Here is a 60,948-nt window from a genome sequence, read left to right on the forward strand (position 1 = left end):
CTCTCACTGGAATGAGCTAGCCTGACCTCCCCAGTGACCCTTCCCCACAGCACTGGAGTTAATGGAGCTCCTGTGATATTGTTCCCTGCCTGGCTTTTCATCTGGGTTCTCGGAGTTTGAACTCAACTCCTCAAGCCTTCGAGGCCAGTGCTCTTGCCCTCTGGGTCAACTCTTCAATCCAAACATAGTTAAATTGAGAAGCAGGGTCTGAGCTCCAGTATGTAATCGTGAAGACAAAGTCACTGGCTCACAGGGTGAGGGCTCTGTGGGGATGCTCATGCTTTGCAAGTCTTAGAACCTGACTCCTCAGCCCACTCATAGAAACTGGCAATACATCTGTAGAGGTAGCCGTGCAGAAAGACATATATGGAGAATATCCTGAGGTATATATACGATGGCTATATGTAGGATGAATATATACACACACACATATATATATACATATATACATCATATACATATACACACACCCTAAGCCCTGATATGTGTATGTATATCTATCTATATCTATATATATATAGAGAGGGGGGATGATATATTCAGAAAAAATATATACATATACATACACACACTACACATACACATACACAAACACACACATATATATGCATATGCATCATATACATGTATATGTACGTATACATATACTCTGAACCCTGATATATGTATATATGTATGTATACACACAGAGAAACATACACACACATACATATACATATACACACATATACATATATGTGTATATATACAGGTTGAATATATACAGAAAAATATATACATATACATACACATACACATGCATACACCCTGAGCCCTGCTATATATGTATATATATCATACATATATACATATACACACAGAGGATGGATATATACAGAAAAAATATATACATATACATAATACATGTACATAATGTGTGTGTGTGTGTGTGTGTGTGCGTGTGTGTGTGTAGCCATCCTCAGGCCCCTGGAATCTGAGTCTAAAAGGTCTCTCAAAAGCCCATGTATTAAGGGCTTGTATTTAGCCCGTGGTTTACTGGGAGGGAGTGAATGCTTTAAGAGGTGGGGCAGTGGAGGGAAGCTGTCTCATCAGGAGAGTGATGCTTCATCAACCTGACTGCACTCGGAACCACCTAGGAGACACACCCCTGGGTGTGTCTGTGAGGGTGTGTGTCCTAAGAGGTTTAACTGAAGATGGTTTAGCTCTGAAAACCAGAGGCACGAAGGTCCCTGGGGCTTGCTGGCCAGCTAGTCTAACTGGTGAGCTCCTGGGTTCGGTGAGAGACACTGTCTCCAAAAATAAGGTGTGGAGCAGCGGAGAAACTCAAGGAGGCATCATAACTATGTATAAAGTGGGATCCTAGAACAAGATACACAGGGGAAACTTGAGGCGTCGGTGGAGAAATTGGGTAAGGGGTTTCAAAAATTCATACGAGCTGTTGGCAATCCTAAAAAAAAAAAAAAGATTACATAATAAAAAAAATAGAAGTCACAACGGATTTCTGGTGGGCAGATGGATGATGTAATAAATAACTGGAACATAAACTGGAAAAAAAGATCAACTGGGCTGAGGGCGCCGTGGACATCTGCAGTCTGCAGTCCCAGCTCTTGGGAAGCTGAGGCGGGAGAGCCGGGAATTAAAGGTCAGCTTAAGTCACATAGCAAATTCAAGGCCAGCCTGGGCTACTTGAGATCCTGTCTTAAAAACAAAACATGTAAACAAACAAAGCCAACTGTAGAACTCAAGTAAGGGAGCGCTCGCTGTGAGGACCGACCGGGTCCCGCACACTCAAGAGTTTGCCGGCTCTGGAGAGAGTCTGTCAAGAAACCAAGCTTAACCTTGAACCCCGTGGTGGCGCGCGGCTTCTTACCTGCGCTCAGGAAGCCTGTGCGATCAGAAGGTAGATAAGGAGTACAATAAAACTGTTTGCTGACCCAGGTGACACCGCAAGGAGAAGCGGGTCTTCCACTGTGAAGGAGAACCCTGAATATCAGTAACAAAGTAACTGAGTGAACATCAGAGAAGACTGCGCACCCACCGGGGGAGAGGATCTGTCCGCATTTTAGTCTGGGAACACTCAGTAGATAGAGACAGCGGCCCTAACGAAAGCTCGACGCCACATTGCGGCCCAGGCTGTGCCCGTGGAGTGTGGCTCCCTCTTATCAGATACTGATTGTAAGAGGGACGGGGAAGTGGAGTCAGCTAAGTTGGGGCTGGTGTGAGTTGGTACAGTCGCCTGATTTAATATTGCTTAATTACTGAATAAACTGATCTCATGAATCAGCGCCCCCCCCCAGTAAAATGATGTAACGAGCAATAAATCTGCAGGGGTGACCTTTGGTGTTCTGGATGAATGTACACACTGTGACCCACATATTTATCATTGAGGGAGGGAAACTGTGCGGTGGTAATGGAATACACACATGTCCCTCCTTGGAGACTGGGGGCTGGGGGAGGGGGGCGGTGTGAAGGGAAAAACATGCTCTAAAGATTCACAGATGAGAAATGTCCTATGAGATAATTCAGAAAACTTATGGTTCCCCATGTGGGACAGGAAACGCCTAAGGTCCAACTCAACCCTCAGAAGATATACATTCAGGGAAAGTTCCAAACCTAGTCCTCCGGGGAGCACAGGGAGAAACCAGCCTAGAAGGCTGAGGCCGCATCCGCTGCCAGACTTCTCTGGTTCTCCAAGGGGGTTGTGAGGGATCAAAAACTTCGGATGCACACATCCGTTTCAAAGATGGAGGAGGTAAAAATACCCACACAAGGATTGAACCTCTCCATGAGACTTGTAGAGCGTCAGATTTGGCAATCTCCGACAGACCCCATGAGTCGAGATCGAATTCTGGTCCGAAATCATGAAGCTAGGGAACACGGGGTAAGAATTTATCCTAGCTAGACCTTTTAGCAACAGGGCAGAATTTTGAGTACTTCAGAGGGGACAGTTTCTTAGTGTTTCTAATGGACCCTAAGAGGGTAATCATTCTAAGAATCAACCTCCCACCAGTCCTGTGTCTGTGCATATGTGTACACAAGCACATGTGTGTGCATGCATGTGTGTACTGTGTGCATGTGTGTGCATGTGTGCATGTGCATGCCTATGTGCATGCATGCATGCGTGTGTGTACATGCATGTGTGTACTGCATGCATATGTGTGTGTGCATGTGTGTCTGTGTGCGCACATGAGCATGAGTGTGGAGAACACAGGCCGACATCAGGTACCTTCCTTGTTAATCTTCACCTTAGTTTTTGATACAGTATCTATGAATAAAGCTAGAGCTCACTAATTCAGTGGGACTGGCTAGCAAGCTCTAGGAATCCTCTAAGTCTTTGCCTCCCCAGGGCTGGGAGTAAAGGGTTGCACCACCATGCCTGGATCTCTTATGTGCATTCTAGCAGCTCAAACTCTGGTCTCTAAGCTTATACAACAAGCATTTTACCAACAGACACCTCCCCAATCTATAACAGTTCTTGAAAGTTATGCTAGCCATTGTACAACCTTTGTGCGCCAAGTCTGTGCTCTTCAAGTGGGTGGAGTAACTCATGTGATTCTAGCCTCTTCTTCTGAGACCGTGTACTACTTCCAACAGGATATAGCTCAGAACAGCTGCTAACTGGCCATCCTAAGAGATTCGGAGAACACTACGTGGTACAATCTGTGAGCCTCCCCCACCGATTTTTCCTCCATATACACTGAAGGCTTGCCAAGGGTCGAATTGAAAATTATTCCAGCTGTGTGTATCTCAAGCTCGCCGAGCAGAGCCCCTGCTTCAGCCAGTGAGACACTCCCTCCCGATCTGCAGTTCCATAAGCAACGCACCACGCCCCTGCCTGTAAAGTTCAAAGACCGTATGCACAAGTGCAACTGTGGCAAAATTGTATTTAGGCAGCTTGAGAAAGAATAGGAGACGCAGCAAACTCATAGGTCCAACCAAAGGTTCGGCAGCGAGACTCCAATGGGTCAAACAACAAATGGTCTGAGAGTAAGCAGATACTTGTAATTATGTTTCAATGCGGGAGGAGGAAATAGGTTTTAGTTGCTATGAGTTGTTTTTTTTTTTTAATTTGTTTATTCTGGGTGAGATCAGTAAAGAAGCATACTTGGTTTGGGTAGAGCTAATAGATTTCTTATGAGTGTGAAAAACCTAGCTGCATTTTTAGAGGTGGTTGGTATCCCGATGGCTGGGCTTCTGCCATCCTGTGTGAAATGGGAATTACCTGGGTATCTGAGGTGCAGATTTATATGAGGGCATTTTAAGGACATTCTGAGGCTCCGTGTCTCTGAGCAAAAAATAAAATTCTCTGTCCCACTCACAGTCACTGTTGTTCCCTAGAGCAAAACAAACGGCTTCATGAGTTGTGGAAAAGAGCTACTCATGAATGTTCACCATGTCTTCCTTGACACTTGGAATTTAAACTCCCTGATTCCATTTCTCTTTTAAAAAACTGTATTTATAATCTATTTATTTTACTATGTGTATGAGCATTCTGCCCTCATGCCACTGGAGGCCAGAAGAGGGTGTGGGATCCCCTGGAACTGGAGTTAAGTATGGTTATGAGCCACTATGTGGGTGCTGGGAACTGAACTCAGGTCCTCTACAAGGGGATGAGCAGTGGCCCCAGCTGCACCAATCCCCACACCCCTCAGTTCCTGACTGTGGACTTGAGATGGGGACTTTGCAGGATGTTGTGAGGAGGGACATTTGCTTGCATATACGCAAATCATTGCTGTGTGATTTATACTCAAATGAGCTCGACGCTCCACAGTAACTCTGTCCCTCTGTGGGCCAGCTCCAAGCTTTCCCTTCTACTTCTGCAAGCCTGTTCCTTCAAGGGCTGCACTCCAGAATAACAAAGAGAACCTTCACTTACTCTTTTCCTTCTGGTCAACAACAAACTGGAAAGAGGAAAAGACCACATGGACTTCGCTTCATACCTGATCAGCGTGGGAGTCCTACACAGAGCAAGAGACTAAGAGAGTGGTCCGATGCTCTCTCTGAGTGCTGGGTCAGAGGCCTGCAGATGTAGCAGGCTGTGGGGAAGTGTGCAGCCACCCACAGACTCTCCCGAATGAGAGACTCCTGGACCATGCCTGCCTGTGCAGAAGCCAAGCTCTGTCACTTTTTACTTAGAACAGAACTTTCCTAGGCAGGGGCAGCTGATGGAGAAGGCTCCTACTGTTCATGTTAGGACTGTTCCAAGGACAGCTTTGCAGCCATTCCTCTCTGCAGAGGTCTGCCGTTTCTCTCGACAGCTCAGACTCATGGAGTGGAGCATCAGCCCTTCTTTATGGGCTGCAGCTTCAAACCTCGACTCCCCTCTTTTCCATGTGTATGTTCCCCCCAGGTTCTCTCTCCTCACCTCATCCCTCTTTGAAGATGAGTGGGGTTTGTTGTTTGTTTGCTTGTTTTTAATTAATGTGTTATTGCAGCGCTGGGGAATGGAACCCAGTACCCAGTAAGAGAAGGCAAGCCCTCAACTGCTAAGTCCCACCAGCCCCAGGCACTTCTGCTTCTAGCCCATAGACTGACCCCCTGCCATCCTTATTTTTTATCTCACCTGGGCCCAGAACCCATCTGAACCTCTTCTTCTTTGCCAGGACCCCAGCCCAAGCCATGATTTTTTTTTTTCTCTTCTGGGCTCTTTCAAAACCACCAAAGCAGGCTGAGTAGCAATATCTACCAATCAGCATAGCCTGGCTGTCTGCAGGTACCCCCAACAGTCCCCCCCCCAACCTTCGTGGTTTAAAGACCCAGCCCAGGGGACCTGTAGGTCCCTTTTGCTCTGTCCCAGGACAATCTGCTCTCCGCTGTACCCCCTAGGCACAACAACTCCTGCTTGTCCTTAGGGTCTGAGCTCAGAGAATCCTTCTTGATCGCTCTTACTGGGGCCTGTTAGCTCCGGACTCCATGCTCCCTCTCTCCCACGTGTGATCAGCATGTATAACAGGCTTGCTCTGCTTCCTACCTCAACAATGCCTCTCTGCTCCCAAGATGCACCTCCCCCCATCCATGATAGTGAAGCTCACCTAACTTTTCCTCACCCGTACATCTGTGTACCTGTGTACCTGTGAGTGGACAATGTCAGTCTTGTTAGGGATTCTGGAAACATCCTCCCTTGTCAAACTCCACCTCTCACAAGGAGGAGGTGGGGCTGGCATCTCCAGTCTCTGAACTCCGATGTTTTCTCACCACTTACCATGTCAATGCTCTACTAAGGCCGCCGACTTCCGAGGAAGAGAGGTGCCCCCCTTGCCTTGACTTCTCCGTAGTCCCTTCGGCTTACTCTACAGTCATCCCCGGACTCCTGACCTGATGTCACCCTTTCCCCCTTTTCTCTGTTTCCTCACCTACAAGAATCTAACTGGAGTTACAGAAAGAGTCCGTCCAACCCAGCATGCCCAACAGAGACACACAGAAAGGTGACTTCTGATCCCTATGGATAACTGAGCTCTTGGTGCCAACCCTTAAGGCACAGTAACCCCAAGAAGCTACACTGCCACCCCCTTTAAATGCCACCTTGTCTGCTTAGACCTGCCTCTCCCTCCGCCTTCACTCTGACTCCAGTCTGACCTCAAATGTTAATGTAGCCCTCTTCCTCCACCCTTGCTTTTCTCTTCTCCAGTTGATCTCCCAGACTGAGACTCCCTTTGGCTACCTCAGTGCTCACACTTGCTGCACTCCGTGAAATCATCTGAGCTCCTTCCTAAAAAGGAAGGACTTTGTTTCCCCAGCCCAACTTTCAAATTGTTTTTCAGACTACAATCAACATCTTTCCTGAGAACAAAGCAAATCCCAGGACAAGAACGATAAAACTTCCTTACACATGACTGTGGACCTGTATTATGTATTAGCAATATCTCTCCTCCAGGCCTGCCCTTCAGCGTCATCGAGAATGTACAAGATGTGCTGAGGGACCAGAGGGTGGCTGTGTCCTCGGTGTGAACCGAGAGGGGCCCTAGAGCCAAGCCTAGCTCCTTGGCAAATCCTTCCTTGGGCCCTCGGTTGTTTTTCTAAACAATAGCCTGTGTGCCGCTGGCTGGCCTCCGAGGTGACCCCTGCATTTTATCAAACTCACACTCTGCTCTGCCCCAGCTCTCCTGACTCCGATGTGACTTCTCCGATCCTTCCGCAGGCCACGGAACTAATGACTCAGAGCTGGGCAGTGTGGCACCGGCCCGTGGCCCCCTCTGCGTCTGAAATCGGGAGCCCTAGTCCTGCCTCTTGACAAGGCTTCCTGGGTTGGTGGTGCCGACACAGGCTCACAGCCTTGTAGCGTGAGCACCATACCCTGAATGAACCAGACTGGACAGGAGATGGGTGTTCTCGAGGGTGACCCCGTGGCCACTTTGAAGTATTTTTAGCCCAGTAATACTAAGACTAAGTAAAACTCTAGATGCATCCTATTCTGGGTAATGTCCGTTTTCTCCAAGTTGTCTTTACAGTTGTGTTTGTTCCTGCTCCTCTGTGGGTCTAAGTCTCCTGTGGTAATCCTAAACTACAGGCATGTGGGGGCGGGGGGCGTCCTGGAGACAGGCATGCCATCCCTGTCAATAGAGTAACCTGGACCCAGGTCCTCTGTGGGCAGGGGGGACATGGCGTAGGCAGAGCAGGAAAGCAAGAGCCTGTGGTAGGTAGGATGAGTTTCTGCACAGACCTCTTCTCTCACCCTTAGCACGAAAAAGCAAAGGGAAACCAGGCTTCAAATTAAGCTCACGGAAGAGGCTGGGAACCACATCTCAAGGTATACAGTGGGCACTCAGTGAGTCACATTCCCAGGGTATACAGTCGGCGCTCAGTACTTCGGGTTCCATGGCCATGGTTCTAAACAACCTGAGACAGAAAATATCTGGGGGCAGGAGTTGTGTCTGCATTGAGCAAGTGCAGCCTGCCTTGGACACTGCTCCCTAAGCAGTCACTACCACACTGCACACAAACGCCACACTGTCTGAAGGCATCTGAGCAGGTGGCTGCTGGTATCCTGTCCCCAGGACACCCAGGGATGACGGTATGTGATAAAGATTTAAATGGATAAATTCATCTGTGTCGGGATGTTAGAGTAAATTGAACCGTGCCAGGCTGTTAGAATCTTGAGGCTTGAAGTTGAGATTAACTGTGTGCTGTGTCTCCTGGGTTTTGTTGCTGTTGTCACTGATGTTGTTGTTGTTTTGTCTGTCTCTTTTGTCTTGAGTAGCAATTGAGAAGTCTGGTTTAATAAAACCCAGCGGGAGTATCTGGTCTGAGGCTTTTTTCTCTGCTACCCCATTCTGGTTACAAACCCTGGGTATTAGCCAAACTGTCAGGGAGAAGAGAAGAGAGGCCCCAGCCTCAGGGTAACAGTTGTTAGAGGAGGCTGATGAGTCCCAGGAAGGAGTGGCCACTCTTGACCAGCATTGTAGGTACAGAGACCTGTGTCTGCTTTTGGGCAGTGGGAGAAGAACTAACAAAGACTGCACCGGAATAGCTGGACGAGGCTCTCCTCTGCAGAGCCACAAGCAGGAGACTCCTGACCAATCAGTCTTGTCCTCCAGACACCCAGCCTAGGAAGGAGCTGAGCTCGCTGACCTCCTCTCCAGCCTCACTGCCCTCTCTCCTTCCCCCCACCTCCACCCCCACACACATACTAAGCTCTCAGCTTTGACCTTATAAGGCTGGACACAACATACAACGGGCTAAGGGGCAAACATCATCGGAATGCGTTTCTTTTGTTCTTAGAATCCTGTCAGCTCAGGAAACGTTCAGAAGACGTTCGAGGCACCGTCTTCCCTGGTTATACCAACAAACCAACAACCGTCTCCTCATGCCTCCCCGTCAGCTCCTGTGTCAGGCAGGGGTCGAAGTAAATACCAAGTGCTACCCAACCGGGAAAGAAATCTAGAAGCCTAAGGGCCCAAAACTAAACCCCTCTGTGGCTCTGAAGGAGCTGAGAAGAGCTTCACCTGACACCACACAGTTCTCCAGGAAAAAACCCTTGGACAGAGCGAAGACACAAACTGTCACAGCCTAGATCAGCCTTCAGGGCACCTGCTCTGCTATGTGTGAGGCCCTAGTTCAACTCTCAGCTGGGGGGAGGGGAGCAAAGAAAGAGGAAGGAAGGAAGGAAGGAAGGAAGGAAGGAAGGAAGGAAGGAAGGAAGGAAGGAAGAAAGAGAGGGACAAATGGAGCAAGAGATAGAGGGAGGAAATAAGGAAATGTTTTGACCAGAGCATATGGATTTTTTTTTTTTTTTTTTTTTGGTTTAGTTGGTTCTTTTGTTTGTTTGTTTGGGATTTTTTTTAGTTCTTGTTTTGGTTTTTGGGTTTTTTGGGGTTTTTTTGTTTTGTTTGTTTTTGATTTTTTGAGACAGAGTTTCTCTGTGTCACAGCCTTGGCTGTCCTAGAAATCACTCTGTAGACCAGGCTGGCCTCAAACTCATAGAGATCCACCTGCCTCTGCCTTTGCCTCCCAAGTGCTGGGGTTAAGGTACACGTCCCCAGGCCTGTCTCAAGCACATGATTTTATGTAATTTTTCTTTAACTTCTTTTTTTGTTTACTGGCTTTTGGGGCACAGAGGACTGCTCAGGGTCAGATCTAGGACTGAGTATGCTAAGCACGTTGTTACAGTAGAAAGAAGGCGGTGACAGTTTAGAGATAAAATAGGGTGCAAGCAGGGTTAGGGCATAGCACAGAGTGGGGGGGTGCTTGCCTTGAAAGCATGAGGAGCTGAGTTCAATCCCAGCATCCAAGAATAAAGCAAGGTGTGGTAGCCAATTGCATGGCTCCTGAGAGAGGAGACACTCAAGGCTGACCCCCGGCCTCCGTGCACACACATGCACATAAGCACACACACAGACATGTACACGCAGATGATGTTTTGTTTTATGTTTTCTTAAGAAGCCAGTTGCTAGAATAAAAACAGCCTAACGTTTAAAGAGGGAAAATGAGACCTTAATGATAACTCCATGTACACAAGAGCTGGCTGGCTGTCCACCTCACTAAAGTCAAAACGGACATGACAAAGCTCAGGTATTAAAAACTGAGTGACCCCCTAGGAAAAACTTCTAACAAAAACAAAACAGGGGGACTCCAATGGCATGGTGGTATAAAGAAAGCCTCTCGAGTTTCTGACAGACTGGCTAGAGAGGCCAAGAACACTTCTTTTTTTTTTTTTTTTTTTTTTTTTTTCTTTTTTTTCGGAGCTGGGGACTGAACCCAGGGCCTTGTGCTTGCTAGGCAAGCGCTCTACCACTGAGCTAAATCCCCAACCCCAAGAACACTTCTTAAGTCCCCTGTCTGCCTTCACCGAGGAGTGGCAGTTTGCAAGAGACGGGAAAGGTTGTCCCAGACCTTAGTGAGCAGATACACAGCAAAGCAAAGTAACCTTTGACCTTTCTATCCCTGAAAAAGCTAAGGAAAAAAATTATCTCTGTTAAATGACAAGCCATCGCTGCCCAGGGACTGCTTTAGTGGTTTCATGTGAATTCTTTTCTTCGGTTTGTTTGCTTTGGGTGCTGGACATGGAACCTCTGCATGGCACATACTAAGCACATGCCAAGTACACACATGCTCTTCTACTGAGCTCCCCAGCCCACAGCATTGACTGCATTCTGAGCTGTCCTTCTCTGATAGGAATGGAATTCTGGCCTGCTTCAGCGAAGATGCCCAAATGTAGACGTCTGTACGAGAGCCTAACTCTAATCAGTACTCATTCTGCTGGGGCCAACGTCTGGGATTCAGAGCATTGGTAAAGAAAACTGTCTTTCTATAACACACTACATGTCTTACTTACTTACTCAGCTGCCAGTCTTTCCTTGTTAGAACTGGAAGTGGGAAGGCATTTATTTATTTATTTATTTATTTATTTATTTATTTATTTATTTATTTATTTGCTGTGTTGGTCAATGCAGTGTCTCCTCCAGCCTGTACGGCAGTCCTCAGCACACAGTGGAGTGGGACCCATACATAGGTGACGAGAATGTTTGACCTGGGGCTAGGTGGTGACACCTCTTTCCAGCCAACACGCTACTGGCCTCTCTCAGAGAAGACCACTGTCCTGGAGTGCCCAGCAGTTCACAGTCCAGCTGATATTCACCGGACATTGAGGGATGGCAGGTGTCAGGAAAGATGTATGTCCAAGGATCATATCCCAAGGACACTTGTCTGGTCCAGGGGTCAGAGAAGGCCACTGTGAAGACACACACAGCATTTGGGACCAGTAGAGTTGACCAGGGCAAGATACGGATTTGGAGAGCCAAACTGCAGCTCCCCACATGACAGAAGCTCAGGAGGGCAGCACCACGGCTGCTCGTGTCATGGCGAGGGAAACTCCGAGGAGGAAAGAGCATCAAGCTAAGGTCACAGAAGAGCGTGACTCCAGAGAAGTCACTGGAGGCCCACAAGCAGAACAGCGCGATGAGATGTCTATGTATGCTTGCTGGGGCTGACTGGAACCCACGCTAACCCGTGCTGTACCTCTGAGCTGTACTGCACTGCACAGCCCTCAGACCAGCATTCTTTAGCATTTGTTCTCCATGGAGAACTGAAGGCAGGCACAGAAGGTCAGAGGCCTTTGTACACACACACACACACACACACACACACACACACATTCAGGCTTGGGCATCATCTGTGCCTCAGGGAATTCTTTTCCTCAAACTTTGGTGATTAAGTCATCCAAGCACCTAAACAATGATGAGAGAGCCCCTACCGCCTTCTTCCGGAAGCCGAAAATTCCTCATTTAATTCACAGTCCCTGTCGAACAGTCTCCTCTTTGCCTCCTTCCCAGTTCTTTCTCTTATCTACCCTGTTCCTCTTCTCCTAGTGAGTAGGGAGATGAAAATGTGCCTCTCCACAGGATGCCCCTCCCACAAACAGACTTCCTCATCTTGCTTCCTGCCCTTTTTCCTGAGAAGCTGCAGGGGCAGGGTGGACTGAAAGCCATTCTCTTGTAAAAATGTTACACCTGCCTCCAAGAGTTAAATAAGCACAGGCAGAATCCGTTCCATCTGCTGCCCCACACCTAGGGAAAAACCTGTTCCTGGGAAGTAGGGCTCTGACATTCACCCAGACAGACAGGATCCAGATGGTTGTCACTGGGGGAACCTCACTGCGCCCCAAGTGAACTGCCATGCCTGCTCCCTTTTCCCCCCAGAAGCCACACCCTTGTCCCTTTGCTTAGTTCTAGAAAACCTGAGCTGCTTTGAGCTTTATACTTGTGTATGTATGTGCAGGTATACATGTATATGTGTATATGCATGTATGCGTGTGCACATATGTGTGCATGTGTGTATATGCATGTATATGTGTGTGAATATATATGTGTGTGCATGTATATGTGTGCAGATATGTGTGTATGTGTAAATGCATGTATGTGTGTGTGCATGTATGTGTGTGCACATGTATATGTGTATGTGCATGTATGTGTGTGCATGTATATGTGTGTATTCTGCAAGACTCAGGAACCTAATAAAATGTCTTACTTCCCAGGGCTAGTCTAATTTCAGTTTATTCCTGAGCCTTGGTTGAGGAACTGGTAGGGGTGTTGGACACACCCCAACACCCAGGAGCTGGCTAGAGAGCAAATTACAACTCAGGGACATTTCCAGAACAAAGCACAAGGTAGGTGCTCCTGGCGACATTCCTGGTTAGTTCCATCCACAAGCAACCCACTCTGAGCGCAGTATAGATTAGGACCGACCAGGTGGCCTGCATTTCTGGTTTTGAAGGAAAGAGAGGATAAAGGTAGGAAGGAAAATGGCCACCCACCCTCGTCTTATCAGCACTGGAACAGAGTGTACCCCTGGAGAGGAGGACCGGGTGTTGTTTTGCTTTATGTGTTTTTATTTAAGCAGTTAGTCACCAGTAACCTGAAGCAACTTTTGAAGGAAAGCTCGCTTGACGCTGGAATTCACAACACTGGGGTGCCGGGTGTCGATGATTGGTGGTGAACCCAGCAACGTCCACCCCGTCTTTGCCTTTGTCCTAATCTCACGGGAACTAGAAAGGGGATACATATGAGTAGTAGACAGGCAACCGTGTGACGCCCGGCAGACTGCCGCAGGTTACTTCAGCTACCGCTTTGGTGACTATAATTCCACTGGACAATGTAGCTTTGGAGAACCCTGGCACTGGTGTCTGGGATTTGTAAACTCTGCTCAGAGGCCTGGCCTCACTCTCTAAAGCTAGAAAAGCCTACATTTTCCACAAGTCACCATTGAGAGCACAGCCAGATCTGAAGTGTGTTTGCCCCTGAACAAAGGAGCAGCCATTCCCAAAGTCCAGTCCAACCTGAAATACCGGATTCCTAATGAGCCCTGGCCCGGGTCCTGTGGCTCACTCTGCACCTGGCTTAACCCCTTCCTGCCTGCAGGTCCTCAGAGTCCAGCTTCAGTGGGAAATCGCTGTCTAACTGCTGTAGATAACCCTGCATGCCATTCATCTATTCCGGTCGAATCAGGCCAGGCCTGAGTGAGCTGACCTGTGGGAACACCACTGCCCTTCTCTGAAAAGTCATTTGCTGCTTCTAAAGCTTCTTGTCCACTTTTGCTGGATTTAAAAAGAAGGGGTTAGCCCTGGGTTCGGTCCCCAGCTCCGAAAAAAAGAACCAAAAAAAAAAAAAAAAAAAAGAAGGGGTTAGGGGTGGGGGCTGATTTGATAGCTCTAATCAATCATTTCTCTGTTACTATGTGAGTTTGTTTACACAGTTTATTGGGTCCCTCTGTTGCCACTGAAACGCTACATACTCCCATCCGGTACATGAAAATAGCAAGGCCCGGACAGAGGGTCTGATTCCAATTGTTTGTGATCCTGTTGTACTTCTTTCTTTTAAAAATGAGTAGTGTGTATACGGGTGTACATGTGTACATGCAACATTTGTGTGTAGGTGGGCCTCAATATGGGTGTGCCTGTGTATTCAAGGGTAGAGGCTACACGTTGACACCAGGTGCCCTCACCCATTGTTCCCCATCTTGACTTTAGAGTCAGGCCTCTCATTCAACCTGGCCCCACCCACTCCTGCTGCATCCTCCTGTCTCCACACCCCAGCACTGGGACTGCAGCATGCGCCATCATGCCCGGGTGGTGGGGTTGGATGTTGGGGGTGGGGGGCCACGTGGTCCTGAGGATCTGGACTTGGGTCTTTGTGACAGCATAGCAAGCAGTTCGCCCACTGGGATGTTTCCCCAAGCCTACTTCCCTTTTTAAAGATCCTCAGGTTCTGGCGTTTACAGTCCTGTGGTTTTTCTCAATCACGTGTGCTTCATGCAATTAAAACTTGCCAGATGGGAGATTTCAAGTATTAAATCCTTCTGACCGAAAAACAGTGGAGTCTGAACGGACTGTTAGAAAACTAACCGCTCGGAGACATACAGCCAAGAGGACAGTGAGCTTTCATTCTCTCTGTCCCTCTCCCCCACTACCTCTCTCTTTCTCCTTCCCTCTTCCTCTCCTTCTGACAGAAAAATGTGAAGAAGAACTCAAACCTCGGAGGGAACTGTAAGTTAGTGCAATTGATCAGGCTGGCAAGCTAGCAATTAGTATCCAAAGATTTAATCATGTCCTTTGATCCGATCTGTTCACTTTGATTGATTTATGCCAAGGAAATAACTCAAGAAAGACGTTAAAAACAGAGCTGCAAGATCAGGGACCTGGGCATCACAAGTCCGTGCGCCCGTTGCCCGTTGAGAGGCACTGGCAGGAAAATGCAGTCCTTAGACGCAGGTAGGAAGACAATGTCTATAACCTAGATCCAGGAGATTGGGATTGCCTGGGAGTTGAGTGGAACGGAAGCTGGGAGAAGGCGTTGGGGAGGGTAATTGGAGAGGTGATGGTGTTAAATATCCCCTGGGTGGGGCTGGATTGTGAAGCACACGGCAGGCCAAGATCCTACTGTGACGGAGAAGGACAGACCTGGGTTGTCCCTGGTATAATGGTTTGTCCCTGAGGTGCAGATACCCAGGAAATTGGGGCTCTGGCTTAGATCTTGTTTTATTTTGTGCCTGTACTTTGTCTTGTCTTTCTGTCACTGTGGAAAGTGACGTTGGAAGGATTTGAACAGACAGATTGACATGGTAAAGGACTGCTGTCCAGAGAGTCAAGTCACCGTGGGCAGCGTGGCGAAACCTGGATTAGAGAAAGGGAAGTCTGGGACTCAGAGGACTGCAAGGGCAGGGGACAGATGAAGCCATTTAGTGGCTTGCCTTCGAGGCCTTAATCACCAATTAGCTATGAGGCTTACAGGCCAGTCGGGTCACAGAGACAACTGTCCTAGGGAAAGGGATTCTGCCACATTCACAGGAGTGTCGCAGCAAATCCCTCCTCAGCTGGGATTTGAACTCAGGACCTCTGGAAGAGCATTCGGTGCTCTCAATCACTGAGCCATCTCTCCAGTCCCCCACTTAAGTTCTTAAGGAGCAAGTCATTCCTCGCTGACCTCCCTCTCTCCTCCAGCTGAGAATGTCTGGAATGACTTTTAACCACTAGATCTCCTCAAAGTAAACAAAACAGAGAAGGCCTTTCCATCCGTGAGACACCTCTAGATTTCATGTTTCCTTGATGGGGACGGAACCCAGAGCCTTGGGCATGTTAGCTGTGTGCTCTACCACTGAGCCTCATCTCCAGCCCTTTGCCTTTGGAGAAAGCATACCCAATAAGTCTTCCAACTCATGATCCTCCTGCCTCAGCCTCATTAGTGGCGGAGTGCATGCACAAAACCATGAAAACTTGCTTAGATTTGGATTCATAAGGAACCAAAGGATTCTAATTCAGTTCAGGCAACAACTGTGTGATCTTATTTTTTTTTTTAAAGCATTACCTTGTTTTTTTTTTTTTGTTTTTTTTTTTGGTTCTTTTTTTCGGAGCTGGGGACCGAACCCAGGACCTTGCGCTTGCTAGGCAAACGCTCTACCACTGAGCTAAATCCCCAACCCCAGCATTACCTTGTTTTAAAGAGGTTTTCCAAGCATAGGTTTTATTTCGATGAAACAATTCAAACACCAAAGACTCTCCACTTTAGGCCTTCTAGGGATCGCCTTAATTTTTCCGTGAAGTATAGAGAAAATCCAGTTCGGTTTTACACCTAAAACATCGCACTTGGGAATTACTTCCTTAGCTGTGTTTTTTTTTTTTTTTTTTTTTTTTGGTTCTTTTTTTCGGAGCTGGGGACTGAACCCAGGGCCTTGCGCTTCCTAGGCAAGCACTCTACCACTGAGCTAAATCCCCAGCCCCTTAGCTGTGTTTTTAATTCCATAAGTGATTAATTCATTTTTTTTTCAAATTTCCATTTGAAGGAAACAATTATAAACACCCACTGCAAGGGGTTATTTAACACCAGGTCGGGCAGCTCGGTGAACAGTAAACAGATCTTTACCTTTTCTGAACTGCACTTCCTTCAGTTCTAACTCTATAAAAAGTTATAAAAAAAAAAAATACCTTTCAACAGCTCATTCACTTATGAACTAGCTGACAGACTCTTAAGTAATAAAAAAACTTCGAAAGCTACCAAACTTACCAAATGAAGTACCCTGAAGGCAGAAAAGGCAACATCTGAAAAGCTCATACAGGCAGCAGCACGGACAATAGGCCCCAGGGTCTCCAAGACATGACATAGACCTCCCCCAATGCTGGCAACAGTCTCCACTCACAGAATCTGACTTAGTCCATTTAGGCTCGGAGAAGGAGGCTTTGTCTGCCTTCTCCCTGGAGACCCCGAAATGAAGCTGGAATTGCAATTCGCTAGACAGCCTGGGCTGAGCCGGGCCTCTGCGCCACCTTCTGAAGTAGCAGGCAGCCATGTCTAAAGGCAACGAACACTTCCCGGGCAGAGAGACAGTGGAACCATGAGGAAGGCCGTTCTGGGTGATGACAGAGGTCCCTGAAAGATTGTTCTAGATCCATTGGTGGTCTCCCTTGCAACAGATGCTGTCTCTAAGGAATTATGAGAACATGCAGCACACAAGCTTTGAAATCAGGCAGGCCAGCCACTCCAGCGACCCTGGGCCCGTTGCTTAACCTCAGACAGCCTATTTCTGCATCTGGGAAATGGTGATGTTTATACCCACGTTCGGAGATGGTATAAGGATTAAACGAAGTGATATGTGTAGCAGCACAAGGCCTGCCCCAAGCCTGAGCAGACTTACCATAGCCGGCCTAAAATGTCTCCCCAGGTTTCTCTGGTTCCCGCCTCTAAGCCAATTTGAGGATCCCCTCCCCGCCCCCACACACACACTTTTAGCGACAACCGCGGGTTGAAGAGCTGACTTTCGTCTTTATTACCCAACCCGACTTCATCTCTGCGTTTGAATTGTGACAAAACACAAAATCCCCTGAGTCTCTCCGTCCCAGATCCTTAATTTAAATGAAGAGAAGAGACTCCTGCAGGTGAGCAGACTAGGATAAGCAAGCTCCATGTGCACGAGGTAGGCGGAGCCACTGAGAGGCTCCCACCACACGGTGACTTACAGGGAGGAGGCTGTACAGCCCAGGCTGGCCCCTCCCTCCACGGACACGCGGCACCACATCCAGTTTGCTGCATCTTCCTCTTCCCAAATAGACAATAAATAAATGCAAAAAGAAAATTTTTTTCGAAGAAAACAAAACAAAAACATTGAGAATAAGTATCTAGAGTTTCTTCCCCCATCCCCATCCCCGCTCCCACTCCCATCCCCTTTGTTTTTTTTTTGTTTTTGTTTTTGTTTTGTTTTGTTTTGTTTTATTTAACGTCTTGCGTGAGAGAAAACTGATTCGGTAGCGTTCCTGAAAACAATTAAAAGGGGAGGTTCTACATGAAAGTGTACCCCCGGGTTCCCCTGGTTGTTTTCTCACAGCCGAGGAACTGAATCGGGCAGCTCTCCTTTGAGGAGTGGTGAGCAGTTGTGTGACACATATCAAGGATCCTTGTCGTGACACAGCGATGCCAAGGTTCGGTCCTCCAGTCTATCACGCACTAATCTGCTCGGGTCCCCCCTGAGTCCCAGGCAAGCAAGACACAGCCTCTCTTTGCTTCAGTTGGGACCAACGATAACACTGTCCTCCGAGGGTCCTAGAGAGTCCCCTCACGAGACCTGGAAGAGTCTTAGGATGTGTACGGCTGGTAATCAGCAATGTTCCCTTTGTTGGGCTCTCCTCTCCTTCAGCCTCAAGTGCAGAGGCTTTGAGAAACCCTAGGCCGACAATCATGAACTTGGGTCCTAAGGCTTGAGTATAAAAACTCTCATTCTGAGCATCGTGGAGGAAGGGCCTGCTGTCTCCTCTGTCCTGTTAGATCTACTCCTATCTTTCACAGACAGGTTCAGCATCCCCTCTTGAAGGCAGCTGCATCCGGAGGAAGTATGTTCAATGGCATGGCGTAGACGCTACCCACGTAGCACCATCAAGTAGGGGAGTGTTGCTATTGCCACTGGGCAGTCAGGGGATGGACAGCCCATGGCTGCTACAGGTGTCACCGTATCCCAAGGCTGTGGGCATTCTTAATCATCATAGGACATCGTCAGCATGTGGCTTGGGTCCTGTGTTCACCATCTGAGCATGTCTTGGAAAGAAAGCATTGGAAAGGGATGGGGCCAAGGAGTGGGGTTGCGTCTGAGCCCCCCCCCCCAAGTCACTCCCACTGGCTAACGGTTAGGTGGCAACAGATGGAGACCCTATAGGTGTGAGGGGGGATACAAAACTTGACTTTTTCTTGTTTGTTTTGTGTTTCGTCTTATTTGGTTTCGTAGCCTTATCTGGCCCCCAACTCATAGCAATCCTTCTGCCTCAGCTTCCTAGTATTGGGTCTGAGCTGTCAGAGACAAATACAGTCTTTGAAGCTGGGTAGATTGTAGATCCAAACAATGTGCTCTATTAGGGGAAGGATTGTTATGGGGTAGATAACTCAGAGAGAAGTTGTTGTTGGCCACTTTTCAAGAACAGCTCAGACACTACTCGAAATGTTCATTTCATAGTGCCCTAGAGTTTGTATATTGCTTATGAAAAAAAAGATAATCCAGTAATTTTGCATGTAATTTTTTTTTTTTGCTGGTGCTGGGAATTGAACCCAGGGCCATGATATACTCAGCAAGACGTCTATTTCCCACTTCTAACGTAGTCACTTGTTGAGACAATTCTCTGCAGGATGAGAGCTTGGGTATGTCCTATGGGCGCCCTGCTCAGATGTCCCCAGCACCCCCAGACCGAGTCCAGTGCCTGCATGTGGTGCACACACCTGGTAAATATAGTCAGAAGTAGTGACTAAATTAAAGGTTTACTAAGTCACCCGGCAGCTGTGGATAGTGACTGAGATGTTTCCTTGTTTAAACTCAGGCCAGAAGGAGGCACATGCCGCATTCTATCAGCAAGAGGACCAGAACCCTTGGACAGAGCACCAGGAAACAGTGGGAAAGTATGTTGGGTCAGAAGTTGACCTATATGGGAACAGGAATGGAGCCCGAGGGACATGGTCGAGGTCGTGGGAATGGAGAAAAGCAAATGGGGAAACCCTGGGAATACCAATCCTGTTTCGTGCTGACAGACTTGGGAGCTAGAGATAAGGGGAGGCGAGGTAAGGACATATTTGGTTATGACTGCTTTCCCTGCCTGCTTTCCCTCCCTCCATCTCTCTTCCCCATGAAGAAGGAGTTTTTACAGACTGAGGGAAGCTTGCTAGCTGAGAGAGGTTATTGCTGTCTAATCATTCCCAGAATGGCTGGGGTGTGCTGGTAGGTTCCAGAGCACATGGGAATCACACAAACCTGCTCTTGAAACAAATCGGGGGGTCTTGGTGCTGGCTGGGGTGCTGGGGCACACATGTGTCCCTTTGGCAGACCTGGTGAGGTACCAAGGCAGTAACAGAGGGAGGTGACATTTAACCACTGCCCAAGAGCAAGGCACTCAACTCTGCCCACACAAACACAGTGGCAGTACACACAGCAGCAAGAAGGAAACGGACAAAGTGGCAAAGACAGGTGGCCGGTCCACCATAGCAGTGGGTTGAGACAGCCCAGTCCCCACTCACCTGCCATACTCTTGCCACAGGCCCTTTGCATATAGGCCAAGAGATCAGATTCAGATCTCGGTTCCTTATCACCAGATTGGGGAGCTATCCCATCTGAAACAGTCCTTTTATTACCGTTCTGTCCCCTGACTTGATCTTGCCCTCCCCCCACCCGATCCTCCCACCCCCCACCCCCAATTCTGCATATAATAGATTTGGTATGATTTGGTATGATTTGGTATGGTTTGGTATGATTTGGTGTGGTTTGGTATGGTTTGGTATGATTTGGTATGATTTGGTATGGTTTGGTATGATTTGGTGTGGTTTGGTATGGTGTGGTATGATTTGGTGTGGTTTGGTATGATTTGGTTTTATTTGATATGATTTGGTATGGTTTGGTATAATTTGGTATGGTTTGGTGTGATTTGGTATGATTTGGTATGATTGGTATGGTTTGGTGTGATTTGGTATGGTATGGTATGATTTGGTATGATTTGGTGTGGTTTGGTATGATTTGGTTTTATTTGATATGATTTGGTATGGTTTGGTACGATTTGGTATGGTTTGGTATGATTTGGTGTGATTTGGCATGATTTGGTATGATTTGCTAAGATTTGCTAAGATTTGGTATGATTTGGTATGATCTGTGGAATGTGAACATACTACCAGTGAGCGGGAACTTTGTTCAAGATCGAATCTCTGCCCACCTGGAACACATTTTCAATCAACACCATGGGATGAACACAGACAGAGGCTCCAAGCACAAGAACAAGACAGAAAGAATCAGGAAGAGACTTGTCACAGCAACTCCCCCCAAGTATCTTCTTTACACGGTCGAAGATGAGTTATGCCAAAGCCAGGCCTGGTGGTGCACACCTAAAATCTCAGCTACCTGGGGGGCTGAGACAGAAAGATCGCACACTCACGACCTGCCTAGGTGGTAGAGGGAGTTTAGGGCCAGGTTAGGTGATTCAGCAAAAACCTTGTCTCAAAAGGGATGGGGATGAGGGCATTGTACAATTCGGTGGCACAGTTCTCCCCTCGAAAGCTCTGGGCCCTAGGTTCAATTCCTGATACAAGAAAGAGAAAGGGGGCGCATCAAACTTATTTTAGGCTATGGAAGAAAATATGCAACTTTAGAAATAGTGCCTGGGGAGAGGACCTTCTGACCTCTACGTGCTTTCAAGATTTCTGCTCCAGAAGAAGCTAACTGGAAGCTGAGAGTTAGAGATCCAGCATGCTGCATGTGTGGCAAAGCCAGTTCCCTGCCACTTTAACAAATACCTCGCCACAAAACAAGAGATACTTAAAGGCTTCAAAATCTGTAAAACGAACACACCCGGGGCAGTTAGATGGGGTCTACATAAATTTTCTAAATGAATTAAGATCTAGGCATTCTAGTACAATCTGGTTATTATGTGTTTTTCCCCCTCAGGGGTGGTCTCAGGGGGAAAAAAAATCACGATCAAAAATCACCTGGAGGGGGTTGGGGATTTAGCTCAGTGGTAGAGCGCTTGCCTAGCAAGTGCAAAGCCCTGGGTTCGGTCCCCAGCTCCGAAAAAAAGAAAAGGAAAAAAAAAATCACCTGGAAAGGGAAAGGTTTCACTTCAGTTTACAAGTCTCAGGTCACACTCTATCACTGAGAAAAGTCAGGAACCTGGAGGCGGGAAGCAGAGACCCTGGAGGGGTGCTGCTCCCCGGCTTGCTCCTCGTGGCTTGCTCTGCCTGCTTTCGTATACAACTCAGGACTGCCTGCCCAGGGTTCTGGACACTCACACATCAACAGTTAACGAAGAAAATGCACGACAAACTTGCCCATAGGCAAATCTTATGGAGTCGTTCTCTCAATTCAAAGTCCCTCTACCCAAATAACTCTAGCTTGGGTCAAGCTGACCCGAAACTAGCCAAACAAGTGACCCCTTGTCAACTCGATGCACAAACACGTCTTTATCAAACCATAGACTTTCCATTCTGGTCCCCAAGATCTCATATTAATATCATATTAATGATATAAAATACAGGTTCAACCCAATGCTTAAAATATATACAAATGAAAAACAGAAGTGACCTCTACCTCAGAGCTAAGAGAAAGGCCATGTGACCCACGGTCAGCTACGGATGGGGCTGATATTTCTCTTCAAAGGCTCCTGGAAAATACTTTTCAGGGCTGGCAAAAGTCTGAGATCAATATAGACCCATGACACCTACGATTTCAGTCACTAAATAGAATAGGCTGCTTACAGCATGCGCCCCTGCAGAGAGATCGATCGGTTCAGTAGCTGATGTCTACAAGTAGTAAGCAGGCTGTAAAAACTATGAAACATTCATAGAATCTCAGCAAAGAATGTTGGTCTACTGAGTAACTGGGAGAAGAAAGAGCGAGAAACAAATCTAGTTTGCCCTCCCGGGAAGTCAGGCCAAAGTTTACATAACTAAAATAAACTACAAGGCGAAATATTAAAAACCTGGCCTACGAGTAAAAATAACACAAAAAAGAAATATTGTGAATTACAAGAAACTATGGCAGGGCAGCACACTGACAGCAAACGGAGGCTGTGGAATGTGAGCCAAGGAGACAGGTCAGAGGTGACTTCTGTGGTGCTTGGCTAAGGGAAGAACTCCAATAGTGCCACTGCTTGATGAGAGGGAGAGCATTTCATAAGGAGGCTTACACAGCGAGAATTAAGATTTCTGTTTCGACCCATGAACTCCAGATGCTGTTAGAGGTTGAATGGTGCTCCACGAGACGACACTGAAGTTCTTTTTTTTTCTTTCTTTCTTTCTTTTTTTTTTTCCGGGGCTGGGGACCGAACCCAGGGCCTTGCGCTTCCTAGGTAAGCGCTCTACCACTGAGCCAAATCCCCAAACCCCCCCCCCTTTTTTTTTTTTTTTTTTTTTTTTGGTTCTTTTTTTCGGAGCTGGAGACCGAACCCAGGGCCTTGCGCTTCCTAGGTAAGCGCTCTACCGCTGAGCTAAATCCCCAGCCTGAACTTCTAATCCGCGTGCATCAGGATGGCGTGCTACTTGGAAAACACAGTCACTGTAGCTGTGACAGGCTAGGATAAAGCATGCTGCCCCTCAATCCAACGATGGGTGTCCTTGCAAAATGGCCCTAGGAAGAAGGAGGCAGATACTGGAGTAGTGCAACTTCAGGTCAAGGAATGCCGGGGACAGCTAAGCACACCCAGATGCTGGGAAGAGGCAAAAAGGCTTCTACCCAGAACCTCAGAGGATACACAGCCTTGGACTTACCACCAGAATAGGGAGCGGGGGTGCCATGGTTGGGAACCACCATCACCCCACTTTAAAATGAATGCAGATGTTTAGCAGACACCTCGGTGGTCCACTTTTCAGGGTGCTCTGAACTGGAGGCATGCTTGGTGAGCTGTGTCCTAACACAGGGCTTGGCTATGCAACAAAACCCAATCATTTGCTGTCTTCAGGGAACTGTGCGAACAGCAGCAGATGGCAACCTTTGAAGTAAGGACACAGTTTACATTCCGAGATGCCTGAGTAAGTTGAAAGAGAGCTGGGCTGATCACCATGGCCGTGGGGTAAAGGCAAGAAACCTCCACAGACAAAACCACATCAAGCAATAAGAACCGAGCCATCAACTCATGGGCCAGTTAATGTAATAGAATTTGCCTTAATTAATGAAAGCAAAGCATATAGACACACAGGCTGTCACCTCCCGTGATGGTCCTTCAGTCAGTCACAGACACGGAAGCCACGGGGGCTCCATAAAACAATGACGGAGCCTGGAAATTCCTGTGACATCAAAGCCTCCTCGTGTCCCAGCACAGCGCCTGCCTCGTGTGTTTACGGTGATGCTGCCATAAGTCAGCCTTGTTGTAGTAATTTCCAACCCCAATAAGCCCATATAAAAACACGCAATCCAGTTATTATATTTATAAGCTATGTGCCTAGATTGGGCAGATCTAGAATTATACAAACTTATTCACCGGCTATGAGACCCTTTGCTACTTGCAGTGTCTCCCGGCCACGTGGTTCTGCCCCAACTTCGCTTCCCTGTCTTCTTCAGACCTCTCTCCTTCACTTCCCCTTCTCCTCCCTTTCCTGCTCTCAAAGACCTCCCGTCCCACCTTTCCCCTCCACTGCCCAATCACAGGCTATAGCCTTTGCCAAGTTAAAATGAAGAGAAGGTTCAGGTAAGATCACCTGAGTACGCGATTGACTGCCCATCAGGGGCAGCCCTTCTTGAGGAAGCAGAATTAATATCAGAATACAGACAGCATCGGGGCAACCCACAACACAACCTACTATGCTGCCAATCTCATAAAAGCATGGTGCCTACAATTATGTCCGGGGACTATCCTTGCTAATAAGTGCCTGTGGTGCCTGCCTTATCACTATACCATGCATTGCGTCATTGCCGTAAAGCATACTCCTGTCGTACCTTTAAAAGCAAGTCTGCCGTAAAGCAGTATGTGAGTGGCTGGCATTGGCCCTGGTCACGTGTCTGCTGCATATCTCCTTGCTCTGAGGGGCCACATGCCATGGCCTGCTACACCATCGGTGTGTGTGTAAGCGTTGACGCCCCTAGCAAAAGAGACTCTGTTAAGTAGATGCCCACTAACATCTGTAGTGCTAAGAGAAATGATCGAAGTGGCCACCGAGGGGTTTGACGAAGTAGCCGAGGATGAGTTCATCAACGGGATGGGATAGGTGGGAATACGGAGCAGACGACTGTCAGGACAGCAGACAGCTTTGAGCGCACGTGCCTTACTAGTACACAGCTATCCAAGTCAGCCTCGGGATCTAATCACATCCCGTAGATCAAAGCCACGATAGAAACAAAACATGAACCCTGGCGTAATGAAGGCTTACAGCCTAGGAAACATCCCATCCTTAGGAGGGCAGCAGGTTCAGACCACACCAGGGCATTTTAACAGCAATAAAGATAAAGACAGCGCTCAATTTGTGTGGAATGTATACTTATAATGAGCCTTATATCGTCTTATATGTATTAGACACTCTGTCCATCAGGTTCTTGGGTGTGAGAAAGGCTTGGTAGTAAAATGGGGACCCACAGATGGCCATGCTTGATGTGCTCGGTTGGTCAGGCTTCCGTGCCTCCATTCCAAGCTCTGGTCGTCCTGCTCGAGCAGGGCCACGCTGCTTCGGAAGGACCACATTGCAGGAGACCCACTCAGCACCCCCCTCCCCTCCCCACCCCTCCCCTCCTCTCTTCTCTTCTCCTGTCTCTTTTTTTCTCTTTCTTCTTCAGTCAGACTCTTAAAATCCTCCCCGCCCCCTATTTAGAGTAATCTCTTGGCATCTAAAAACCCAAGTTCAAACTTCACTCCAGCGGCTTCATCAACTCAAACACTGTGGAGAATCCATTTTTAACGAATGATGGTCCTTGGATTCCGGCGCGTTCCGTGGGTGTTTGGCAGTGTTGGGGGTTTCCTTCCTGCTCTGTTTGATGAAATCTCTAGTTATAACCCTGTTAGATCACCAAGACTCATAGCCAGCCAAACCTCATCTGAGGCATTTATGTGGGTTTTCCCGAACACCCCTCAGCAACTTAAACCCTGAGTGTCAGTGCCAGCTACCAGGGAAATTAAGTGCGGCGTACAGGAAACAGAAGTGACTAACAGCTGGCGATTGCGCAACGTTTTCTCATGGACATTTTCCATGGCTGGGAAACAAACTGGAGGGCACAGTGGGACACAGTAAAGTGTTCACAGACATCCTGGGGTGCAGCGACTACGGACACATGGAGAAACTTCTGATTTGGTTCCTGGAAGGACTGAAGGTTTGAGTCATAAACGTCCATGCCCGAGGCTTGTTCAATTATATCTGAATCGTCTCGACTAAACACAATCAAAATCATGTGCTAGTGAAGGTCAATCTTTAAACATTTTATAGGGACACAATTGCCTTTTATTCATAAAAAAAAAAAAATTGAATTCCTGGTCCTCTGAAGTCAAGAATCATCCAAAGGAACCCATCTGCGCCTTACTCTGCCAAGTTAACATTCCACAGACGTTTGAGACTGGGGCGCTCTCGGGGAAGCATAAAGTCTATAAAAATGAATGCCAATTTGTTGTCCGGGTCCGGTGTGTGTGGTTCAGCTTCCCTACTCTGTGACTAAATAAATAAATAAATAAATAAATAAATAAATAAATAAAATGGTCCATCAACTACATCTTTTGATCACCACCGCCCATTGGCGTGATGGACTGGGGACCAGCTTACCAATGCACGGGCCGTGAGAGGATAGTTCTAGTTCAAACTATGGCATCCGGAATGGGGAAAACATTAAGAGATAAGCATTCCTGGGCATTACTCAGCATTGTGGCAAAACCATTACAGAGGGGGAAGCTGGGAAGGAAGGCTGACCGTAGGACAGCTGGAAACACATTAAAAGTCACTACCATAGCAAGACCTTGTCTCAAACACGGGAGAGAGAAAGAGAAACCGTGCTGGCTGCCTAAGCCCACAGCCCGGTGTGTGAAACAGAAAACAAAAACAAGGCAGAAGGTCAAAGGATGTCATTGGAGACAGGGGATGTGCTTGGTTAGAAAGAACTGACTTTCTGTGACACAGAAAAGAGAACATTTGTTCTTTATACTCTTTACATCTGGAATTCCCGCCACTTAGGCATAGTGGGCATTAAAGCCTCCTGGGAAATTTTGTCTCTGAGTTTTCTGAGGGACTTGACTTCTATGTGAATGAACAAAGGTGACCATTGTCACAAATACACAGACACAGAGATACACGCACCCACACGTGTGCCCACCCACCCACACGTGTGTGTCTTCATCTGTTTCTATCTCCAAAACCAAAGCATTTAAGGGATCTGTTAGTTATGTGTGATCCACTCGTTTACATTCAAGTCCGAGCCTTGTACCTTAGAATGAGGAACTGCCTAGCCACCTGTCAGGTGCTATCTGTTCTTTTACACACCTGTCAGGTGCTATCCATTCACCTACCCACCTGTCAGGTACCATTCATTCACCTACCCACCTGTCAGGTACCTTCCATTCACCTACCCACCTGTCAGGTGCTATCCATTCATCTACCCACCTGTCAGGTGCTATCCATTCACCTACCCACCTGTCAGGTACCATTCATTCACCTACCCACCTGTCAGGTACCTTCCATTCACCTACCCACCTGTCAGGTGCTATCCATTCATCTACCCACCTGTCAGGTGCTATCCATTCACCTACCCACCTGTCAGGTACCATCCATTCACCTACCCACCTGTCAGGTACCTTCCATTCACCTACCTACCTGTCAGGTGCTATCCATTCACCTACCCACCTGTCAGGTGCTATCCATTCACCTACCCACCTGTCAGGTGCTATCCATTCACCTACCCACCTGTCAGGTGCTATCCATTCACCTACCCACCTGTCAGGTACCATCCATTCACCTACCCACCTGTCAGGTGCTATCCATTCACCTATCCGACTACCAAATATCTATATATCCATCTACACCACCTTGCAGGGACCTATCCATTCATCCACTTCCAGTGTGCTTGGGCAGAAGACACTTTGCTCTGTCATGTATTTGGTGAGGTATTTCCTTGTTTTGTGCTGTTTGTATAGAGCTGTGAGGCATCAGAATGAGGAATGTGTAACTTCTCTGTCATTTCCAGAGTGGAGCTAACCAGGAGAGAGAGAACCCCAGGAGCTCCCATGGGATGTTCACCCCTTCACAGCCTAGCAGAGCTCCTCACGCTGGTCTAGACCCCCCCCCCTCCTCCAGGAGACACAGAAGAGCCAGATGGAAAAGCCACTGACTAAATTAAAACACACTAATTGGGCATTGGATTTCTGCTGAAAATAACCCCTCCCAGCGTCACTGGTGAGGTACTGTGTGGGTGTCGGATGTACGACTAAGAGGAAATTCTTCCTCTCTGTACAAATAAATCATTTGGAATTCATTTTGCTAAGCTTTCTTATTGGTTCCCGGAAAAGATCAAATGTAGGACATGGGGAATCCAACTGCTCCAGCAGTCAAGAGGTTTATTAATTCGGTGAATGAAATCAAGAATCGATATCACCGGGTGATGAAAGTATTACTAAATAAAATATACTTCTTTGTCAAATAATTCTAAAAGAAAAAAGTCAAAGCTTCACCTCAGATAGGGGCACACGGATGTCCACACATCCGTACAGACTCTGAGGAAGTGCAGTTCAAATAAGATGCTTAATTAATTCATTGATTTTGAGATAAAGTTTTGCACAGCCCAGGCTAACCCCATACTCACTAATGGATGAAACTGACCCAGAATTTCCCATCCTCCTGCCTCCACTTCCACAGTGTTGGGATTATAGACGTGTACCTCCCTTCCCCCAGTGGGGGTTGTTTGCTTGTCTTACTATGTTCATCTATTTCTTTACTTATTTGTATTTATTTATTCACTTATGTGTGGTGTGTGCACAAGCATGCACATGACACATGCCTGTGGCATGCACGTGTCGGTCTAAAGACAATTGGCAGGAGTCAATCTCCTTCCACCACTACGGACCCGAGATCAAACTCATCAACCTGGTCCTCAGACTGGGTGGTAAGCGTCTTCATCCACTGTGCCCTCGAACAGGCCCCATGTCCAGTTTTAAGTGGTGGGAGGGGCTGAACCCAGGCGTCGTGCATACCAGGCGTGTACTCTCTACCCACTGGGCTGTATCCTCAGTCCTATACTAAAATGTTAACTAGATCTTAAGATTTTCTGGTTTAACATCAATTCCTAGCTCATAACAACACTGAAAACATACTGTATGTAATTAACCTTACATAAGCTGGGCATGATGACCTGTACCTATAATTTCAACTCTCAGAAGCCCAAGGCAGGGGGATTGCAAGTCTGAAGCCCGCCTGGGGTAGTTAGCAAGACCCTATCTCAAAACAAACAAACAAACCTATCTTGACATTTAGAGACTTCCCATCATGCATTTCTCCCCATCCTAGGTCGGGAGGACTGTGGCTGTTTCCAGGCGGACCGATGTGCAGTGAGAAAAGTAAACAGGCGGGTTGGGGATTTAGCTCAATGGTAGAGTGCTTGCCTAGCAAGCACAAGGCCCTGGGTTTGGTCCCCAGCTCCGAAAAAAAGAAAAAAGAAAAAAAAAAAGAAAAAGAAAAGTAAACAGGCACCACCAGTCTAGTGATCAGAGCACCAGATCTGTCACCCAGACCCTTAGTACCCAGCAGCTTCTTTTCTTAAGGAAACCCCAAACCTATATGGCTTACTGTCGATGATGGTGTACCCCCCTACTGTCCATCTCAAAGGTGTGTCGCCTCCTGTGGATCTCAATGGCTTGTTCCTTACTGTAGCTCTCCAAAGCCCACCCTCTTTAATCTGTACTGTTGCTTTTCTCCAAATCAAACTGTCTCGCTACTGTTGCCATCCCAGTGAGCCCTTATTTTCAGTTCTCTGTGGGGTCTTTGCTTTCATTACTCTTTGAGAGTTTGATTCCTAAGTACTGGTTTCCATCCCTCCCTCCCCCTCCCTCTCCCATTCCTTTCCTGAACTGTAGCCAGATTACAACTGTCTGTAACTCCAGTTCCAGGAGATCCAATATTCTCATACAGACACACATGCAGGCAAAACACCAATGCACATAAAATAAACAAACCATTAAAAATTTTTCAAATGTTACCTATAAACACACTTTATTTAAAAAAAAAAGATCTAGGGGCTGGGGATTTAGCTCAGTGGTAGAGCGCTTACCTAGGAAGCACAAGGCCCTGGGTTCAGTCCCCAGCTCCGAAAAAAAGAACCAAAAAAAAAAAAAAGAAAAAAGAAAAAAAAAAAGAAAAAAGATCTAAAACTTGGCCAGTTCTGTTGGGCACAAGTCTTAATCCCAGCCCTAGGTGGGCAGAGGCAAGTGGATCTCTGTGAGTTCAAGACCAACCTGGTCTACATAGTGAGGTTCCAGGTCAGCCAGGGATACATAGTAAAACCCTGTTTCCTTAAAACAAAACACAGCAAAACAAAACAAAAACTCTAAGACTTTAAATCAGCCAGATATGAATTATACTACAGGTATGATAGATTACTAAAGCAGTGTGAAAAATTATCTTGGAAAGGTACCTACCAGCAATGAGAAAGTTAACAGTAAACACCATCACCATCAGTGGCAGCAGCAGCAGCAGCATGTTTTTTTCAAGACAAGGCTTCGCTCCCTCCCTGGCTGTCCTGGAGCTTACTCTGTAGACCAGGCTGGTTTCGAACTCACAGAAAAGGCACGAGCCACCACATCTGGCTTTCACTGTGGTCACCTTGGAGTAGGCTTATCATTTGCTGGCACTAGCCTAGTGACACCGTAAGGAGAGTCACTGACACAAAAGGACAGCAGCATAGTTGCAATGCTGTGCCTGAGGGAACCCTTTGGAGGTAACGTGTGGTTCATCCTTAAGGAATCACTGAGGCTCCACACTGAAAAACAACATGAGCTTTGAAGGAGCAAAATGGGGTCTGTGTGTCTCTTCATTCTGCAAACAGTTACATGACCGCTACAGCCAAAATCTGCTGCAAGGGTCTCGGAGAAGAAAGAGACCTCTACAGAGTTGGGTAACCAATGGTATTTGACCAACGGTATTTGGCCTTACTGAGCTTACAATTTGGTGGAGATGTTCAGAACAACTTTGTTAATGATTTTGCTGTAAAGAGCATTAGGGGAGAGACCAAACAACCACTCCAGGTTAAAACAGAAACAGTGTCTGCTCTGGGATACAAAGAAGAGTCATCTTTTAACTGGCTGCTGCTGCTGCTGTGGGGACCGCTAGTAACAAGTATGCAAGTATGGGGGAGGGGGGCTGGGGGAGGGAACGGGGGTGGGGCCAGGGATTTGTAAAGAGGATTTGGGGAAAAAGCTTGTTCAGGAAGCACTGATGTACTGTGTGGCTAAAACAGCCAATGTAAGGAAGTAAGTACTAAGAGATTGAGTGGGTGGGTACCATCAGAGAATAAACTGGGTGTGTCAGGGCACACCCATAATCTCGAACCTGGGGGGTGGGGCACACCCATAATTCCAGCACCCAGTAGATGTAGAAGGGCAAGAAACTCAAGGCCAGCCTTGGCTAACAGGCAGGACTTTGACTCAAACAAAAAAGAAGAACAAACAATAAAAATGCGGGAGAGAAAAGTGCCTGCCAGGGGAGGTTCAGACCCTCTCCTTTAGGTGACTATGAAACAGCCCTGGGCGGTTTGAGAATCTGGCAAAATCCATCCTCATAAGAGAAAGTAGCCTTTGTTATAGTCAGTGAGGCGGATGAGACAAGCCCTCCAGGTACACCGTCTCAGCTGTGAGCAAGATTATTTTCAAGGGTTGTCATCAAGACATGGGTGAGCTGACAAAATGTAGACGCCCCTAAGACCTGACAAAGAAAGGCTGACTCTGAATGGCCTAGAAAAGGATAAATCTGCCATCTCCCCGAAGGTATTTACAAATTCCCGATGGCCTAGCTCGGTCAGCAATGATGGGCAATAGGCCACACCCAGCTTGCCACCCAGTTGTGCAAATAAAGTTTTATTGGTACACAACCACACCCCAACATTTATATGTTGTCTGGCTGTGTTCACGGCTACAGTGGCAGATGTGAGTAGTTACAACAGGGCCCCACAGTGCACAAAGCCTAAACTACAGTCCTTCCTGTCGGACCCTTTGAGAAACGCCACGCCAACACCTGGACACGAGTTTAAGTTGGTTAAGTTGGGGAGTTTTGGGAGATAGAGTTAGGGTGACCTATGACATCTGTGTGGTAGGGAAATGTATATATCTCCCAACCTAAACTCAGTTTGATTCAGCACACAAATAGATGAGAAACTGAGTTACAAGAAGTAGAACTAAGGGCAAATCCATCTGCACAAGTAAGTCAAGAAAGTGACCAACACTGGGATTGTTAGGTACCAAGTGTTGAATGTGTTTACCATCATTAAAGAAGTAAAGAAGGCATCAGCCTGGGCATTATGCTCACATCTGCAAGCTTGGAGTCAAGGCAGGTAGGTCACTGTGAGTGAGGACAACCTGGGTTACAACTAAGTAAGATATTGACTCAACACCCACAAACAAACAAATAAACAAACAAACAACAACAGAACGAACCAAAAAAGATATCAAACGGGGGGGGGGGGGGTGTCACCAACAGTGTTTAATAGTGTTTTAATGGAACCAAATACCATGCCTAAAGGTTCTAAAAAAAAAAATTTCAAGCTTATAATTGGTGTTGTAAAATCAATTAAAGTAGCAGAGAGAGCTGAAGAGAGCAATAGCAAACTGTAGAACAGATGTGAAGAAATTTTACAAGAATCCAACAGAAAGAAGGAAGTCAAAAGTACAAAAGTAGAAAGATACAAAAGAACATAAAGGGAAACTCATTTAACCAGATACTAGGAGGGAAAGTAATTGGAACAATGTCTAAAACTCAGATGAAACACAGTTATGTTCGGAATAAAGATAAATTGCAATGTACATCAGAGAATAATTAATACCCATAAGAAAAAACAAATAGAATCCTGACCAATTTTTCATCAACCTTGATGATATGAGAAGCTGGGAGGACAATACTTGGAAAGCTCTATGCACACGGGCATGCACACACACACACTGTTTTCAAGGTAAGATGAGCGGGCCGGAGAGATGGCTCAGTGGTTAGGAGCACCTGCTCTTGCAGAGGACCTGGGTTTGGTTCCCTGCACTCACGTGGCAGCTCATACCTGCCTGTAATTTCAGTTCCAGGGGATCCAATGCCCTCTTCTGACCTCTAAGGATAGCAGGCATGCATATGCCACACATACATACATGCAGGCAAGACACTTATCGTGGTGATTTAAATGAGAATGGCCTCTGTAGGATCATACATTTGAATGTTTGGTTCCTAGACGTGGAAATGTTTGGGAAGGATTAGGCAGCACAAGGCCTTGTTGGAGGAGGTATATGTCTCCCAGGGAGTAGACTTTGAGGTTTCAGAAGTCTGAGGCATTCCTAGTTATCGATTGTTGAGTTCTCTCCTTTCTCTGTCTCTGTCTGTCTTTGTCTCTGTCTCTCTTTCTTTGTCTCTATCTCTCAGTTTCTCTGTCTATGTATCTCTCTCTCTTTCTCTGTCTCTATCTCTCAGTTTCTCTGTCTATGTATCTCTCTCTGTCTCTATCTCTCAGTTTCTCTGTCTATGTATCTCTCTCTTTCTCTCTCTCTCTCTCTCTCTCTCTCTCTCTCTCTCTCTCTCTCTCTCTCTCTCTCTGCCTCATGGTTGTCCATCAGACACTCTCAGCTACTCTATTCCAGCTCCAGGCCTGCCTGCTTGCTGCTGGGCTCTCTGTCACGAAGATCACAGATTCACCTTCTGAAACTCTAAGCAAGTTCCCAATTAAATGCTCATGTTTGGAAGTTGCTTTGGTCGTGGTGTTTTCTTCACAACAACAGAAAAGTAACTAAGACACTCGTAGAATGTAATGAATGGACATATTTAAATAAAAGAAAGAGAAGGGTGGAAAAATCCCAGCACTCCGGAGGCAGAAGCAGGCAATCCCTGTGAATTCAAAGCCCTGCCTGGACTACAAAGTGACCATGCCCAGATGTCACAGGGAAAAAACAAGACATTTGTACTGCCAGTCACAAAGCTAGGCGCCCTGGCCTTCAGTTTGGACTAGAGGGATCCAGGGCTTAATTCGAGCCACAAAATAGGCTCCTTTATGTTTTAGTTGGAGGACATTAGAGACTGCTGCAGTCCTTATACCACCTAAGAACCTAAAACTGAAGCCATCATGGAGGAGCCGGAAGTCAAGTGAAGCCCCCGGCCAGCCTCCTGGAAACACCTGGTTAGAGCTGTGCCTTCAGCTTCATCCCGAGTCCTCTCATACACACCCACCGAATGACTCTTGTTATTTATGGGGGGAGGGGATCTGTTACTAGCAAAAAATAATGCTGACAGAACTTGGCTAACGGTCCCCTCGTTCCACACTGGGTATAACAGCACGGGAAGTTAATTCATCTAAAGCCTTACATCAGGCCCAGTTCTGAGTAAACGCTACAAGAGCGTGTGCTATTATTAAGTATTCTTGCTAATCCCCAAATACGAACTTTCATCCTATTCGTCAAGGCTTCGCAAGAATATGAATAGACGTTCCATTTTCTAATTGAGGGTTCGGGGCATAAAGCTTTCTCTGTCTGCAATCGTTTCCTTACAGTGCTTCCAAGAACTGTCTGATTCTCGAAATGTTTGTAAGGTTGTAGAGCCTCTGGCTTTTCTCCAGTGACTCTTCCTTTGCATTTTTTTTTTTTTTTTTGGTTCTTTTTTTTGGAGCTGGGGACCGAACCCAGGGCCTTGCGCTTCCTAGGTAAGCGCTCTACCACTGAGCTAAATCCCCAGCCCCTGTTCCTTTGCATTTCAAGTCGCTTACATCCCATCCTGTGATTAAACCTCTACTAACGATCCAGGTGGGGCCATGCACCCAGGGGACACTGAAGAGGCCCTGCTGCTTATGTCTCCTTTTTTCTCTAATTAAGGAGGCGGACGAAAGCATTGAAGGAGAGGGGAAGCCTCCAGAAAGCTCAAACGACTGGAAATTGCTCTAAATTTTACTCTGAGAAGGTATGACCGTCAGAACTGCATACGACCGGAACTCAGTAAATATTCGTGGGATGAGCAATGATCACCTCAGATGTCCTGACCGGGTCTCCTGATGCAGCAGGCAGAGCTGTTTTTCTTATATTCCCAAGTCAGGGCATCTAAGCTTGTGTCATGTGTCTTCCCAATGGCTTTCACTACTCACAATCCCCTAAGGCTCGCCAGAGGAATACTCGCTCGTCTCAATGTCGTATTAAGAACTTGGAAAGCCCACAAACATGCAACCTTGGAGGTTGTCAGCCACATTCATTATGATGAGAAAAGCGTAGCCTTGAGGGATGGAGAGTGACGGCTTTAATGCCACAATCTGACTGAGGAAGAGATGAACAACTTAGATGGTCACGCGGGGTTGGACAAGTTCATCAACTAACACTCATAGTCAAACCACCTTCTGTCACTCAGTCTATCCTGCACAGATAGAACCCCAGAGCCCCACTCTGCCCCAGTCGGGAGTCCCCAGTTGCCTTTGCAATGCTCTAAGCATCTCAGGTTTATTTTGTAGAAAAATCAGTCTGTATCAACCGATATTCTCCAGAATGAGGCAACCAACCAGCTCAACACAATTCCATTCCAGTAAACGACCAAGGACAGAAGGAGATGAACTTCCACCTGAGATGGCCTCTGTCCCCAGCATCCAGGACCTTCAGCAACTCGTCCGAGCGAGTGGGTTGATCACCCATGCACCACCTTGCCCTGGTGAAGTTGGTCATTCGGCAAATCTTGGAACAAGGAAACACAGTTTGCCTCTCTTGCCTTCAGGTTTTCACCTCCATGTAGACCTCATGTTCACCAGGCCCACCTGCCTCCCATGTTCTAGCTCCCAGTCCCCTCCCTATATCTTAAGCCCGATCATCCAGCCATTTAAAGATTGAAACCGCAACTCATGCTTGACTTATCTCTTCCTATTTCTCATGTGCGAGATCCCCAAGGCCTGTTGATTCCAGATCCAAGAGAAGAGCAGAATCCGTGTTTCTAAAATCTTATCATTTTGCTCCTCTCCAACTGTTGCCACCTCCCTTCTTGCTCAGTTTGTACTGGAGACACCGGCCGTGCCCTCCTCCTATTTTCAGGCTGAGCCTTCTGCAGTCCTATAGAAGTTCTCTCCCATTAAGCTTTTCCTTTCTTCAGGCTTTTCTTTCTTGTCTTACTTTATTCGGGTCTCAGAATGTCTCTCCCATCCACTACCAGCCCTGCCCACTCAGTCTCCCAACACACTCGGTCTCCTGACACCACTGTCCCCCAGCTTAGCACTTGTCTTATTTTTTGAGACAGGATCTCACTATTCAGCTCTGGTTGTCCTAGACCAGAACTAGCCTGGAACTCAGGGATTCACATGCCTCTGCCTGTGTACCAGGATTAAAGGTGCACACCACAATGCCGTCGCCTGCCATCTTTCTTTCCCATTAGACTGTTAAGTTTCTTGGGACAAAGATTATACCCACTCTTTTTACCGGTGTATACCCAGTGCTAGAACTGTGATTGGCAGGTGAGAGGCAGCTTGCTAAATTTGACATGAGGGAGTGAATGTTTTGTGGTACCCCTTGCCGGAGACTAAACTCCGAGGTTCACAAGTTTTTTTAATTGGGCATCCCAGGGTTGCCATGAGCCCAAAACACAGCAAACTCCCCACTTTCACAGCCCTGCCCCTCACCACTCCTTCACCTCCCCGTTGAAGCAGCTCTTTCTTCCACTAAGGAGCACGGTAGCAGAAGAAGGTTTGCTAATTTCTCAAAGAAATCCATTTTATAAGGCAGCCATGAAGGATGGGAAAGCTCAGGAAAAGAGGTCATCTCATTAACTTTTTTTTTGTTGTTGTTCTTTTTTTTCGGAGCTGGGGACCGAACCCAGGGCCTTGCGCTTCCTAGGCAAGCACTCTACCACTGAGCTAAATCCCCAACCCCCATCTCATTAACTTGCGCTTCCTAGGCAAGCGCTCTACCACTGAGCTAAATCCCCAACTCCCATCTCATTAACTTTAAGATCTAGCATACAGCTTTACAGTGCTGCGACGTGTGTGTGTGTGTGTGTGTGTGTGTGTGTGTGTGTGTTTATGAACATTTGTGCATAAATGTCTTTATTTTAATTCCCAGTCCTCGAGCATGTCCCTTGTCTCCCACATCACAGAGAAATTCACGACGCCATTCACATAGAGGGCTCTGCAGGGGCTTTCGGCTTCTGTGCAGATGAGATCTACTGTGCTCTGAAGGGAAGCGCACACCCGCAGGTGTGTGCTGTCAGCTGAGGGGTAGAGGCCACAGACTGAACGGCCACTTTACACCTCACCTTCAGGTCAGTGAGAAGCTGGGACCTGACACTTCACCCCCATGCAGCCCTTCCTCTGTCCTAAGACCTCATCGCCTCGGAAGAGGAGATGCTGCTGCAAGTCAGGGAAAACGTCCCATCAATCATCGCTCTCTGGAGGCAATGAAATCATCTCTTCCACAGATCGTATCAGGTACAGATATCAATCTAGAATTGGGGAATTTCATAGCAAAAGGTAAACACCTCTCAGAGAATGTATAACGGTAACGATGAAGCTAACAATATAACCAATAATTTAACAACATTTATTGAACTCTAATTGGCCCTGAGCGGTGTTTTACATACCAGCCATGTTTATATGTTTGTCTAATAGCCCTACTGGAGTAAGAACCACTCTTATTTCCAAGTCACTGGACACCCAGAGGTTAAATAATTTGCGCAAAGACATATATTTATTGCTTCTGGGGGCTAAGTGACAGTTCAAACACAAATCCTCAGGTTCCACAGATTGCATTGCCCCCCCCACCCCCAGCCCCACACGCTTTGCTTTTGTTTGAGACAGAGTCTCACTATGTAGCCCAGGATGCTTTAGACTTTCAAGCCTTCTGCCCCAAGCTCCGGGTTGCTGGGATTACAAGCATGGGACACCATGCCTGTTACTGTAGCGTTTCCTTTATTCTTCTTTATACTCAGAATAACAGAACACACTAAATTATTTCAGAGCTAGCAGAGGACGTAGGTAGATAAAGTAATAACATAATTTAACTTTCTATCTGTACTATGTATGTATATGTAACGTGTGTCTATAGAAACACATCCTACATGTGCTGGTAGTCACAAAGACGTAAAATATGTTTCTGAAATCTCTTGGTTCTTTTTTTTTTTTTTTTTTTTCGGAGCTGGGGACCGAACCCAGGGCCTTGCGCTTCCTAGGTAAGCGCTCTACCACTGAGCTAAACCCCCAGCCCCCTGAAATCTCTTAATGAAGAGTTTGCATTAATATTTTAATTAATTAATCTGGCAAGGGACTAGAGCACACCCTACTGGCCAGCTAATAGGAAATACAGTGTGTACTTCAGACCCAAGTTTGACCGAGAAAACACTTAAAGAAACCCGAAGAAACTAACTCAAAACACATCTAGATGCCGTGTCTAAGTAAATGAATGCACAGGCTTCTGAAAACTTCTTAAATCTGTAAGTTCTAGAGATGGGCTAGAATTAGAAAAGCAATGTTTGTTAAGGAAGCCTTAGGTACACAGAAGGTGACTCAATTACAAACAAATGACATAGCCTGCCTTCATACTGAGGAAAAGAAGTCAAGTCCTGTCCCTAAAACACTCCAAACAACAGACTAGAAAATCGTAACACAACTAGCACACTCAGTCTTCTCACAGGTCACATATTACCCCTAAACAGTGTGTGTGTGTGTGTGTGTGTGTGTGTGTGTGTAATATGTATGTTATGTGTGTGTGTACTGTGTATGTGTTTGTGTATGGCGGGGATATAGCCTTATTAAAGAGAAAATCTAGGAAAGGACAGCAATACTTTGAATTATGGAAAGAAAAAGGGAATGTTGAAAACAATTGTGTCATGGAGAAGGGTGGGTGGTGTGTGCATGTGGTGTGTGTGTTTGAGTGTGTGAGTATGTGTGTGTGTGTTTGAGTGTGTGTATGTGTGTATGTGTGTGTATGTGTGTATGTGTGTGTATGTGTGTGTGAGGGTGTGTGTGTATGTGTATGTGTGTGTATGTGAGGGTGTGTGAGGGTGTGTGTATGTGTGTGTATGTGTGTGTGAGGGTGTGTGTGTGTGAGGGTGTGTATGTGTGTATATGTGTGTGTATGTGTGTGAGTATATGCATGTGTGTATGTATGTGTGTACATGTGTATGTGTGTGTATGTGTGTGTGTGTGTGTGTGTGTGTGTGTCCTACTTTTCACAGGGCAGTTAGGTTCATGGTTCAGTGGAAGGCTCTGCTATCATGAAGCACTCTTTATGAATGAATCTCATGATTCTGATATTATTATTATTGTTGTCTGAGTATTGTGTGCATGACTGTAATGTACTTTGATAGAGTCCACCCCTATTCTCCCCTTTCAGTTCCTCCCCAGTCCCGCTTACGGTTTTCTAAATTTGCATTTACTCATTTCTATGTGAATACGTGTGGAGGTCAGAGGGCAGTGTAAAGGACTTAGCCCTCTCCTTCCAACCTGTGAGTCTCAGAGGCTGAACTCAGGTCAGCAGGTTTGGCATCTGACACCTGTACCAGCTGAGCCATCTGGATTCTGGTTCTCGGGTTCTCAGGCAGGCTTTAAAATACTGCAGCTTGCCATGGACATGTGTGTGTGTGTGTGTGTGTGTGTGTGTGTGTGTGTGTGCATGTACGCACACCTTTGTGTGGTTATTTCCAACAGTGTAGTACACGAAATAGGTGACTCCTAAGAAAGGTAAACTTTCCACCGTGTTTTATTGCACTCATCTCCGTCTAGTAAAAGGCGTCTAATAGACCTCACATACTGACAGAAGCAAAGGCCCTGTGCTTAGTAAGGTAATGCAGAAAGTATTTCTCTCTAAAATACTTCTTTTTAAAGGGAGTATATAAAACCCTTATAATCAAGAAGAATAAACACAAAAATATGGGTACTTTTTTTTTCTTTAATAGGATCCAAGAGCAAAATATAAACATGCATTTACTAAGGTTCCATGTGATACATTTGTGCTTAGCAAGACATGCTGGATTTCTTTGAGAAGGCAAGGGAAGAAGTATCCCATGTGAGTCTCGGGCTCTGGATCCAGAACCCCAATCTTGTTCTTCCTCCAGGGATGAAACGGTGCAAACTGACAAACTGGGCGCGCGCGCGCACACACGCGCGCGCGCGCACACACACACACACACACACACTCACACACACTAGTGCTTTAAGATACTGTGCTCAATTCTGCTTTTAAAGGAACCAGCTAATAAAAAATTCCTTGGGAAATGGCCTCTAAGCAAAGCAAACTTTGAAAAACTTTTAACAAAGTAAAAACTTTGAGCTGGGCTATGGTAGGGAAAGCCTTAACCCCAGCCCTGGGGAGGCAGAAGCAGGTGGATCTCTGAGTTCAAGGCCAGCCCGGTCTGCTGAGTGAGTTCCAGGACAGCCAGGGCTACGGACCCTGTCTTGAAGAAAGAAAGAAAGAAAGAAAGAAAGAAAGAAAGAAAGAAAGAAAGAAAGAAAGAAAGAAAGAAAGAAAAAAAGAAAGAAAGAAAGAGGAGAAAGAAAGAAAGAAAGAAAGAAAGAAAGAAAGAAAGAAAGAAAGAAAGAGAGAGAGGAGAAAGAAAGAAAGAAAGAAAGAAAGAAAGAAAGAAAGAAAGAGAGAGGAGAAAGAAAGAAAGAAAGAAAGAAAGGAAGGAAGGAAGGAAGGAAGAAGAAAGGAGAAAGCTTTCACTTTCTAAGTAGAGAAAATTTAAAAACAAGATAGGCTTGGGAAAAGGAGACTATTTCTCTAACTCTCTGTTCTGGTGTTTGAACTATTAAAGGTCAAGGAACAGTATGTGATCAGTCCACCAGAATCACGTCACATGACTGGCTGAACATTTTCACTTTAAACTCTTCTCAAACTGTTCCACAACGTTCCCGGCGTGTCGGTGTTATACAACAGTGTGATTGGCCTCCACAGCTGAGAAAGCTTCACTGTAGAGATAATTATGAGCTAAAGTCAGTGAAGGAGAAGCTCTAATTGCTTCCCCTCCGAAAAACTAGAAAGTTAAATGTTTGTTGTTGCAAGTTTAAAGTAGATCCAAGGGAGAAAACAAGACTAATCATGTATTACTCAAGTGACTATGACTTTTTTTTTTTTTGATGATTTACCAAAACATTAGCACATCCTACAGCTCCCAAGTGCAGAATGAGTATCCTGTTGGTCTTCTTTCTCTCCAGAGGGGTGTGTCCCTCGGTTGCTGTGGTGATTATCACTGTTTTGTGAATAGGGGAATATAAAAGCATGCTAATAAGGCAAGAGCACAAATTACAACTGCATTGTGGTAACTGGAAATAAGAGTAACTCAGGGTCTTCTCCGGTGAAACCGGACCTCACTGACGTCCCCATTCAGTAAATACTCTACTTCCAGGGCTGCAAGGATGTTCTGGGGGAGATCTTACACACACACACACACACACACACATACACACAGAGGGGATGACACACACATACATACATACACACACACATACACAGAAGGGATAACACACACATATACATACATACACACATACACACACACATACACAGAGGGGATGACACACACATACACACACATACATTGAGGGGAGGACACACACACATACATACACATACATACACACATACACAGAGGGGATGAAACATACACATACATACATGCACACACATACACACACATACAAACACATTGAGGGGAGGACACACACATACATACATGCACACACATACACAAACATACACACTCAAGGATACACACACACTGAGGGGAGAACACACATACACACATGGAGGAGAGAACACACATATACATATATACACAGGAAGGGGAAGAGACAAACATACACATAGACACACATGCACACGCACACGCACACGCGCGCGCGCACGCACACACACACACACACACACACAGGAGGAAAATAGCACAGAGTATGGGTAAAACAGAAATAGCAAAGGTAAGGGCACGTAAACTTTCTGTGACTTTCAAACCCTAGTCAAGCTGGATGTGCTGACTTCATGCCTGTAAATCTCAACGCTATGCAGGCCAAAGGATGACCAAGTTTGAGGTTAACTTGAGCTATATAGTGAGTTTTAGGCCCGCTTAGGCTACAGAGTAAAACTGTCTTAAAAGCCACCGGAACTTAAACAAGTAAATAATAAATGCCTAGTTAATTTGGCAATGACTAATTTCCACGAGATTAAAAATACTACCAGGTGAATGTCGGTAAAAAGGTGGGAGAATTGAATCACCAGGAGCGTGGGTGTGGAAGTGACCCGGCAGCCCCTACAGGCCAGTAGGGACCATCAGAAAGAGGGGATGAGCCTTCTAATATCTGAGTTTTCAGTCTTTTCTTTTTAAATATCCAGGGCTTCGGGCCTTGAATTCAAAATTAGGGCCTTTGAGTTCAATGAAAAAACAAATGTAAGTCAACCCTGGAAGAAGCAGCTCGGTTCGTGGGGCACAGAGTTAATAGTTAACCAGATAATGAGGCCAGCACCTCATTCCATATGTTAAACTGGCTCAGTTAGGTGGTGCCAAGCATATAACTATCAGGCATTCTTGCTGAAGTGTAGGAAGGGCTCTGTGTGCGGACCACAGAGGTCAGCCACAGGTCTGTGCTCTCTACTCTGTGGAGCGCCATTAGGGGAATTTGTACCAGTTCAAACTGGAGGGCTTCTGTCTGTTTGCTTTTTCTTCTTGAACTACTCTTGGTTTATCATTGTATTGTTTATTTTACGGTTAAACTGTAAACCTAAGTTGCATCACCGGATTTCTGCCCCCAAGAAACCCTCCTCCCTGTGGACTTGATGGCGTTTTGTCCTTGGGCCTCAGCGGCCACCCTGGGGCCAAAAGACATGGAGAACTGTACTTTGACAGGTAAGCCAAGAGGGCTGGGGGCAGGTTTGAGGGAGGTGCCCAGGATCAGCCTAGCCTTGCTGGAGGCCAAGCCAAGTGCAGAGGAGCCCGGAGTGAGGCCTCCCTGATCCTGCCCACACAGCATGGCCCACTGCTCCGTCCCCTTTGTCCTTCACCTTCCTGTGCTGTCCCTCACCTTGCTGTTCTTCCCTTAACTACCATTATCAGTTGGCAGGGTTCTCAATATGTCCTGCAGTGGCTCTCAGGGCTCCTCACCCGCCCCTCCATCCCTTATTGTCCTTAGCCAGGCACTCTCTGTCCCTTCTTGTCTTCAGATGCATGATGTCCCTCAATGCCCCTCAGGTCACTGCCCTCTCTCTCTCCCAGACCCCACTTTCTTCATGGTTCTCCATCCCTGGCTGCAGCGCCTTGACATCGTCCTTCACGTCTCGCATCATCACAACAGTCCCTCGTTGATCCTCACTGTCCCCCTCCGTTCTTCATCACTCTCCTCGCCATCTCTGGACTCTCCCTCGCTGTACCTCGGGGTGCCCTTCTCCTCCCCAAGCCCCAATTGCCCCGCTTTCAGGGCTTCTTGGGCCCAAGCGCATCTCAGCGTCACTACCCTTCCCGGGTTGGAAACAGGGCCGCTCACAGCCTTCTGAGGAAAACCCGGTGTCCTTAGGCTAGGCAGCTCACACAGAAGCGGCCCAGGCAGAAACGTCCCCTCAGGAGACGAGGATGCCAGCGCCACCCGGCGGGCCCCACGCAAAGGCTTCGATAGCACCATCGCCCCTTTAAGTGGCCGTCCGTCCGGATTGGCTGCGCGGAGGAGGCGGGGCGGCGGGCGTCGACGTCACGTTGTCGGCTCGCCTTATAAATACGGGCGTCGGCTGCGCCGGCGTCGGCGGCCGAGTGCGAGGCAGAGAGCGAGATCTGTACTGTGTGCGAGCGAGGGCGATCACAGCCTGCGAACAAGCAAAGAAAGAGAGAGCGAGTGAGCGGCGAGGCGCCTGCGCGATGCTCGGGCCCCTGAGCCCGCGGCCCTGAGCTAGCCGGGACGGACATGCGCGGGAGGGCGCCGCGGGGCCCCGCTCCCCTGGGGTAAGGGGCCTGTCGGGCGTCGGGAACCGCGGGATGGGGGCGCGGAGGGCCGGCGGTCGGCCGACTGCGGGCTGGAGCGGGAGCCACCGGCGCGCCGCTTCCCGGGATGGGCCGGGGCGCGTGAGGAGCCGCGGGTGCCCTCGGCTTCCCGCCGGGGCCATGCACGGGCGAGCACACGACACGTCTCCACAGCCTGGGGCTCCGGAGCGGCGGCTCCAGGGTCTTACCCGCGCAGCTGCGGCCGGGGGATGCGGTGGGGCTGCTGCGGCCCCTTCCCTCTTCCCTTTCACCCCGCGCAGCCTCCGGTCCGGCCCGGAAAGCTTCTGCGGGAAGCTGTTGCGGGCGAGCTCGGAGATTGCTAGTCTCTGGTTGGTACCAGTTCTGAGTCTCGGTGCGACTCAGCGACGAAGGTCATTCCTCCTCCTCTTTTTTAATTCATCCGAGTTGTTCCGTGGCCTTTTCCTCTCCAGAAGCGTGGTTCTTTGCCTTAAGTGACTTAAATTTATTACAGAAGGAATGAGAATGCAGACAGAACTGTTCAAACGCCAAGGCTCCTTGGTAGTCTCCTGTATTTATACGTATATCGTATCTTTGTTCAAATTAATCGTGATTGGTGGTGCTGGATGGGTGCTTCCTCGGACTTTATTAGGGTTTCATCATTGCTTGAAAGAAACCAGTCTCCTACCTGATAAAAATGTGAATAGATTGTTAGTCATAAACTTAAGTGTAGTAAGAATAGAGACTGTAGCTTTAAAAGAGATGTGACGGGAGGTACACCTGCAGCACTGGTAGGGCAGGACCGGTTTCCAGGCAACTGTCAGGGGTGAAGAAAGGTGAGGTATAAATTGCTTTTCTTTCTTTCTTTTTTTTTTTTTTTTTAAAAACCTCCTGGAAAAAAAAAGGTTATACTTCCTTAAGTCTATACAGGTGTAGTGGATATGCATCTATTGAAACTGGAACATTTTTGAGTTCACTGTGTCGGCTCTTGCCAAAAAAAAAAAAAAAAGAACTTTCTTAAAACGTGGAGTTTTTAAGAGTTTACCAAAGTGGAGACCAAAGATAGTCTGGATACCCATATCAGCAAAAGAGCAAATTTTGTAAAGACAAAAAAATAACAAGCTGGTTTCTTACTAACCTGTCAACTCTGGGTGATTGTCACCCCATCCCTTTTGGATTATTATCAGGTTTGAGATGAGTTAATGAAGGATTTTTAAAAAGAGGCTGGACACTATCTGTCGTTGCCTTGACGACCTCTCCTGTGCTCTGGTGGGCATTTGCTGATAAGTGGTAAAAATCTCGAACTATAAATCGGTATCTTGGCAAATAAATCAGATGGTGAACTCCTAAGGGCAGGGACTGCCCTGTGCATAGCTAATGTTGATTAACTAAGTGCAGGGAAGCGCGGTTTACATTTTTAAGGCATAACAGGATTGGCCCAGGCACTGATAAAGTTTGGAAAGAAAATCTGTCATTCCTTTTTAATGGCTGCTATGAAATGTCTGGATTACTCATATTTTTGAGAGGTAGAATTATTGTTTTCTAACGAGTTGGATTTCCTACTTTGGGTTCATAGTAGATACTGGCGAGCCTTTTGTATGACTTAATTACCTCATAGTCTCTAGGTGTTTTCTGTTTTATGAAAGTAGCTCTTAACTGCCTCTTCCCCAAAACTGCACTACGGAACAAAGCTGCCTCTCTGCTCACACTAATGGCAGCTTTTCAAGGCAGGTTCCCTAAATTACAGGTACACTCTCCTGGCTTGCAGCTGACCTGATTGTCAGCATACCTGCATCAGCCTGCTCTACAAAGGAGCAGAGGAGGGAAAGGTGGTGCCCAGGGTGATTCTCGGAATCTGAATGTCCCAGGCTCCCTGTACCAGAGAAGCAGCTCCTCTCCTAATCTCCATAGTATGAGGTGGTACCTCACCATCTGGATGCGCACAGCATCCTCTGCAGGCGTTTGGCCGGGACATACGAAAGCTAATGTCAGTAACTGGATAAACACAGTCCAGCTGTTGGGATTCTGGCATCATTCACAGTTTAAACTAGATGTGGATAAAATGGGTGAAATTCAGCGTCTAAACTATAAATTACTAGCTGTTTAACAGGATTGGTGTTAAGGAAAAAAGTGTGGGAGATTTCAAAAGGTGAGATTTGGAGTCCTCATTGGCATTTTAGTCAATTTCTTTGTACCGTAAAATTGGGGTGGGAGTATGGCAAAGTGACTAATTTCCCAGACCTTGGTGAGTATATCTTTAAAATATGGAATTAGAGCCCTTTTCAGTTTAGAAATAGGATGGTTAGGACTAGAAGTTACTGTTCAAAAGCTCTTATTCACAACTCATAGCTGAGAAGAAACTTCACAAGTTACAGATTCTTAGTCCACATGTTCTTTTCCTGCCTCATTTATTGTTCTTTAAGAAATCAGCACGTGGCACACGCCTTTAGTCCTAGCAAGAGCACTACGCAGAGACAGGCAGGTCTCTAAGTTCTGAGGCCAGCCTGGTCTCCAGAGTGATTTCAGGACAGCTGGAGCTACAAAGCCTGTCTGGGAAAATAAATAAGGAAGTCAGTTGTGAAAGTTGCCTATCTAGAGAGGCCTCCCCTGACCACCTGTATAAATAAGCCCCCCACCTCCCTATCCTGCCATTGTGGCCTGTTCATCCCCTTGAGAGCTATTCCCATCTGAAGTTCCCTGTCCTCATTAGATGGCTTTATCAGGCAACAACCACTTTCTTCATCTGATGTGTCCAGAAGAGGCATTCCGTATGTATTTGTGAAAGTAGTTTGCTCTCTTAGAATTGGACCTGAAGAAAACAGACCCCGCCTCTGCAGTTAGCTAGCACATAGGCCGTAGGTGTCCCCACTTTGTATAGCTCCCTTTAGGGAAGCAAGAATGAGGAGAACCGAGGCTGTCGCCTAAAATGGAGGAGTAGTGAAGTGGGTGAGGAGAGTGCTGGCTGGCTTACAGTGCAGAACAGCCCAGGGAGGGTGCTTCAGTCAGCGGGGGTGTCTCAGCTCATTTCATTTCTCTAAAGCAAAATGGAGACTACAATCCCTGCCTCTTCTTCCAGGGATATGGGGGATCGAGTGAGATAGTGTATCAGAGATTGTATTGGTTCGTAGAGTGCTTTACAAGTAAAAGAACCCTATTACTGGATTCCAGGTCTTTATGATAGAGCAAAATTATGATGGTGTCATGGGTTCCATGGTATGAGAGTGTTGAAAGGAAGCCTCTTGGATATATGTAGGAAACCTATCGAATACTGTGTTTAAGAGTCCATTGTGGTAAGGCAGCAGTTATTAGTGAAGATGAAGAGCATCGAAAGAATTATTACAGTTGGTCACAGAAGATTAATTTATACCTTAATCTGCCCCTTTTAGATATCTAGGTCAAATATATAACTGATAACCTTGTAGTAGGAAAATGTGAGGAAGTGAAATGGGAACTTTCATAGGCTACCGGCTTACCCAAGGGAAAACTGTGACCAAATAGAATCCCGCTAAAAACTGGACCTGCCTTATCCAGAGGGGTCAAGCGTGTATCTTAAGCCATTTTATTCCATCAAGTTGAAGAGTCTGAGGGACTAAAAGAGGCTGTGGAATGGTCGAGAGCCTGAACTTTGAAGCCAGGCGTCCTGAGGTAAGCCTTGGAATTACCGTGGCTCACCAGAGCTGATTTGGATCAAGTTCCAGAAGCTCCTCAGCTATAATCGAGAGTAGTAATGGTTTCCCACCTACCTTACAGGGTTGGTACAAGGATAAAACACACACAAAACCTTCCTGACAGACGGTATCCTACAAATGTTACTATGATCGCCTGTGTATTAATTCTAACTATCTGGAATTGTCCATCTGGTTATTTAAATGCTTGTTAAATAAACAAAGTTTTAAAGACTCACTTCCCATCGTTAGTCCATTGTGGTCGTTGTCATTAAGATTACAACAGAATCTACACACATCTCACAGGTCCAGTGTATTGCATATGTCGGCAAGAATCACTCTTCCATCCCATGTGTGCTCGCCTGTGTCTGGATGGTTGTTGACTGTTGTGCTCTGTAGGAAAAATACCAATGACAAAAACAATACAGTGCTGCAATTGTATCACCCCAAAATCCGGAGGGACAAACTGAATCACAAGCCTGTTGAGACAGTAGTTGAACTAATGGGACTTTCACTAGCTTGCTATTTCTTAAAACACTTAGCTAGGAGTTTTCTGAATTGTCGAGGAAGTTCGATCATTTGGCTTTTATTTTGACAGTCTGGTGATAAATTCTTTTCCTTGTGGCCTTCGTTTTCCCAGCTGTAAGTGGGTCAGTGTGTGTGGTGCACATTGAAGGTGTGTGGGTCCTCTGGAGGTGAGGACCGTGCATCCTTTTGGACAGCACTCATTAACATCTGCTGATGCTGTCACATCTACCTGACCCAAGCATGAGCCCTGCAGTCACATTTCATTTTAGAGTCATCCATGCATCTGATGTAAAGATGAGTTCTGCCTTTTATAGTAAATGTACAACAAAGGCATCTTAACCTGCCTCCTTTCTCTCCCCATCCCCAAATCATGGCTTTTCAAATGAAATCTGGAAAACTTTGAATTCAGACCTTTGCTCTTGAAGTATCTGTGGAAATGTCCTTTAGCTTTCAGTAAATAAATGCAGATTACACCACCTGCTTGATTGAGTGACACAAAATAGTCTTTGCTGCGTTTAACAGTTTGTTACCTTAACTTCCCCAAATCAGGAAGACACATGTTCACCATTTACAGCCAAGATGTGTAAGACTTTTGACAGAAGTGTGATGTGTTCCATGATTTTTAGATCCTCCTGTGTAACAATACTGCTGAGAATCCCGGTAGATGCTAAGTCATTTTTATCAGTTACTAATATAAGTCCATAAAACAGCAAATAAAACTGATTATTCCATTTCCTCTCAAAGGCAATCAGACTTTTTCAGTGAGCATAGAAAGTAGTTTATTTGAGGAAGATCCAAAGTCATGAAATGCGTCAGTGTTTCTAATCAGTTTCTTTTGATAAACTTTGGCTATATAGTTTTCCCTGATTGTGGAAGTAGGTAGGTAATTGTTAAATGCAACTAGAAAGACCATTTATCACTCTGAATAAACAGAAATCAGGTTCTAGAACCAGATTGAAAGAAGGAAATTACATCACACTCTTAAATAAGGAAGCACTGGGCAGAACTGGATGAGTTGTAAGACAAAAATGTGCCCCTCCTCCTCCTCTCACGGATGGCTCCTGAGATGGATTAATGAGACCTCGTGGCAAGGTAAGTGTATCTAGGTTACTGCCTTAAGGGAGCCTAGCTCTGTGTGTTAAAGCAGTTTCAAAGTGAGTATTTTCAAGAGAGGTTACAAGCCCAAAGGAATAGTAAGAAAAGGTAAAGTTGATTTCCACTCCTTTAAGTCTAGTAACAGGCCATTTAGAAAGCTGGGCCAGCAGCCATTGACTGATGCCTACAGTTCTACTCAGTCCACATGCTGTCACGTAGGAACTGGAAGGTGAATTTAGGATGGCCTAAACGTGTTAGGTTATTACTGCCCTGTCTCATCACTCATCATAGTACATACAGAGTTCATCCTGAACAAATTTGTGCTTTTCCCTTAGCCCTTCTTATTAGCCTGGGGAGTCTCATGGAATCACCTTTAAAACCTGAGACGGTTACTTTCTGAGTGTTCACTTGATGTTCATTAGAATTGAATGTGCCAGTATCTACAGGAGGAGTGTAAGGCACCGGCCCTGGATTTGGAGGGTAGGAGAGGAGCCTGGCAGAGCACAGAATAGCTAAGAACTGAAAGACATGGCTCTGGCTTTTAATAAAAGGAGGGGCTTGTTGAGGGAGCACAGTGTGAGAAGAACCAGCCTGAAAGCTTAGAATAGCTAGAGCTGAAAAAGGCAGGTAATAAGGCCCCATTCTGAAGGGTTTTTTGTGCCAGCTAAGGAGCTTTTAGAAGCCTTTACAGGTTCTTTTTGGGGTGGCAATTGAGGAAGATTGATTTGATCCTGTTGGCTGTAGTATGGTTTAAATATTTTCAGACTAGAAATTGGAACCAGTAGGAGAAGGAAGAGAGGTCTGAGAAGTTTAAAAACTGTCTGGAGGTTGGTAGTTGAATGTATATTGGCCTTAACTCAGGCTCACAGTGGTGCCCAGGAAGTGTAATCCTTCTGGATCTAGATGGGAGGAAGGTAAAGAGACGGAAGGAATGGGTTTGTAGCTTGTGAGATACCAGAGGCCCATCCAAGTGGAAAGATAATCACCAGACAGTGAGAAATGCAAAGTGGAAGGCAGGCTGCACTTACCTATTCAGGAACAGTCTGTGGGTTTGAAGCCATAGAAATGAATTAAAAGATTTGAAGAGGGGCTGGGGATTTAGCTCAGTGGTAGAGCGTTTACCTAGGAAGCGCAAGGCCCTGGGTTCGGTCCCCAGCTCCAAAAAAAAAAGAACCAAAAAAAAAAAAAAAAAGATTTGAAGAGCAAAATTAAGAAAAATATATTGCTATTAGCAGAAACATTGTACTGGTATTTAACTGCATTTTGGATCACTTAATATTAAATTTTTTTCATGATTATGTAAATTGTTATGCCCAAGGTTATTTTTGGATCCTGGTTTATTCTGTGCTACCTGCATTGACATTTATTTTGATGCTCTTGGATTTCATAACAGAATACCATCTTGTACTTTTAGATACTGATGTTCATACATAAATGTTTATTTGCAGTTATTTTCTTTATGATTTGAAAATTAGAGCTAGTTTTACAGTTATAGGGACTTGGGTAAAATTTTAAACACTACAGCATTAGTCAGATCGTACTTGACCCAGACGTGCTGCTTTATTTATTAGCAGAGTGATTTCTCCATTTCCACCAGGGTTTTACAACCTGAATACTGGTTTGTGGGGTTGTTTTTTTGTTGTTGTTGTTGTTTTGTTTTGTTTTGTTTTTGGTCTTGTCTTTTGAAGCACGGTAGAAGACTTTCAAATAGCTTTCTAGTATAACCTTAGCTTAATGGGGGGGGGGGGGAGGTGTGTGTGAGAGAATGAATGTATGTGTGTCTAAACCTTAAACCTGTGGCATGTTGCTCTTGTAGGTTTTACAGCCTGAAGTTATTTTCCAAACGATGAGAGCACAGCAGTTATACTGCCCTCCTTGCTTCTGCCATGCAAGCAAGTAGGAAGTTCAGATAGTTTCATAACATGGCCCATTCACAATTCCCCATTGAAATTTAGAGGCAGGTCACCTTCTATGAATACACAAAGACACTATTGTGGTCAGAAGTGAGCTGGCTTAGTGAACACAATTCTTTTTATACTAAAAAAATTTTTCCTTAAGAAAGCTAACAAGTAGGTGATGGAAACAATGAATAAAAAAATAACTTTTTCTAAAACATAGAAATAATTTTAAGCACTGAAATGTAAGTTTAGATTCCAAGGCAACTTGAGCAGAGGCGCCAGTTACACAATCACTCTGTTGAAAGCTAAGATGTGGATGGCATTAGGAGGCTGACACAGTGATTACTAGTAGTACTTGTTGGCTTGCCTACAGGTGGGGGCTGGGCCTCCCGCATCCCCCGCAGCACAGCCATCCTCCCATCCCGCCTGCCTTTCATTTTCATATTACCACAGATCCTTTCCCTGTAGCCTCTCAGTGTTTGTGAATGTCTAGAAAAGGCTCGGTACATCCTGGCTAAGCATACACAGAGAGGCTAGCCTTTTTAAAAATGTGTTGTTTATATTACTCATTGATAAATAACACGTTTCATTTCAGTAATCTAAAAACCAAGGCTCAAAGACCTCCCAATACTGAGGTTTGTTAATTAACAGATTGTTATATATCGTTAAGAAACTGGTTTTAAAAAAATAAGGTTTGACTCTTTGAAATATTGTAAGCCTGTCATAAAATAACTGCCTGGTGTATCAAAGCAGCTGGCTTTGTAAACATCTATGGGGTATTTTTTAGATAGTTTAAAAAAATAAGAACCCCTATGCCTTGCACATAGTTCCCTTCAGTGGACAGTAAGCACGCGCTCGCCGAGCCAGGTCCCTGTATTAAGGGTACTTGGACCCACAGTGCTCTGAAGCCGCAGTGTATTAGCCTGAGATTTGTAAGTAGATGTTTAGTTGCTGAGCAGTAGGAACCATCTGTGTAGCCCCTTCAGCACAGGTTGGTCCTAGTCCCATGCTCTGTCCTAAACCGTGTCTGCACTTGGTAGGTCTTCAAGTATGTAATGGCAGAGTTCTGTAGACAACATATGTAGAGATCTCAAAGGAGTCTGTGTTCTGGACAGTCGACAGATAACATCCTGCTGTCCAACAGAGGAAGGCCTAGCTTCCTAAACGCACGTGACTATCTGAAGACAGCAGAGTTGGTGTTTTTTAGGATCTGCACAGTACTGAATCATAAAAGTAAAATTAGAGTGAGTGTGTGGGAACTCCAGACCTGAAACATCTGGTACAAGGGGGTTTCTAAAATTGAAGCGTACTAGTTTAAGAAAAATATATTTTGCCTTTGTAATCCATGGGAGGAGGACATGAATTACTTCATATTTCAAGGGACAAGCAATGTCCCTTAAGTTTGTCTTTGAAAGGGAGGAAGCTAGCCAAATAGCCAAAGCTGACACTGAAGCTAGTAATCTTGCAGAACTTGATTTTTTACCAGATAATAGAAATTTGTATCCGCATATATGACTATCTTTTTTGAGCAAGTAGTAACTGGAGAATATGTCATCTGTGGCCAACCCTGAAATACAGAGTCCAAATAAATGTTGGGCTGTGCGGGAGGCAGGTTCTGCTGCTGGGGAATCTGAGTGGGCTCAGCCCGCGGAGCGCTGTGCTGGGGGTTGTTTGTTGTTTTCAGGGGATCAGTAAGAGTAAGGCGGAGCTTGCTATGTACCCAAGCAGGCCTTGAACCTCCATCCTCCTGCTTCAGGCCTAAAGAGCTGGGATTGTAGCCATGAACCGCCATGACTACCTTGAAATTCTTTTTTGGCTTGGGAAAAATGGGTAGGCTCCACTGCACTTCCTTCCGCGTCCCGCCATGCCATAGAAGGTCAGTTTAGTGGGTGGGAGGGAGGTTCGTGTGCTTCCGAGAAGCAATCGTGATTTGTTGTGCAGCTGGTAAACTCTGTAGCAGGGGTTGGCTTTTCTGGCAATAGATTCTTTCTCATTCTGTGAAAAACCTTTCAAGTGTCAGGTTTGTATTTACAAAAACAAATTTTTTTTTGCTGGCTACATTTTAAGTATCCTTATGAGAAGAATTAGGAAACGTCTACAACCAAATTTTTCCGTCTCCCTCCACCTTTAATTACTTATGCTACAATACAGACTATCCTACTTCTGAGTTATGTTGGTGATTCTCATTTGTTCTTGATTTCCCCAGGGAATGAAAGCTACTGGTTGACTTAAGAGCACCTGGCCTTCACAGATTCGTGGCCATCCCAGGGTGGGCACAATGTCAACAGCAGGAGTTGCTGCTCAGGATATTCGAGTCCCATTAAAAACTGGATTTCTCCATAATGGCCAGGCTTTGGGGAATATGAAGACCTGCTGGGGCAGTCGCAATGAGTTTGAAAAGTAAGTCAAGAGTGTGTGCCCCTGTGCTCCTATGTGCATCCTGATGCTGCAGTGACAGGATTCTCCTTACTCTTGACCAACATGTTTTCCTTTGCTTTCAGGAATTTTTTAAATATCGATCCAATAACCATGGCCTACAATCTGAACTCCCCTGCTCCGGAGCATCTAACAACCCTCGGTATGTAAAAAGCCTTTGGAATAGCATGCGAGGAAGCCTGCACTCTGGTTAGGGCTGCCCTCTCCTCAAGCAGTATTTCTTAAAGCAGTTTCCAACAATAGTCTGACACCTAGTGGCAGCAGATTCTGAAGATAATTCTTTCTTACCCTTTACCAGCTGAGCCATTGATTTATAAACAGAACTGTGGAACTATGATTTCTCCACATCAAGAATTAGTTGGCTCTCAGGTATGATGCAGACCTAACTTTAAACAACCTTGGGCAGTATCTGTCTTGTGCATTACTAGTACTGAATGCACATTTGGAAGCAGTAGCTGTAAGCAGTCACATGGTACTCGGACTCAGAAAACTGTGGCTATTTTAATTTGAACATTATGTCTCTTGGGTTTTTGTCAAGAGCTTTTTATCAGGTGAGCCATTTACTCAGTTATGATGGCCGCACCTTACCTTCCTCACGCTGGCGTGCCTAGTATTGTTGCGTGTCGTAAGCTTCTGTAGCATGGCACTCGTACATTATACACTGTTCATCTCCTGTGAATTCTGTACACGTCACAGAACTTGCCTGGGACGTGTGGGTGTGTGCCAAGCACATGTCCAAGGGAGATGGCAGAGATAATTTGTTCTTTGAACCAGATCACGTGTGTTCCCTACTCTGGCTCTAATTACACCTGTGGTGGTTGCATGGGTGTCCTCGAGGTTACAGCAGTCAGGTGTTTCCCTGACCTGGGCAGAGAACTGGAGCTCCGGTCCTGGGCTGTCCCAGGGTGAAGCACGAGGGGAGCAGTCCTTGATGGGCATTGCTTGTTGTTTCAGGATGTGCTTCTCCGTCCGCTCCAGGGAGCGGTCACTTCTTTGCAGAGCGTGGTCCATCTCCAAAGTCAAGCTTGCCCCCTCTTGTTATCCCACCAAGTGAAAGCTCGGGACAGCGTGAAGAGGATCAAGTTCTGTGTGGTTTTAAGAAACTCTCAGTGAATGGGGTGTGCGCTTCCACACCTCCACTTACACCCATTCAAAGCTGCTCTTCCCCGTTTCCCTGTGCAGCTCCCTGTGATCGCAGTTCCCGACCGCTCCCACCATTGCCCATCTCTGAGGACCCATCTCTGGATGAGGCCGACTGTGAGGTGGAATTTCTAACCAGTGCAGATACAGACTTCCTTTTAGAAGACTGCGTGCCTTCCGATTTCAAATACGATGTTCCTGGCAGGCGAAGCTTCCGTGGGTGCGGACAGATCAATTATGCGTATTTTGACAGCCCAACTGTTTCTGTGGCAGATCTTAGCTGTGCATCTGACCAGAACAGAGTTGTTCCAGATCCAAACCCTCCCCCGCCTCAAAGCCATCGCAGATTAAGGAGGTCTCACTCAGGACCAGCCGGGTCGTTTAACAAGCCAGCCATCCGGATATCTAGCTGCACACACAGAGCCTCTCCTAGCTCGGATGAAGACAAGCCTGAGATCCCGCCCCGGGTTCCTATACCTCCCAGGCCAGCCAAGCCAGACTACAGAAGGTGGTCAGCAGAAGTGACCTCTAACACATACAGTGATGAAGATAGGCCTCCCAAAGTCCCCCCGAGAGAACCTTTGTCTCGGAGTAACTCCCGTACCCCAAGTCCTAAAAGCCTTCCGTCTTACCTCAATGGGGTCATGCCTCCAACACAGAGCTTTGCCCCCGACCCCAAGTATGTCAGCAGCAAAGCCCTGCAGAGACAGAGCAGCGAAGGGTCTGCCAAGGCCCCCTGCATCCTGCCCATCATTGAGAATGGGAAGAAGGTCAGCTCCACGCATTATTACCTACTACCTGAGAGACCGCCATACCTTGACAAATATGAGAAGTATTTTAGGGAAGCAGAAGAAGCAAACCCAAGCACCCAGATTCAGCCATTACCTGCTGCCTGTGGTATGGTCTCTGCCACAGACAAGCTGGCCTCCAGAATGAAAATGGATGTGGGCGGCCACGGGAAGCGCAAACACTTATCCTACGTGGTTTCTCCGTAGATATGGGGTCATGGTTCAACAGAAGTTACATGGAACGGATGGCTGCCAAGTTTCCAATTTGAGGTTCATAGAACAGTGTCAAGTGGCAACATGAAGTGGTGGACTCTGCCTTGGTGAGGAAGGCATAGAGCCGTTATGAGGTGCTGTTGTGCTGGGAGTCCCTGACCTATCAGCATAGGAAGAAAAAAGTATGATTTAAAGATGTGCTAGAGGGACACTTTTACATTTGACTACATTATATACCTATGTATAAACGTGCGGTGTAACCATAGACCATAGCTGCAGGATAACCAGTTAGACACTCTAGAGTAATCTATATTCAGAACAATTCAAACGAGCTGGAGGCACAGCTCCAGACAGTGTGAAAATTGAGCAAACGGGAGAGAGCAGTACTGTTGATCAGTTATAAATGTAGAGATTCCTGGCATTCAGGCCTGCTATCTAGTTTGTTTTCTTCCCCTTCCCTGCCAGCAGTCTTCTCCATACACGACAGGGCGTGCTCTTCGCCAGGCCTGTAACGTCTTGTTGAAATCGTTCTATGGCCTAATACTTGCCGCTCTGGGCGTTTGTCTTGAGAGGAGAGGACAGCCGTTTCTGGACCATGTTATCTATCACCTGTGTATGTCTCTCTTGGAAATGGACAGAATTGGTGACTTTTCCATGCTATTCCTGCTTTTCCCGTCCACTGAAGAGGCTTTCAAGAGTGCAGTTGAGTGGTGCTGGCCGTCAGTGTTGGGTATAAGTTTTATAGACCAGCCCAGTGATTAGCCATGATTGAGAGTTATCGTGGGGTGTATGGGATGTTGTTTTGTTTTTGAGACTTTAAAGTACAACACAAGCTGGTCTTGTGTTGTTGGTTCCTATTCAGTATTTCCTGGGGATTGTTTGCTTTTTAAGTGAAACACTTCTGACCAATAGCACAGAACGTCTTAATGCCAGAGGTCACTTCAGCATCTTCCTGCTTAGAAAACTCACAGCTGGCTGCCTCACTGCCCTGAGAGTCAGTGAGACGTGTAGCTTGTGTTCAATTTTTACATCCTCTGATTGTTTATCTTGTATAGATAAGCACAAAGAGAAGGTGCTTGCTAACAGAGGGACACCGCTGCCATGTCCCAACAAGCTGTTCAGTTTAAACTGCTGAATGACATTATTTGAGCTATTTAAAGCTTATTTTTAGTATGAACTAAATGAAGGTTAAAACATGCTTTAGAAAATGCACTGATCTCCGCACTGTGTGTACAGTATTGGACAAAGGATTTGTTCATTTTGTTGCATTATTTTGAATATTGTCTTTTCATTTTAATGAAAATAAAGTTATATTACTTATTTATGACACCGTTAATGTCTTGTCTAAACTCTTATGTCTCAAGCAATTGGTGTTATTTTTTCAAGCATGACAGTGTTTGGGGTTCAATACATGTTGAAACTATTGTAGATTTCTAAATGACAATCTGAGCAACTTTACTTGGGTGTTATAAAAATGTATGGGCTGAAGACTTGGTCAGTTGTTGAAGTGCTTACTCTGGACTTGGTCCCGAGTATCACGTAAACAGGGCATGCCCATAAGTCCAGCACTTGAGATGGTGGCTGGAGAATCAGCAGTTCACAACGTCATCTTTGGTTCCCCTAGGCCACATGAATCCCTGTCTCAAAAAAGAAAAAGAAAAAAAGTATGGCAAAAATCAAGCCTTTTTTGCTCTCACCTGGAACAATAAACAGTAAACTTGGTTCTGGAGCTTCTGTGGAAACAGTAACACGAGGAAGGCCAGGCTGTGCAGTCCGTAGGACACTCTGTGTGCAGACTTCTTGAGCTTTAGGACTCAGTCTGGGTCACTCTGGGCCCTTTGTGACCTTCACTGCTTGCTTGTCTGAGGCCTTAATCCCCGTGGCCAGGCACTGCAGAGAGCCTTGCAGACTGCTGGGCTGCTGTATCCAAGCTGGTGGCCCTGTGTGTCACTCTAGCTTGGGAATTCATCCCATAACAGAAGCCTGTTGAGTAGCAGCCATGCTGGATCCGGGAGGAAGAGAGCTTACAGCAACAGGATTTGGAAGTGTTAAAAAGGCATTCAGCAGGCAACTGAAGGGCAACTTAACCCTGGGAATCATGTCCAGAGTGGGGGTGGGTGGTGATTTAGAAGGTATGTTAGCAGATGAAGGCAAGTCTGAGAGGCCAGGAAGCAGGAAGAAGCTGGGCATGTTCCAGAAGCTGAAGGCCACAGGCGAGTAGGCTGAGCAGTGGAAAAGGGCAGTGGGTGCAACTCAGAGATCCTAAGTGGGAGAGGAACACGATGTGATTTGTTTTAGGAAAGATGACAGTGGCTGTTGTGTGGAGAACATTTCAGAGAAGTGAAATTAGCAGAAACACTAAAAGCTATGGGCCAGGGCCCAAAACTGGCACCAGAGTGACAAGCGGGGGATGGAGAGACCCATGGCTTTCAGAGTTGTGGGAATGACAGGCAGGCTCCAGACCGAAAGCAGTCTGCACCGCCCTTCTTCCAAAGCGAGCTGTAGCTGGGACCTCCTGTGTCCCTGTCCTAGTACTGAGTATTGCCTGGCACAGGGAGCCGTGGGTACTCACATGAGCTCCAACTTCATTTCCTTACCTGGTTTTCTGGGTTTTTCCCCCTTGGACTTCTGGGAGATCCTTTCCACAGTTTGTCCTGGCCTAAGAAATGTACTCAGCTACCACGCTGATAGCGCACTGCTGAGACATCCAGGAGCCCGCCTGCCCGTTTGCCCGCCTGCCCGAAAGCCAGCGCACCAAGCGAATTGAGTTTCTTTTTTTCCCAACTTTTATGTGTCTGGGTATTTTGCCTGTGTATGTCTGTGTGTCGCATGCATGCAGTACCTGGTGCCCACAGAGGCCCAAAGATAGTGTGGGACTGTGATTACCACAGCCATGAGCTACCACATGGGTGCTGGGAACTGAACCCGGGTCTCTGGAAGAACAGCCAGTATTCTTAATGGCTAAGCCCTCCTTACAGCCCTGTATAATATCTTACGTAATTATCAAAATGGGAAACTGATGTCTGCACGATCCTTGTATAATGCTTTGCTTAGTTGCAGACTGATGCTTGGTCATACTTAAAACTGGAAACGCATTTGGCCGTTCTGTCAGGCATTTTGTAAAAAGCTGTCATGCAAAGACGCACGATGCCCATGGTACTTGACAAGATGGACCTGATGCTGGCTCTAGAGTGGGCTCGGCTCCTGGGAGGACCCTGAAGAAGCCTTCTAAGAGCCAGAGCCTTGAGGTTCCACACTTGAAACGAGAAAAAGACAAGAGACGAAAAAAAAAAAGAAAATGGAAATTTTAGTTGAGCTCTCAAGCTTCGAGGTCTTTCTTGCCCTTATATTCAGTAAGTCTTCTTCAAACTAAAAATGCACTTCAGGACTTGTTTTCCTTGTGGTGTAGGTCATTTGACAGAATGTTCTGGCGCCTTTGCTCCCTGAGGGGTGAGTCATTCCATTCTTTCGAGGCTCTGAGGGGTGAAGGCGAAGAGAGCAGAATCTGTCTACACTGTTGGCCTCACCTCTCACTACCTGTAACCACACAGACACGGTTCAGGCGTGCCTGGCGCTGCTTATTGTGAGGGCGTGAGCTTCCTCGCCTTCTTTCCACCCGCACGGATTCAACTTCAGGACACTCGTACCTGAGCCACGAGGAATCTGCTGCTGCCACACGTTTAGACAAGCTCCCCTCAGCTTTCGAGATGCGTGTACTCGGAGTCTGAAGAGGCAAACATACCTGTGTGTGTTTTTCTGTACCTGAGCTTACATCAGAGCAACCTCGTGACTCAAAAGTCACCGCCCCATAGCAGCAGGTGGGGTTTGGTAAGGAGTGGGGGGCTGGGAACGAATGGGAAGGAATGTGCTTAGAGTACTAGTTGGCACCTGTCTCCTAGCTGTCAGGCTAGAGGCTTAGCTAGCGTGCCTCTCGAATGCTGTCATCTCTCGCCCTGTAAGTTCAGACACCCGGGAACCCCAAGCACAAAAGCCCGTAGCAATCACCCACAGGGATCCACATATCTGCTCCCCCTCCTGCTCCTGCTAAATGGAACTGCTTAGGAAAGTGCACAGCACAGATCCGGGCAGCACCTTCATTCCTTAGCAAACATCTAATCACCCGCCTCCCGTGGATTTCTTCACAATCACGAGGGTTAGCCGGTGCCTTCCCCCGGGACAGCATGCCTTGTCCACTCCCCTCTTGTGAAAGGCAGAATGAGTCGTGTCATTCTGGCCCTCGCCAAGCCTTCCTCTGGCCTAGCCATGGCACCGCCTCAGGCACAGCACACAGGAAGCCGTACTTTGTTATTCTGAATTCCTGGCTAGCCTCATGTTCTTGGATGAACCAGTGTCCTTGTACACAGTGTCTCTTCTCCCTCATTGATCAGGGTTCTTGGCCCAGCAGCAGCCAGCTGACAGCTCCTGCAGCCGGCTGAGTAATACCAGCTCTGTAGGGCAAGCACCCACAGTGGCCAGCACAGGACCAGACTTGCCTGTGTACTGCCTCAGCCCAGCCCAGAAGCCTCTAATTACATGTCTGCTGTTTGCAGGAGCCCAGGTGGCCTGGGCCCGGGTGGGGGCTGGAGGGTGGGGGGTGTAGCACAAGTCCCCTGTCACTAAAGGTGGGTACCGAGGCCCCTAAAGCAGCAAGGTCCCGACACACATTCCAATTTCATCACATCTCTCTCTGAAACCACTGCCACACTATGTCATCTCCCTACAGACCTGCCCATGTGCCCAAGAACAGTCAGAAACTGACCTGGCCCAGTAGGAAGCTAAGGGTGTTGTGTTTTCCTCCACACAATACGGCATTGTCTCAGGGGTGGCTCCTGTGGCCGAGTTCTGGCCTATTTGACTTGCCTGCAGATGTCTCAGTATGAACAGCTCACAGTTGTCAGGAACTTGCTGTCTGCCAAGCCCTGGGCACTCCAGATCCTGTGTGGTGGCACCAGGACTAAAGAGACAGCCTTTCAAGGAAGCACAAGGAGCTTGGGGGTAGAGGAGTGGTACTGCTCATAAGGACCCGGATTCTTAAGAGACCTATATAAGAACAAGGAATCAAAAGGTCACTGTCTCCCGTGCCTGCGCTGCTCCTGGCCAGTGCCTGCCAGCATACCATGCCACAAAAACAGTGTCAGCTGAACCTGTAAAGAAAACAAGATATCGAACAGAGATCTGGTTTGGTTTGGTTTTCAAAGTCACACACACCCACACCCCCCCCCCCCATCAACTTAGTTGATGGTAAATCGTGATTGTTCTGCCAGACTTCACAGTAGATTGCCACTTGTCACTCAGCAACGAGATTGACAAGGACCTCAAACAGAGACCAATTTAGGGCTGGTGGGATGACAAGATGAGGGGGCCTGGCAACCTGAATGTGGTCACTGGAAGAAATTAACACCACAGCCGTCCTTAGACCTCCACATTGTCATGCATGTGTGCACACACATATTTTTTTTCTTCTTTTTTCTTTTTTTCGGAGCTGGGGACCGAACCCAGGGCCTTGCGCTTGCGCTCTACCACTGAGCTAAATCCCCAACCCCCCACACACACATTTTTTTTTTTTTTTTGGTTCTTTTTTTTTCCGGAGCTGGGGACCGAACCCAGGGCCTTGCGCTTCCTAGGTAAGCGCTCTACCACTGAGCTAAATCCCCAGCCCCCCACACACACATTTTTAAAACTAGTTTAT

The 60,948-nt window shown here is 46.6% G+C and overlaps 1 protein-coding gene and 2 long non-coding RNA genes across 8 annotated transcripts; all 3 read left to right on the plus strand.

The window, feature by feature from the left end:
- The first annotated feature begins 7,873 nt into the window (after positions 1-7,873).
- On the plus strand, positions 7,874-12,471 carry LOC148006177 (uncharacterized). The gene is made up of 3 exons (XR_015620542.1): positions 7,874-8,011; positions 10,612-10,726; positions 10,890-12,471. It is a non-coding gene; the product is annotated as an uncharacterized LOC148006177 (long non-coding RNA).
- Positions 12,472-18,059: 5,588 nt separating this feature from the next.
- LOC102556220 (uncharacterized) lies at positions 18,060-27,870 on the plus strand. The gene is made up of 3 exons (XR_015620543.1): positions 18,060-18,307; positions 19,280-19,358; positions 27,583-27,870. It is a non-coding gene; the product is annotated as an uncharacterized LOC102556220 (long non-coding RNA).
- Positions 27,871-42,056: 14,186 nt separating this feature from the next.
- Errfi1 (ERBB receptor feedback inhibitor 1) lies at positions 42,057-56,595 on the plus strand. 6 transcript variants are annotated; one of them, XM_087549506.1, is made up of 4 exons: positions 42,057-42,416; positions 52,889-53,082; positions 53,184-53,260; positions 54,073-56,595. In XM_087549506.1, the coding sequence occupies exons 2-4, from the start codon at positions 52,961-52,963 to the stop codon at positions 55,251-55,253; spliced, it is 1,380 nt and encodes a 459-aa protein (XP_087405632.1). In that variant the 5' UTR covers positions 42,057-42,416; positions 52,889-52,960; the 3' UTR covers positions 55,254-56,595.
- Positions 56,596-60,948: the final 4,353 nt, after the last annotated feature.

Source organism: Rattus norvegicus, chromosome 5, assembly GCF_021556685.1.
Source record: "Rattus norvegicus strain SHRSP/BbbUtx chromosome 5, alternate assembly SHRSP_T2T, whole genome shotgun sequence".
Classification (NCBI taxonomy): Eukaryota; Metazoa; Chordata; class Mammalia; order Rodentia; family Muridae; genus Rattus; species Rattus norvegicus.

Coding starts and splice junctions, on each gene's coding strand:
- Errfi1 (XM_087549506.1), top strand. CDS start 52,961: ATGTCAACAGCAGGAGTTGCTGCTCAGGATATTCGAGTCCCATTAAAA. Junction 53,083..53,183: donor AGTCGCAATGAGTTTGAAAA/GTAAGTCAAGAG, acceptor CTTTGCTTTCAG/GAATTTTTTAAATATCGATC. Junction 53,261..54,072: donor GGAGCATCTAACAACCCTCG/GTATGTAAAAAG, acceptor TTGTTGTTTCAG/GATGTGCTTCTCCGTCCGCT.